The 63,835-nt window shown below is 35.0% G+C and overlaps 6 protein-coding genes across 15 annotated transcripts; 3 read left to right on the top strand and 3 right to left on the bottom strand.

The window, feature by feature from the left end:
- Positions 1-16,474: 16,474 nt before the first annotated feature.
- LOC140869436 (uncharacterized) lies at positions 16,475-20,027 on the bottom strand. The gene is made up of 4 exons (XM_073272961.1): positions 19,801-20,027; positions 19,650-19,673; positions 19,238-19,295; positions 16,475-17,915 (listed from the first exon to the last, which is right to left on the bottom strand). The coding sequence occupies exon 4, from the start codon at positions 17,912-17,914 to the stop codon at positions 16,475-16,477; it is 1,440 nt and encodes a 479-aa protein (XP_073129062.1). The 5' UTR covers position 17,915; positions 19,238-19,295; positions 19,650-19,673; positions 19,801-20,027.
- A 9,477-nt stretch (positions 20,028-29,504) lies between these two features.
- On the top strand, positions 29,505-34,354 carry LOC140886994 (floral homeotic protein AGAMOUS). 3 transcript variants are annotated; one of them, XM_073294089.1, is made up of 8 exons: positions 29,505-29,669; positions 29,923-30,157; positions 32,915-33,058; positions 33,160-33,259; positions 33,394-33,435; positions 33,512-33,556; positions 33,694-33,872; positions 34,075-34,354. In XM_073294089.1, the coding sequence occupies exons 2-8, from the start codon at positions 29,928-29,930 to the stop codon at positions 34,076-34,078; spliced, it is 744 nt and encodes a 247-aa protein (XP_073150190.1). In that variant the 5' UTR covers positions 29,505-29,669; positions 29,923-29,927; the 3' UTR covers positions 34,079-34,354. The 3 variants fall into 3 exon arrangements, with proteins under 3 accessions (XP_073150190.1, XP_073150273.1, XP_073150110.1); XM_073294172.1 differs by having other exon boundaries at positions 29,507-29,665; positions 33,515-33,556; XM_073294009.1 differs by having other exon boundaries at positions 29,507-29,665.
- A 104-nt stretch (positions 34,355-34,458) lies between these two features.
- Positions 34,459-36,601, bottom strand: LOC140886876 (GDSL esterase/lipase At5g45670-like). 2 transcript variants are annotated; one of them, XM_073293815.1, is made up of 5 exons: positions 36,294-36,601; positions 35,669-35,793; positions 35,316-35,561; positions 34,959-35,214; positions 34,459-34,800 (listed from the first exon to the last, which is right to left on the bottom strand). In XM_073293815.1, exons 1-5 carry the CDS (start codon positions 36,541-36,543, stop codon positions 34,571-34,573), a joined length of 1,107 nt encoding a protein of 368 aa, XP_073149916.1. In that variant the 5' UTR covers positions 36,544-36,601; the 3' UTR covers positions 34,459-34,570. The 2 variants fall into 2 exon arrangements, with proteins under 2 accessions (XP_073149916.1, XP_073149989.1); XM_073293888.1 differs by having other exon boundaries at positions 35,669-35,772.
- A 1,343-nt stretch (positions 36,602-37,944) lies between these two features.
- LOC140888067 (transcription factor GTE12-like) lies at positions 37,945-42,487 on the top strand. Its single transcript, XM_073295744.1, has 11 exons — positions 37,945-38,135; positions 38,912-39,953; positions 40,174-40,234; positions 40,372-40,449; positions 40,531-40,577; positions 40,653-40,713; positions 40,825-40,881; positions 41,296-41,411; positions 41,526-41,592; positions 41,876-41,973; positions 42,064-42,487. Exons 2-11 carry the CDS (start codon positions 39,000-39,002, stop codon positions 42,304-42,306), a joined length of 1,782 nt encoding a protein of 593 aa, XP_073151845.1. The 5' UTR covers positions 37,945-38,135; positions 38,912-38,999; the 3' UTR covers positions 42,307-42,487.
- A 124-nt stretch (positions 42,488-42,611) lies between these two features.
- Positions 42,612-44,961, bottom strand: LOC140888072 (protopine O-dealkylase-like). Its single transcript, XM_073295749.1, has 4 exons — positions 44,674-44,961; positions 44,229-44,476; positions 43,809-44,133; positions 42,612-43,061 (listed from the first exon to the last, which is right to left on the bottom strand). Exons 1-4 carry the CDS (start codon positions 44,878-44,880, stop codon positions 42,810-42,812), a joined length of 1,032 nt encoding a protein of 343 aa, XP_073151850.1. The 5' UTR covers positions 44,881-44,961; the 3' UTR covers positions 42,612-42,809.
- Positions 44,962-50,334: 5,373 nt separating this feature from the next.
- Positions 50,335-53,219, top strand: LOC140886378 (uncharacterized). Of its 7 annotated transcripts, XM_073292947.1 has the most exons (5): positions 50,335-50,479; positions 50,821-52,596; positions 52,698-52,743; positions 52,834-53,055; positions 53,139-53,219. In XM_073292947.1, exon 2 carries the CDS (start codon positions 51,093-51,095, stop codon positions 52,431-52,433), a length of 1,341 nt encoding a protein of 446 aa, XP_073149048.1. In that variant the 5' UTR covers positions 50,335-50,479; positions 50,821-51,092; the 3' UTR covers positions 52,434-52,596; positions 52,698-52,743; positions 52,834-53,055; positions 53,139-53,219. The 7 variants fall into 7 exon arrangements, with proteins under 7 accessions (XP_073149048.1, XP_073149059.1, XP_073149074.1 ...); XM_073292958.1 differs by lacking the exon at positions 52,698-52,743 and having other exon boundaries at positions 50,821-52,362; XM_073292973.1 differs by having other exon boundaries at positions 50,821-52,362; positions 52,427-53,055.
- The last annotated feature ends 10,616 nt before the right edge of the window (positions 53,220-63,835 follow it).

Below are 63,835 nucleotides of genomic sequence, written 5' to 3'. Positions count from 1 at the left end.
TTTCCAAGACAGCATTTCGAACGCGTTACGGACATTATGAATTCTTAGTTGTGCCTTTCGGGTTGACTAATGCTCCAGCGGTTTTTATGGATTTAATGAATCGTGTGTTTCGGGAGTTTATAGATCGATTTGTTATCGTTTTCATTGATGACATTTTGATTTATTCTAAGTCAAGGAAGGAGCATAAAGAACATTTAACATTAGTTCTTCAGACACTCAGAACATCACAATTATATGCTAAGTTTTCTAAGTGTGAATTTTGGCTGGACAGAGTATTATTTCTAAGACATGTGATATCAGCACAAGGGGTATCTGTCGATCCTAGTAAAATTGAAGTTGTTCTTAATTGGTCTCGACCAACCAATGTCTCTGAGATTCGTAGTTTTTTGGGTTTGGCTGTATATTATAGGCGTTTCATCAAGGGATTTTCCGAAATAGCTAGGCCTATGACTATATTGACGCAAAAAGATCGACGTTTTGTGTGGACTGAGGAATGTGAAGCTAGTTTTCAGACTTTGAAAGAGAAATTGACTACGGCTCCAGTACTAGCATTACCTTCAGACTCAGGTGGATTTGTTGGCTGTACAGATGCTTGTTTGAATGTACTGGGTTGTGTTTTGATGCAAAATGGACGCGTGATTGCGTATGCATCTCGTCAATTGAAACCACATGAGACTCGTTATCCAGTTCATGATTTAGAATTGGCTGCCATTGTGCATGCATTGAAAATATGGCGTCATTATCTATACGGTGAACAGTTTGTGATTTATTCCGATCATAAGAGTCTGAAATATTTATTCACACAGTCTGATTTGAATATGAGACAACGTCGATGGCTGGAACTGCTTAAGGATTTTGACTGTGATATTCAATACCAGCCAGGAAACGTGAATCAAGTTGCAGATGCTTTGAGCAGAAAAGTTCATACTAAGATGTTGGCATCTTTAACTATTTCTAAAGTTCATGAGCATTTGAGAACTTCAGGATGGACTTATCGAGCTAAAGGTAATCATTTCATAGTTTCATCTATTCAAGTTGAACCACGAATAATTTCAAAAATCAAAGCAGCACAAAAGACTGATCTATATATTCATCATTTGAAAGAATTAACTCCAGCTGGTCAGTCAGGGAAATTTCTTGTTGCTTCTGATGGATGTTTGCGTTATAATGGTAGACTTGTGGTTCCGAATTTGATAGATTTGAAAGACGATATACTACGAGAAGCTCATTGTAGTCGACATAGTGTACATCCTGGAATTAGAAAGATGTATCATATCTTGAAAGCCCATTACTGGTGGGAAGGTATGAAGAATGATATTTCTGATTTTGTGGCTAAGTGTTTGACGTGTCAACAAGTTAAGGCTGAAAGAATGAGACCAGGTGGTATGTTACTTAGTCTTGAAGTACCACAGTGGAATTGGGAACACATTACTATGGATTTCGTGACACACCTACCTCGATCTAATCGTGGTTGTGATGCCATTTGGGTTATTGTGGATAGATTGTCTAAATCTGCCCATTTTATTCCATATGATCGTACGTGGACATATACGAAAATGGCAAAAATGTACATTGATCAGATAGTGCGATTGCATGGTGTGCCAGTTACTATAGTATCAGACCGTGATCCCAGATTTACTTCTAAGTTTTGGTCTAGTTTGCAATCAGCTTTGGGTTCTAAATTGGCCATGAGTACTGCCTATCATCCACAGAAAGATGGTCAATCTGAAAGGACTATTCAGACACTTGAAGATTTATTACGAGCTGTTGTGATGGATTTTAGTGGTGGTTGGCAAGAATCTTTAGCTTTGGTGGAATTTTCTTACAATAACAGTTACCAATATCTATCGGGATGGCACCATTTGAAGCCTTGTATGGCAGAAAATGTAGATCTCCGATATGTTGGGAAGAAGTAGGAGAACGACAATTGTCAGGACCAGAGTTTATTCAAGAGATGAAAGAAAAAGTTGACCTGATCAGGAAAAGAATGAAAGCAGCCCAGGATCGTCAAGCCAGCTATGCTAATAACAGACGTAGACCTTTAGAATTTCAGGTTGGCGATTTTGTTTTCTTGAAAGTATCACCATTTCGTGGTACTATGAGATTTGGGCGTAAAGGGAAATTAGCTCCTCGTTATATCGGTCCATACGAGATTGTTGAGAAGATTGGTATTTTAGCGTATCGTTTGAACTTGCCGCAGAGTTTGTCTGCGATACATGATGTATTTCACGTATCTATGCTGCGGAAGTATGAACCAGATCCTTCTCATATCTTGAGTGCTGATGATGTGGAGTTGGATAGTTTCCTTAGCTATGTTGAATATCCAGTGCAGATTCTTGATCGTAAAGAAAAGCAACTGAGGAACAAGACGATTCCTTTGGTTATGGTGGAATGGAGTAGACATGGGAGAGAAGAAGCTACATGGAAATTGGAGTCTCGAATGCGTCAAGAATGGCCTCATTTGTTTAACAACGTCATGAATTATGCCATGTATTCTGATTTTTCTATGTACTATCAGTGGTAGATGCTTGACCACTATGTATATAAGTTTGATGTGTGTTTGATTTCGAGGACGAAATCTTCTTTTTAGAGGGGGAGAAATGTAAGGACCCGATATTAATATATTAATTAATTTGTGTGTTAAAAATATGTATTTATAAATATCGGTTTATAGACGATATTAAAATGAATATGTTATTTATAGAGCACACAGGAGTTGAAATAACTCGAACCGGGTCAAGTTTGAACCCCGAATGAATAAAATAAGACACAAATTAAACTAATACATATCCATATATACATATATAATATATATATATCATAATATCTTTCTCTCTCCACCGTCTCTCTATTCCTCCGTATCGTTTCTTCTGTTTCTTTGTTTTTCAAATTTCTTCATTTCTTCAAATGTCCGTATCTCCTTCGTTTTTGGCTGGATTTCAAAAGTAAATATAGTTCCGGAATCCTCGCGACGAGAGCTATCTTTCGGTACCCATATTTCATATTTTTATTGAAATTTCCAAAAACCCGTCGCACCAGTCGCCGTCGTTCGCCGCCGTTCGCCGCCGCCGATCGTCGCCGGAGTTTAGGGGTAGGTTGTGTTAGTTGTTTAACCCTTTAATTCCAAGATTTGAGGTATAATTTTGAATTTAGGGTTTCGAATTTTGGGTATTTCGATTCAATTGACATCCGATAATTGATATTTGATTTATTATTGTTTGTAGGTATTATATCGAAGTCGATTGAAGGTATTCGATATTTTTTAGAATTTATTTGGGATTTATTTCGAATTTCCAGATTTTTTATATTGGGGATTTTCGAATTTAAGTGTTGATTATTCATTAATTGAGTGTTTAGATGCTCTAGAAAATATAAATGCGAATTTTCGAAATTTGTAGGAATTTTCGGAAAATTCAGATTGTTCTACTTGGGGTATTTTGACTTTTAGAGTCGTATATTTGATATTTGGTCATTGATAGGATGTTTTAATATTAAATATGAATTTTAGGATTTATGAGCAATTTTTCTGGAATTACAGATTCTGAAAATTTGGGATTGGAATATCCGAGAAATACTTGAGATATTTCTGTGGTAATTAAGTGTCGGTTGAGGTACGTATGAGCTGTTTATATTACGACACCTATAATGGCATGTAATGATATTAAGTATTTTGTAATGAGTGATAATGTGTTTTATGTGCTTACGTGGATTATATGATTTTATTCACTCATTTACAAGTTTACATAGCACGTTGAGCCTTGACTCCTTTGATTGCTATTGATATTGATATCTTGAGATGTATTGAGTCATCATGGAGCGAGTGACATTGTTTTAGTGCACTCCTGAGATAGCATGAGGCACGGACAGGTAGCTCCTGTTGCCCTCCGATGCTACGTACAACACTCCTGATGACAGCATGAGGCTGGACGGGTCGCTCCTGTCACCCTCCAATGCTACGTGTATGGATTAGCAGTGATGATTCGAGGTCTGCTGCGTTCCTGGCACGGGTGGCCACTGAGTTTATTGTGATACGATTATTTGGACTCCTTTTGGTATCCCTTATTTCATTGATACCTGTCACGCATTACATTGCATTTCATTGCATTGTACTTGATTTTATTCATATCAGTTATATTTGTCGTAATTTTTATAGTTCGTCGTACTGGGGTCCGACCCCTGTTTTCTTTTTGTGCTGTGGTTGTTTGTGATTCTATAGCAGGTTATCCAGGGGGATTTGACGCATCTGGTGGAGCGTCATCTAGTGGTACCCAGTGAGGCGAGCGTGGAGTCGAGTTCCCAGATATATGTATATATATCAGTTTAGCGAGTTTTATATTTACCGGGGTGATGCCCTGTGTATCTGTATAAATAGTTTTGGACCTTGTTTTGAATTGTTATTTGCGTGATCGAGCCTTGCCGGCTCTGCATGTGTTTAGTCCTGGCCAGTGCGGCTATAGGTTTGTAAATTGGAGTTGTGACTCTATTTTCGAGTATATATTGCTGGTTGTGTTGTACAGGTTTTTGGGATGTCCTATTTACGAATAGGTCATGCCGAAATTTCTGTAGGCCCAAACGCAAATTTTTAACTCGTTTTCGCTGTTTACATTAATTAATCCTGGTTGTTTGATCATTAAATATTAAATCAGGACACGGGCCCTTTCACTACTTCAACGGTGGTCAAATAATTCATTATATTTTCTCAATTGTTAACCATAAGTGTTCTTCTCTTGAAAAATTTGTTAAAAATTTCAAATATTTTGTGAAATAAGTAATATTAGTTATTTGTTAAAACATTTCTTTATTTGTTTGTGATTGATAATGTTTTTAACTATAAGATTTCACTATTCAATTATTTTTTTATTTTATAATTTTATTTTGCATAATTTATATTATATTTTCATTTGAAAGACATTCTTGTTCATTTATTATTATTATTATTATTATTATTATTATTATTATTATTATTATTATGATTATGATGATGATGATGATGATTATTATTATTATTATTATTAGCTTTTATTTTATTTAACTTTGTCTTTTGTTTGTAATTTTTTTTATCACGCTTTGTTAGTAGATGGAAGGACCAAAACGAGAACTTTTGGAAAATATTTAGGACGAAATCTGGAACGTAAAATATTTAGGACTGAACCGGCAACTTTTTAAAACATTTGGGACCAAACCGAGAATATAAAAACATTTAGGACTAAACCGGGTATTTTTGAAAAATAATTGAGATCAAACCGGGAACATTCAAACATTGAGGACTGAACCGAGAATATGTCCAAACATTTAGAACTGAACCGGGATTTTTCCCAGTTGCCATTTTTGTCTTTTGTTTGGGGTTTCTCCATAATTTGTCAAGTGCGCATCAAACTCGGTTCCATCGTCATTAAAAAAAACAATACTACTTTTTTTTTAAAGGAAAAAAAAGAAAAAGCAATACTACTGATCAATGCTTTTCATGTTGTACTGACGTTAATGAATTTTGATATCTAAAATAGATCGAAACTTTTCGCTGGCAAAGCGCAATAAAATAAAATTTCGAACAATCCATAAGGCATAAACTAGGAAAAAAATGATAAAATTCTCTTGGTTTGCAAGTGTTTACGAAATTTTAAATTTATTAATACGTCAAATCTACTAACAATCTTAAAATTTGAATTCAAGTTTGTATAAGGGAGTGTTTGCAATAGATTGTACTTTTGTAGAAGTGATTAATTTATAAATTATAAAAAAGCTAAGAAAAATCAAAAGTTGGTAGTGTTTGAAAACAAATGTGAAAATTTAAAAATCAAAGTGGGCTAGTGTTTAATAAATAAGTGATTAGAGTGATTTTAACAATGACCTTTTTATTAGAATCACTTTTGGAGAATCATAATCACCACATGACTAGCTTTTGGATTTCAATTAAGTTAAGCATAAACTAACACATAATCTAGGTTTAAGAAACATACAAAAATGATTTTTTAAGCCAAAAGCTAACAATCAATTTTTTTTAGTGATTGCAAACACTCCCTAAATTTAGAACTCGATTCTAAAAGTTATTTGCTTAGAATCCAGGATCATAACGTAACAAAGAGGGGAAGAAGGAAGAGAGAATATCAACGAGCTAAGTTGAAAAATGAATTTTTGGAGCCTATTTCTAGACTTTGAAATAGATAACACACATTTAACTAATTAATACACACAGAAAATTCGATGCTAAACTTAGGCAAAATGACCCATGATTAGGCAAGCATGCGTACCCGATGTACTCTGAGTGCCCATTCATGTACTTATAGTTGGTTTTTGAAAGGGTCCGTGTCCTGATTTAATATTTAATGATCAAACAACCAGGATTAATTAATGTAAACAGCGAAAACGAGTTAAAAATTTGCGTTTGGGCCTACAGAAATTTCGGCATGACCTATTCGTAAATAGGACATTCCAAAAACGTGTACAACACAACCAGCAATATATATACTCGAAAATAGAGTCACAACTCCAATTTACAAACCTATAGCCGCACTGGCCAGGACTAAACACATGCAGAGCCGGCAAGGCTCGATCACACAAATAACAATTCAAAAGAAGGTCCAAAACTATTTATACAGATACACAGGGCATCACCCCGGCAAATATAAAACTCGCTAAACTGATATATATACATATATCTGGGAACTCGACTCCACGCTCGCCTCACTGGGTACCACTAGATGACGCTCCACCAGATGCGTCAAACCCCCCTGGATAACCTGCTATGGAATCACAAACAACCACAGCATAAAAAGAAAACAGGGGTCGGACCCCAGTACGACGAACTATAAAAATTACGACAAATATAACTGACATGAATAAAATCAAGTACAATGCAATGTAATGCGTGACAGGTATCAATGAAATAAGGGATACCAAAAGGAGTCCAAATAATCGTATCACAATAAACTCAGTGGCCACCCGTGCCAGGAACGCAGCAGACCTCGAATCATCACTGCTAATCCATACACGTAGCATCGGAGGGTGACAGGAGCGACCCGTCCAGCCTCATGCTGTCATCAGGAGTGTCGTACGTAGCATCGGAGGGCAACAGGAGCTACCTGTCCGTGCCTCATGCTATCTCAGGAGTGCACTAAAACAATGTCACTCGCTCCATGATGACTCAATACATCTCAAGAGATCAATATCAATAGCAATCAAAGGAGTCAAGGCTCAACGTGCTATGAAAAATTATAAATGAGTGAATGCAATCAGATAATCCACATAAGCACATAAAGAACGTTATCACTCATTACAAAATACTTAATATCATTACATGCCATTATAGGCGTCGTAATATAAACAGCTCATACGTACCTCAACCAACACTTAAGTACCACAGAAATAACTCAAGTATTATTCGAATACTCCAATCCTGTGAAAAACCATTTATTTCATATTAATTCCTATTCCCTTGTACAAATCTGAGAATTATCGGAACTAAGTCTAAAAAGAAAACTAACATTTCTACAAATTCATATCTTATATCAAAACATCCTATCAATAACCAAATATCGAATTTACGACTCTAAAAGTCGAAATACCAAAAGTATAACAATCTGAATTTTTCCAGAAAATTCCCAAAAATTCTGAAATTTATATATATCAATTCTAGCACATCTAGATATCCAAACAGTGATTTAAATAGCCCTAAACTTCGAAAATCCCAATTCAAATAATCTGGAAATTCGAAATAATGCCCCAATAATTTCTGAAAAATAGCCAATACCTCCAATCGAGTCCGGTATAATACCTACAACCAATAATAAATCAAATATCAATTATCGGACATCAATTGAATCAAAATTCCCAAAATTGAAGCCCTAATCACGAAATCTACCTCAAAGCTAAGAAATAAAGCTCCAAATAATCAGAACAACCTTCACCTACACGCAGGCGACGCACGGCGGTGGCGAACGGCGGAAAAGGCGGCGGCTGGTCGGAATCGAGTTCTCAATATGGCGACGAAAACTTACAAAATGGGTATCAAAAGAAAGCTTACGTCGCGAGGAGTACGGAACTATATTTATTTTCGAAAATCGATTACCGATGGCAAAGATACGGAGATTTGAAGCGATAGGAAAATTTTGAAAAACTCAAAACATAGGGAACGGGGATGACGGAAATTTTGAGGAGAGAGAAACGATAATATATAATATATTGTATATATATCCATGTTATGAGATATACATTGATTTAATGTGTGTCTTATTTTATTCATTCGGGGTTATAACTTGACCCGGTTTGAGTTATTTCAACTCATGTGTGCTCTATAAATAAAATATGTATTTTAATATCGTCTATAAACCGATATTTATTAACACATATTTTAACACACAAATTAATTAATATATTAATATCGGGTCCTTACATTTCTCCCCCTCTAAAAAGAAGATTTCGTCCTCGAAATCAAACACACATCAAACTTATATACATAGTGGTCAAGCATCTATCACTGATAGTACATAGAAAAATCAGAGTACATGGCATAAGTCACCACATTGTCAAACAAATGAGGCCATTCTTGACGCATTCGAGACTCCAATTCCCATGTAGCTTCTTCTCTCCCATGTCTACTCCATTCCACCATAACCAAAGGAATCGTTTTGTTCCTAAGTTGCTTTTCCTTACGATCAATAATCTGCACTGGATACTCAACATAGCTAAGGGAACTATCCAACTCCACATCATCAGCCCTCAAGATATGAGAAGGATCTGGTTCATACTTCCGTAGCATAGATACGTGAAATACATCATGTATCGCAGACAAACTCTGCGGCAAGTTCAAACGATACGCCAAAATACCAATCTTCTCAACAATCTCGTATGGACCGATATAACGAGGAGCTAATTTCCCTTTACGCCCAAATCTCATAGTACCACGAAATGGTGATACTTTCAAGAAAACAAAATCGCCAACCTGAAATTCTAAAGGTCTACGTCTGTTATTAGCATAGCTGGCTTGACGATCCTGGGCTGCTTTAATTCTTTTCCTGATCAGGTCAAATTTTTCTTTCATCTCTTGAATAAACTCTGGTCCTGACAACTGTCGTTCTCCTACTTCTTCCCAACATATCGGAGATCTACATTTTCTGCCATACAAGGCTTCAAATGGTGTCATTTCGATAGATACTTGATAACTATTATTGTAAGAGAATTCCACCAAAGCTAATGATTCTTGCCAACTACCACTGAAATCCATCACAACAGCTCGTAACAAATCCTCGAGCGTCTGAATAGTCCTTTCAGATTGACCATCTGTCTGTGGATGATATGCAGTACTCATGGCCAATTTAGAACCCAAAGCTGATTGCAAACTAGACCAAAACTTAGAAGTAAATCTGGGATCACGGTCTGATACCATAGTAACTGGCGCACCATGTAATCGTACTATTTGATCAATGTACATTTTTGCCATTTTCGTATATGTCCAAGTACGATCATATGGAATAAAATGGGCAGATTTAGACAATCTACCCACAATAACCTAAATGGCATCACAACCACGATTAGATCGAGGTAGGTGTGTCACGAAATCCATAGTAATGTGTTCTAAATTCCACTGTGGTACTTCAAGACTAAGTAACATACCACCTGGTCTCATTCTTTCAGCCTTAACTTGTTGACACGTCAAACACTTAGCCACAAAATCAAAAATATCATTCTTCATACCTTCCCACCAGTAATGGGCTTTCAAGATATGATACATCTTTCTAATTCTAGGATGTACACTATGTCGACTACAATGAGCTTCTCGTAGTATATCATCTTTCAAATCTATCAAATTCGGAACCACAAGTCTACCATTATAACGCAAACATCCATCAGAAGCAACAAGGAATTTCCCTGACTGACCAGCCGGAGTTAATTCTTTCAAGTGATGAATGTATGGATCAGTCTTTTGTGCTGCTTTGATTTTTGAAATTATTCGTGGTTCAACTTGTATAGATGAAACTATGAAATGATTACCTTTAGCTCGATAAGTCCATCCTGAAGTTCTCAAATGCTCATGAACTTTAGAAATAGTTAAAGATGCCAACATCTTAGTATGAACTTTTCTGCTCAAAGCATCTGCAACTTGATTCACGTTTCCTGGCTGGTATTGAATATCACAGTCAAAATCCTTAAGCAGTTCCAGCCATCGACGTTGTCTCATATTCAAATCAGACTATGTGAATAAATATTTCAGACTCTTATGATCGAAATAAATCACAAACTGCTCACCTTACAGATAATGACGCCATATTTTCAATGCATGCACAATGGCAGCCAATTCTAAATCATGAACTGGATAAGGAGTCTCATGTGGTTTCAATTGACGAGATGCATTCGCAATCACGCGTCCATTTTGCATCAAAACACAACCCAGTCCATTCAAAGAAGCATCTGTACAGACAACAAATCCACCTGAGCCTGAAGGTAATGCTAGTACTGGAGCCGTAGTCAATTTCTCTTTCAAAGTCTGAAAACTAGCTTCACATTCCTCAGTCCACACAAAACGTCGATATTTTTGCGTCAATATAGTCATAGGCCTAGCTATTTCGGAAAATCCCTTGATGAAACGCCTATAATATCCAGCCAAACCCAAAAAACTACGAATCTCAGAGACATTGGTTGGTCGAGACCAATTAAGAACAACTTCAATTTTATTAGGATCGACAGATACCCCTTGTACTGATATCACATGTCCTAGAAATAATACTCTGTCCAGCCAAAATTCGCACTTAGAAAATTTGGCATATAATTGTGCTGTTCTGAGTTTCTGAAGTACTAATGTCAAATGTTCTTTATGCTCCTTCTTGGACTTAGAATAAATCAAAATGTCATCAATGAAAACGATAACAAATCGATCTATGAATTTCCGAAACACACGATTCATTAAATCCATAAAAACCGCTGGAGCATTAGTCAACCCGAAAGGCACAACTAAGAATTCATAATGTCCGTAACGCGTTCGAAATGCTGTCTTGGAAATATCTTCCTCTCGAACTCGAAGTTGATGATATCCGGAACGAAGATCAATTTTAGAATATACAGATGTACCCTGCAACTGATCAAACAAGTCATCAATTCGTGGCAAAGGATACTTATTCTTCACAGTAGCCTGGTTCAATTGCCGATAATCGATGCACATTCTCATCGTTCCGTCTTTCTTCTTCACAAACAAGACTGGAGCACCCCAAGGTGATACACTTGGTCTAATATAACCTTTTTCCAGCAAATCTTGCAATTGCGTCTTGAGTTCTTTCAATTCTGCTGGAGCTAATCGATATGGGGCTCGAAAAATAGGACTTGTCCCTGGAATTAATTCAATGCTAAGATCTATTTCCCTTTGAGGCGAAAAACCCGGAATCTCATCAGGAAATACATCAGAAAAATCCTTAACGACAGGAATATCTGAAACTTTCAATTTCTCTTCCTTCGTCGCATCTAGAGCATAAATCATAAATCCTTCATTTCCTATCGACAATAATCTAAACATTTCCATTGCCGATACTAATGGAATGCGAGATTGTGAATCACTACCATAAAAATTCCACTTATTGCCATAATACGGTCTAAATCTCACAATGCCATGGAAACAATCAACAGTAGCTCTATAATTCATCAGTGTATCCATACCCAAGATACAGTCAAAATCAGACATAGCTAGTTTGATTAGATTGGTTATCATTATCTTATCCTCAAATCTAATCACACAATTCAAAACTATCTCATTAGACATCAAGAAAACACCAGCAGGAGTAGCAACAGACACAGTATCCAATAACGGAGTAAAAGCAATCTCATGCTCATCAGCAAATGTAACAGATAAAAATGAATGAGATGCTCCTGTGTCTATCAACACTACAAGAAAATCTTAAAACAACCACACTAAAAAAACAACAGTTTTTCTTAAAACTGTTGTTTTTTCTTTTTTAACAACATTTTTAACTAAAAGTGTTGTCTTTGAGCGTTTTTCTTTTGTGAAAGACAATAATTTATCCAAAACTGTTGTCATTGAGGGGTAATAAAATGTTGTCTTTGAGCGGGTTTTTTGGAGTCTACCACAACAGTTTTAAAAAAATGATGTAGTTGTGCGTTTTTTCAAGGGCTAATTTTTTTAAAATTGTTTTCATTAATTTTTTAAATCACAATACGTTCATTTTGGCTTAAAAAGGAACAAAAAACATTTTTTTTTAAAAAAGGAAAAAACCCTATCCCATTCTCTCTCTCTCTCGTATCTCGACATCTTCACCTTCCTCTGTTCACCTTCTTCGTCCGAAATCAGAATTTCAAATCATTTGAGGGGTTTTGTTTCTAACACTGGTAGCTTTGCATTTCCATGTTTTTGATTCTCATTTCTACCCAAATAGAGCCCTTTCCCTGACCTGGTTTTGCGAATATTAATTAACAAATTCTTCAAATTTATGCCTGATTTCAGGTCGATACTTACGGCTTCCCGGTCGTGAGATGTTGGTGTTCGAGCTTAGGAGAGTTTCGAACCTACCCAACCATTTTTCAGCGATTTATGGCAGCAATTAAGATTTTTTCCGGTGAGTATATTCCATCTTGTTGTATTTCGAGTTAGGATTTTTAAGATTTTGATTTAACCTCTAGTGGTTGAAATTCATTGATGGAGGTATAGATTTCGGGGTTCTGATGATCGCCATACCGATGCATCTGGACCAGCCGATGAATGTCGAGCTTTTGGTGGACCTCCGCGTTGGTGTGGATGTGAAGAGAGATGAGAAAGGGAGGCTCCGAAGTAATGAAATTTCAAGAATGATACAATATGTTTTAGGCAATGAAAACGGGGATTTTTAGAGGAGGAAATCTAAAGAACATGTGGAAAATATGAGAGTGAAAAGTAGAGAAGAGATGGATGGAGTTGTGCTCAAGTTACAAGAATTTTGTGGGAAGAGTTTTGATGAGAACATGTTTATTGTTTGATGAGGTAAGGTTTCGTATATGGCCAAAATTTAGAAGGTTGATTATATATAAATCTCTTCTTTTCTTTTTAGATGATGCGTTTGTAATTTGTGTTTATTTATCTGTTTGTTTTTGGAAGATTCGTCTTTGCATGTGAATTACTCATCATTTGGTTGGATCTATAAATTATGGTATTTGTACGTATGCTTTGATTTATTATCCAAATACAATATACATACATATATATATACATATATATATATATATATATATATATATATTATAATGCTATTCACATGGGTCAAGATATTTAATATGCTATTTTATACGTTTTGTATGCTCTTTTTTGGTGGAGCATGTGGAGATTGCAAGCTTAATTAAGAATTATTTAGATGTTGAGACAGAAATCATAAAGTAGGTAGAGCTATGCATGATCTTACATTTCTCGTGTTATAGAATATAGATATGGTGTATAAATGGTAGCGATATAATAAAATTTAATTCCTTTTTGTATGATATCTTGAAGCATAACTTATCCGGGTGCGATCCAAGAAGCTTTAAATTAAAGAGAGTTGTAATGATGGAGGTTGTTCTCGATTTTCGATCTGCTTCAAGGTATGTAATATATCCTTGAAGAATACTTGCTCTTGTGTGGATATTAGTGTTTGGATAAAGTTATTGCATTTGGCCCAAAAGTAGACAAAGTTAAAGTGGGTGACAAGGTGACGATCAAGTAGTTTTTCTTTCTCACATTTAAATAAAACCAGAGCATATTAATTTTTGTTTTCTGTGCATACAAGGTTTGTGTGCTTCTTGAAAATGGTGGTGCATATGCAGAGTTTGTGGTGGTTCCCCATTTTACAGTTTTCCAAGTTCTTTAAAGTGCTTCCGTTGTTTAATTAAGCAGCAACATTGCTTGAAGTGTTGCGATTAACTTTCTTTGCTCTTTTAGTATGGACAAATGTCACACCTGACAAAACAATCTTGGTATTTTCAAATTAATTTTGATAATTTATAAAATATCAAAACCATAAAAACGTTGATGCTGCAAGCAATTTGCAGATACATGAGGCTGCAGCGAGAATTGACTTTATTGCTATTCAATATGCTAAGTATATTGGTTGTCAAGAATTTTTGGTGGCAAGTAACAATGCTAGCTATAATTTTCAATTTGATTTAATTTACTAGTTTATTGACCCACTGATTCGCATGTGTTACCATGATCCTAGCACATAGCAAAACATGATTGTTTGACCAAGACCTGAATCTGCAATCTAAGCACTCGAATCTCAAAGAATCCAGATCAAAATCAGGCCTAAAAGCCTCTGTTACAGCTTGAAGTTATGCAGGTTTTATTGCTGCTATTTCTTTTGATTTTGAGTGTTTCTAGTTGTTTGAAGCTTGTTTTTAAAACTAAGATAATAAATCGATCATTACTTGTTTTCTAGCTTGCTTTCTATCGCTTTTCTGGCGAGATTTTGAGGCAGGAAACTATTATCTCGAGTCCAGCCTGGTTGTTTCAGATTTTGGGTTTTAATTTCAATTTTTTAAGCTTGCAAGTTGAGTTTACAGCTATATTTTCTCGAGTAAAAAGTAACAACGTCTTCGTATTATGGTTCATGATTTCATTTTTGTTAGGTGTATATAGCTACTGCACAAATATTCACTGCATTTATATGAAAGTGGCCTTCACTTGCCTCTTTAAATTACAAATTTTCCAACGCCTTTGCTACTTGTTAGTCCCTTTTGATCCGTAGTTGTATCTTGGCTGATTATTTGGTGCAGTTTTGGCTAAGGGAAGATCCTCAAAAGATATTTCATAATTTATGGCCTTTGTTTGAGGTGAGATGCTGTATACAGATCTGATTAGCAGAACATTCATGTGCTTTTTATTAGTTGTGTATTTATGGTGTTGGTGGAGCTGCATTTATGCACTTTGGGAACTTGGTTTTGTCGCTAGTTTTTGCACGAAACTTAGTGATACTGTCTCGAGTGAGATAGGAAAGGCGTATGGCAAGACAATGTTAGTATGGCTTTCCTTGTGTTTTTTAGTTATCACCTAGTCTATATTTATGTGCATATACTTCATATTAATATTATAATTATTAAATCATGAAATTCCCCACTTCTAATGCGTAAGAAGACATGGAAGTGCTCTTAAATATGGATACAATTTTGATTCATTTTCTTAAGCCTTCTTGATGTTGTAGGTATTTAGTCAATAAATTCAAGATAGTGCTTCGGAGGACAGAGGAGCCATTAGCAATAACTATTGCTGGAATTTTAGCTTTGATTCTTCTTGCTTCTGTTGGTTGCATACTGAGTGAGGTAAAGAGAGTATTTGCCTTTCGCTATTAATGCCAGAAAGGTTTATAGCTATTAATGTCGAGTCTCTTTCGCTATGTGGCCTAACAAAATGTTTAACATGGGAGGATTATTTATTTGGTAGTTATTTAGATTTTTTTTCCATACATGTGCGATACCTTTTTTCATATATGTGCGATACATGATTATTTCATCGTGTTTACGATACAATTGATGTGGTTGTGGCATAGTCAGAACAAAAACAATTGAGCTCATAATCTTAGAAATGTTTGATCACCACACAATGTTATTTCAGGTACACTGTTAATTTGGTGGTGTTATTTATCGACAAAAAATTGTGAGGTTAGCATTTTTTGTTCACTCAAGGCTTGTGTCTACTTGAGTATATTACATCTTTTTTCCCCATCGTTACAACTCCTAATATGAGTTTTGCTCGTGATCTGGAGCTGCAACACTTCTGCTCCCATTGAGCAAGGATAGCAAGACCAAGGATGGGGTTAATCACAAAGTTCTTAATGGGCAGGCCGAAGATTCTACTACCGACCGGATAAAATAAAATTGGCTTCTTCCCAACCATTGTTTTACCTCTCTGTAATTTGCACATATTCTTCGATCATACAACTTATGTTTGATTAGACTTTGTAATTAGCATGTTTCATAAAATTCCATATTAAAAATTTATGAAATTGAGTAACTACGTGGAATTTGATATTTGCTGGTTGAAAACGAGTCTCTCTATGATTGAATTACACAAGTGCAAGAAAAAGTTGAAGAAAGCTGTTGGAGAAGATGAATGTCCGATCATTCCAACAACCATTAGATACGTTCGAGTTATTAAATGAACTCTTTATACGTGTCCAAATGCGTATTCAAAATGTTGTAAATATTATTTTCGAATGTTGAAAAATTGTATATTAAATTTTATTTTTGAATTTTGTACTTTAAATTACTTAAAATGTGAAAAATTGTATATTAAATTTTAATTTTTTTTGTTTTTTATTTGAAAAACGACAACATTTTTTACCTGTTGTCGTATGTGTTTAAAAATGTTGTAGAAGGTCTTCTAGTTAAAAGTCACGCTCAAAGACAACAGTTAAAAACTGTTGTCTTTGAGAGAAAAGACAACATTTTTTAAATGTTGTAAAAATGTTGTCTTTTCTCTTAAAGACAACATTTTTTAACTGTTGTCTTTGAGCGTGCTTTTTAACAACAGGGTCTTTTACAACAGTTTTAAATCCCTTACGACAACTGGTAAAAAATGTTGTCTTTGAGAGTTATTCTTGTAGTGCAAGATACGTGCAGGATACTCAAAAATATAACAAATACCTGCAATAACTCCCCCAGGTGCATCTTGTGCCTGATCCTGAGTCATAGCATGGACTTGAGCCTGCTGTGGACCTGGAAAACGCTGCTGACTCTGAGGAGATGGATACCTAGGCTGCTGAGTGGACTGTACTGGAATATAAGGCTGTGTAGGAGCAAACTGTGGTACAGGAGCATATGGTCTGAATGATGGTCGTCCAGAAAACTGGCCAAACTGTTGTGGCTGAAATTGCTGTCTTCCAGCATTTGGACATACTCGAGACGAATGTCCAGCTTGCCCACAAGTATAACAAGTTCCTGGAAATCCTGTACAATGTGCACTCAAATGATTACCACCACATCTGTCACAGTATACCCTACCAGATGATCCAACTGAACTTTCTGCACGACTACCACTGGAACTCGATGAACTAGACTGCTGTTTCTTTTTAAATGGTTTCCCCTTAGCTTTAAACCAAGGCCTTTTTGCTTGCTGAGAAGATTGAATAGGCTGATATGAAGGTAAACCCATTGGTGTATGTGAACTGCTTCCAGCTCCTTGAGGAACAGATGCTGGGATTGATTGTGGTTCACCCCTGAGTAGACTTGCTTCAATTTTCTTGGCCTTTTCTACTGCTTTCATATAAGTAGATGGAGTTCCAGTAGTCACCAGCGTGTGGATAGTTCGTGTAAGCCCCTTCAGAAAATGTGAAAGCTTTGATCGATCATTCTTTGCAACATGTGGGACATAAGGCAAAAGAGCAGAAAACTGAGAAGCATATTCAGCAACAGATTTATTGTCTTGCACCAACAGATTAAATTCATCTTCTTTAGCAGAATAGTATGATGGTGGTGCATATTCTTGTGCAAACTGCTTACAAAATACTTCCCATGTGATTTTTTCACCAGAATCAGAAAGTGTTTCTGCTGTCGTTTCCCACCACAGTTGCGCTCGGTCTTTAAGTTGAAAAGGAACTAACTTCAGTCGAATTTCATCAGGATATTCTAGTCCATTAAACATATTGTTGAGACTTTTCAACCAACTAGCAGCTTTCTCACTTCCTTCATTGCCAAAGAACTTTTGCGGACGCAACTCCTGAAATTGAGAAATTATTAATCGTATTCCTCCCATTTTCTCTGTCAATTGGGCTACTGGATCAGCCTCAGCCTGAATCGTTTTTCCTTTGTCAGGATTTACCCGTGGTTGTTGTTCCATCTCTAATTCCACATCTTTCGGAGGCTGAACAGCTGGTCGACCACGTCTTCCCCTGACAATATCATCAAGATTTCTAACATTTTCCGCTGCAGACTCTTCTACAACTTCCTTCCCTTTTCTACCTCTTCCTCCTGGTGCCATTCTACAAGACACAAGGATTTAAATACAGGCAAAATAACTTAACAAACAGAAAATTATAATAGGAACTCAGAGTTCTAATAGAATTCATAAACTAATTCTAAAGCCAAGAACTACTGGTTTTAACAGATACGTTCAAAATAAACACCACAAGTAAGTCACGTAAGAACAAGTAGTCACACACATACGCAACCATTTTGTTAGTGTCTAAACTCGAGTGTCCTAGACTCTAATTCGAGCATATCCCAGTATACGCTCTGATACCAAATGAAAGGGCCCGTGTCCTGATTTAATATTTAATGATCAAACAACCAGGATTAATTAATGTAAACAGCGAAAACGAGTTAAAAATTTGCGTTTGGGCCTACAGAAATTTCGGCATGACCTATTCGTAAATAGGACATTCCAAAAACGTGTACAACACAACCAGCAATATATATACTCGAAAATAGAGTCACAACTCCAATTTACAAACCTATAGCCGCACTGGCCAGGACTAAACACATGCAGAGCCGGCAAGGCTCGATCACACAAATAACAATTCAAAACAAGGTCCAAAACTATTTATACAGATACACAGGGCATCACCCCGGAAAATATAAAACTCGCTAAACTGATATATATACATATATCTGGGAACTCGACTCCACGCTCGCCTCACTGGGTACCACTAGATGACGCTCCACCAGATGCGTCAAACCCCCCTGGATAACCTGCTATGGAATCACAAACAACCACAGCATAAAAAGAAAACAGGGGTCGGACTCCAGTACGACGAACTATAAAAATTACGACAAATATAACTGACATGAATAAAATCAAGTACAATGCAATGTAATGCGTGACAGGTATCAATGAAATAAGGGATACCAAAAGGAGTCCAAATAATCGTATCACAATAAACTCAGTGGCCACCCGTGCCAGGAACGCAGCAGACCTCGAATCATCACTGCTAATCCATACACGTAGCATCGGAGGGTGACAGGAGCGACCCGTCCAGCCTCATGCTGTCATCAGGAGTGTCGTACGTAGCATCGGAGGGCAACAGGAGCTACCTGTCCGTGCCTCATGCTATCTCAGGAGTGCACTAAAACAATGTCACTCGCTCCATGATGACTCAATACATCTCAAGAGATCAATATCAATAGCAATCAAAGGAGTCAAGGCTCAACGTGCTATGAAAAATTATAAATGAGTGAATGCAATCAGATAATCCACATAAGCACTTTACACATAAGCACATAAAGAACGTTATCACTCATTACAAAATACTTAATATCATTACATGCCATTATAGGCGTCGTAATATAAACAGCTCATACGTACCTCAACCAACACTTAAGTACCACAGAAATAACTCAAGTATTATTCGAATACTCCAATCCTGTGAAAAACCATTTATTTCATATTAATTCCTATTCCCTTGTACAAATCTGAGAATTATCGGAACTAAGTCTAAAAAGAAAACTAACATTTCTACAAATTCATATCTTATATCAAAACATCCTATCAATAACCAAATATCGAATTTACGACTCTAAAAGTCGAAATACCAAAAGTATAACAATCTGAATTTTTCCAGAAAATTCCCAAAAATTCTGAAATTTATATATATCAATTCTAGCACATCTAGATATCCAAACAGTGATTTAAATAGCCCTAAACTTCGAAAATCCCAATTCAAATAATCTGGAAATTCGAAATAATGCCCCAATAATTTCTGAAAAATAGCCAATACCTCCAATCGAGTCCGGTATAATACCTACAACCAATAATAAATCAAATATCAATTATCGGACATCAATTGAATCAAAATTCCCAAAATTGAAGCCCTAATCACTAAATCTACCTCAAAGCTAAGAAATAAAGCTCCAAATAATCAGAACAACCTTCACCTACACGCAGGCGACGCACGGCGGCGGCGAACGGCGGAAAAGGCGGCGGCTGGTCGGAATCGAGTTCTCAATATGGCGACGAAAACTTACAAAATGGGTATCAAAAGAAAGCTTACGTCGCGAGGAGTCCGGAACTATATTTATTTTCGAAAATCGATTACCGACGGCAAAGATACGGAGATTTGAAGCGATAGGAAAATTTTGAAAAACTCAAAACATAGGGAACGGGGATGACGGAAACTTTGAGGAGAGAGAAACGATAATATATAATATATTGTATATATATCCATGTTATGAGATATACATTGATTTAATGTGTGTCTTATTTTATTCATTCGGGGTTATAACTTGACCCGGTTTGAGTTATTTCAACTCATGTGTGCTCTATAAATAAAATATGCATTTTAATATCGTCTATAAACCGATATTTATTAACACATATTTTAACACACAAATTAATTAATATATTAATATCGGGTCCTTACAGTTTTAATTAATAAAGGCTCGTTAGGATTTGATAGACATTTTTTAAAAAAACACTTTTTTAAATTATAATTTTTTGCTTTTGAAAAAACTCTAATTTTGACTCAAAAAAGTGCTTATTTTTTGGTCAACCAAACACCTTGTTAACTGAAAAGCATTTAAAAAGTGATTTTTGGTCTGACTTTTGACACCAAACGGGGCCTAAATGACTGATATTTTATAGTCGGCTTTGGGATAAAATTCTCTCGTCCAATTTGTTTAATAGAATATTAATTTAATACCAGTGGTCTTTTGCAGACATTGATTTCTTATACACTAGAAATATTTATAATTTTTTTATTTTCAAAATAATTATTCTTTTTCATATTTTTTTTATTAGGATTGACAGAATATCTAAAATTTCCAAAAAAAATAAAATATTCGATTCATAGATACGACTGAAGATTAAAAATAATGAATATTTCAGGTAAATAAAAAGAAGTTTCATCAATAAATTTGTACGAGGAGGGTAAAATTGTAATTTGTTATAAGATTTCACTAAATTAATTAAAAGTTAATTAGTATCTCCTTTTCAATCCGACTCATGAAAAAATATATCAAAAATATTATTTTTCATCTTATATATAGATCGTGACGACCGATCTCACGGTTAATTAATTAAAACGGTACAATATCTAGTATATGGACTCAACTTTACTTAAATAAGAATAGGAAGATAGCAATACACCCATAATATAGATTACATTCGACCAAAAGCATATTCACACTCAACTTACTAGACCTAATCGAATTGTTTTCGAAATTGAGAGATTAAATCCACCTTTTGTTCAAAAATATTGGGATGCTTCTCACATGCATTATATTTCTGCATTCACATGCATAGTCATAGCATGTGTTCAAGAGACATTATTCAAAATAAATAGGTATCGTTTGGTGTGAAGGATAATACATTGATTGATTAATAATCATTGTTTTGTCTAATGCTTGGCTCAAGTTCTTTCAAGGATTAGTGTCATGCACCATTGTCTAATCCAAATATATTGATTTAAAATCTTTATATTATTAATCCATCGTCATCCAATCCATGATCAAATTAAATAAATAAATAAACCCCTCAAATAAAGAGATTCCCAAATCAAAATTAATGGAAGAGAGCTCGTCTAGAAAATAACATTTCTTTTTGTTTGCCTTATATGGTTAAAATCTAGTAGAGGACCACAACTACAACATAAAAGATGTTTAAAGATAAACAACTAGGCATGGATGGTTGGTTATAAAGTCGGAACAAAGTACTTAGAATATATACCACAAACACTAATACTGTCTCTTGTTCCTTTTAAGTCATTATTTGACTCGTGTGATGAGATGATAAATTAAAAATAACGGTGATATAGTTGGTTTTTAAGTTAAATTATTGTAAAATTGTGTTACACATGGATTATGCAAAAATCTTAATTATCATCTTTCACATCAAACGATGTCAGCGCTACATAAAAAAAATCTTCTATAAAAGATCAAAAAGGTAAATTAGGATGGAAAAAAAATCCATTATCATTGGTTGAAGTAATCATGGATTGTTCCAAATAAATCCAAACCTTACAATCTTGATTATTGTTTGGATACTATTTCAGTTAAACTTGTCCATCAAGTGTGGACGCCAATGCGAAAAAATTTAATACGCGAAATTGATTATGGGCCATTCATTAATTACGTTAGGTCTTGGAATTGAATTCTTTCATATTTCAACATCACGAAGGATCCAGTCCAGATATATTTTAGAACTAAACTATTTAGTTCCTGATAGCGTTTCATATTATATTTCGAATTATATATGCTTGTTTTTCGTAATTCCAAAAAAACTATAATTTTGATTTTGTATGTTTGTTTCCTTAATTTATTTGTCTTTGATATCAACAAATTTCATCTTTAGTCACTTTTATTTATTTTTTCATAAGACTGCTGACGTGACACTGAGCATGTTGGTTCATGTCAGCGTCACACTGAATAAGAACTAAAATTACACGATATAAAGATCGAATTTATAAAGAGAGTAATATACCAAAGAACTCGATGTAAATCATTGGATGGACGATCATAAACGACTCCCACTATATCGAAATGAAGATCTCCAAAATCGAACATTTTAACAAAGATGCACATAAAAATAATAATGAGTAGCTAGCTAGGTAGGGCGGGGGATGGATCCATCCATATATCATCTCTACCTGAGTAGTCTGCTCGATCTCCATCCTATGATCATGTGTAGATCGGTCCCCTTCTTAGAAAGAATATTGTTTCTAAAATGACTTTAGGGCATGCACTTTTTATATGTTTCCATTTCCATCAAACTATTAATTATTTGGAAGCTTTCACTATTGCTTTGGGTGTGTGTTGTATTGTGTTACAAGGAATCTCGAAACCATTGGTTAAATCATTAGTTGGGAGTATGAATATGACAACCCACGCGTTTAAAGAAATTTGAAATTAATAATGTATAAGGTTTTCTCGCTTTTTTTGTTTTGTTTTGTTTTGTTTTTTTTAAATATTGGTGGGATGATTGATTTTTTTCGTTCCACTAACTTATCTTATTTTGTGTTTTCGTCAATTAAGTATATATTCAATATTTTGAGTATGGAACATGTCTATATGGTAACATCCTATACATATCTAACCTGAATACTAGATTAAATAATAATATACATACGTACGTACGTGTGTGTACGTACATTAATATATATTTATATTAAAGAAAAGTTGATTCAAATATGTTTTAATTGAATGACAGTAGATAGATTTAATAAAGAAAATAGTGTAGAGCTGATGTTATACAATCCATATTTTAGTATATCCATTTATTCTAGAAATACCCTTTGCATTACCCAAAAAATATTTCCTTTGTGGTCAAGGGATTTGTGATTTTAGAAGTGGTACAGGGTATTTTAGACTTAATTAAAGTGGGAATAATCCTTTAACTTATAATTTTATTCACAAAAGTCATATAAAACATAATATTATTTCATCATATATTATATATATATATATATATATATAGCATTTTAGATTTAATTAAAGTGGGAATAATCCTTTAACTTATAATTTTATTCAGAAAAAATTGCAAATTTAGTCTTGTATGTTTGTCACTTTGTGATTTTGATCCTTTATGTTTTTACATTTCAGTTTTAATCCTGCATGTTCTGATTTTTGGCAATTTAAATCATTTTTATTCAAAAATGCTTACGTGGAACTGTCCACGTCAACACCACATCAGCACTGAATTGGTGCTACGTCAGCGCCACGTCAGAAAAAGACTAAAATTGCCAAAAAATAAAGATAACGGACTAAAACTGAAATCTGAAAATATAAAGGACTGAAATCGCAAAGTAACAAACATACAAGACCAAAAAAGCAATTTTCCCTTTTATTCACAAAATTCATATAAAAGATAATATTATTTCATCATATTATATATTTATATATATATATATATATATATATATATATATATATATACCAATCAGGATTAATTAATGTAAACAACGAAAATATGTTAAAATTTTGCGTTTTGAGCCTACAGAAATTTCGACATGACCTATTCGTAAAAAAGACATCCCAAAAATCTGTACAACACAAGTACAATATATACTCGAAAATAGAGTCACATCATCAATTTACAAACTATAGCCGCACTGACCAGGACTAAACACAAGCAGAGCCGACAAGGCTCGATCACACCAAAATTAATTCAAAACAAAATCCAAACTATCAATACAGATACACAGGGCATCTCCCCGGAACATATAAAACTCGTTAATTTAATAGATACATATATCTGGGTATATATATATATATATATATAATTTTGTTCATCTGCACCCTAGGGTGCAGGGAATCTGTGAGCGACTACTAAAACCCACAGTTGGTTTTAGTGATGCAAAAAAATAAAAATAAAAAACATTAAAACTCGATACCGGGTTTTAGTGGCCGCTCACAAATTTTTTGCACCCTAGGGTGCCGAGGATCATTATATATATATATATATAAAACTAAATCTAGGGATAATAATGGCTCAGGTCTAAACCCGATCCCGCATCAAACTCGTCCCGGTGGAACGGGTCTAGACCCGCCTAAACGAGTCCACAAGCGGGTCCGAGACGGATCTCGGGTTTGACCAGACCCGTCTCGCCAAAGTATATATATATATATATATATATATATAAATTTAAAATATACGTGTATATATATATAAATATATAAAATATATATATAATATTAATAATATATAATTATATTTTTATAATAAATAATTAATAATTATCCATAATTTGAGTGTATAATATTATTGGATTGAAATGAATTTATTTTATTATGATAGATTTCGTATAAAAATGTATTATTATAATATTTTTTGGCTAATAATTCTTAATTAAATAAAAATTGATAAATTTTAACTTGTGAGAATATTTTTTTGTCTTAAATATTATCAATATATATTTGAAATTAAATTTAATGATTTTTATTAATTTTTAAAATTTTAAAATTTTAAAATTAATAATTTTAAAATTATTTAATTTTTGATGGGTCCAACGAATCGAACCCGGATTATACCTTCCGGCAAGGGCGGAGGCACGTTATAAGCCACCCGGGCTTTAGCGGGTGGCCCATTTAATTTTTTTTTATGTATTAGATATATTTTTATAAATAATTTTTTTGTGTTATTTTTTAACCAAATGCTATATTAGCCTGGGTAGTCAAATTAAAAAAATTAAATAGCTGATATATAGCCCAATTAAAAAAATTAAGTAACTCATATGTCTCAAAATTACGTTTTTCGTCATTGTCTTATTGATTAGATTTGATTCAATTTAAATTTTATCTCTATCAATCCTCGTCTTTTAAATAATATTTTCCACTTCTATAAGATAGATTTCTTCTTAACCTTCTTTAATTTTTTCTGCTTTGTGATATTATTTTATTTTAAAAATGTCTGCATTGCAATGAAAGAATTTTTTTAGATTTGCAATTTTTTATTCATAAAAAATTTTAATTGTTTCTTCCGTTCAAGTTTCTATTTATATTAGATTATGTATCCTTATATGATGTCATATTGAAAATAAATTTGGATTGTGATATTAGTCAAAAGTTTTTAAATTTTAAATATGATTTCATAAAAAATTATTGAAGATCGAAAAACTTTTTAAAAGTACAATGAAAAAGTATCTTATTCATCGTTTTAATTCCTATTAATTATTTTTTGTTTCTTGTTAGAAATTTTAGCGCGGGTGAATTTTGAATCCTGGCTCAGTCATTACCTTCCGGGTTCGCGGGACGGGGCCAAAGAGAGGCGGGGCGGGTTTTGGATTTAACCCAACCCGCCCCAACCCGCCCCGTTGCCATCTAGTACTAATTAAAGAACCCAACGATTTTAATTGGGAAGAGCTTATTTTTAGGTTTTTGCAATTTTCTAACTTACACCCTTAACTACTTCGACCACTTACCTTAATTTAGCTGGCGATCAATGATACGACGTAGCTTTTTATCACCAATGTGGTCCTCATCTTAGATAAATAGAAAAGAGAGATATTTTGTTATCATTGTGGTCCACGGTAATTAAATTTTACGACTACATCTTCAAAAAAAATTAATAAAAGGGTGGATTCGAAATTCAATCAAATCCTTCGATCGCGCACCTTGGAGAATTGTTACCAAAACCTCAAACAATATATATACTATATTTTTTGGAATAATTACATACACCACCCCTGAAATCATGAAATTGCTGAAAACACCATAGTGCTCAAAATTTGAAAACATGGGAACGTGTGTGCTCAATATTCAAAAACAAGGAGCTAATAGATCATTCTTTTTTCGTAAAATATTTTTAGCAATATCGGTATTTCACGGGATAGTGTATGCAATTATTCTTAATTTGTATTATATGCATATATGGATTTTTTTTTTTGGCTATTAATACTTCTGCGAGCGACGAATGATCCACCACAAGTGAGATGACTTTGTATATTTTGATGTGCTTCTCGAACCTATTTCTTATAATAACAATTACATCGGGAATATTTTCAAAAATTTGTTTTTCCCCCTACCATAAGTCCATAACCACAAGTCTACAAGGAAATAAAATGATACATTTTATATGTGTAATGGAACATTATATATGCTAGAGTTCTTTTACGGTTTGAGTGCTTATATAATTAGAACAATGGTCTAAATACAATAATTTCGTTATTTTCAAATTTTATGATTTTTAAAACTAAAAATTTTGAAAATATATAAATATAGAGTTATTTACACCAAAATCTCTTGTGAAATATTGAAAAATATATTTCACACCATGAAATTAAATAGACGTCTTAGCTCATGAATTCTTTTAAAAATTGCACGACTTACCCTTGTTAATGTGATTTTTGAATACACGCTCATGTTGCAGCTAAAATACTCAAATTTGAATAATATTACGTTGAATGTACAAAAATACTATTTTATTAAGATATAATATTTTACAGATCCATACACTACATCCATTAGAATATAATTGTTCAGATCTACACAAAAGGCCGAGCAAGAAATCATGCATGGATTTTTTTAGCAAATTAACAACGATGGAATCTTCGAGCAACAGTCCATGGCTTCTTGTATTGGAAATCTCTAATCAATTTTGAGATTCATGTTGGTTTCTTAGCCGCAGTATGTCACATGTTCATAAAATCGCGTTTTCAGAGGGGTAGATCGTGAAATTTTTATAAAACTTCAAGAGCTTAGACGCTTATTTAATTTCATATAATTAAAATATGCATGCTCGGTATTTCGCAAGAGATTTTGATACAAATAACTCGATAAATAAATTATTGAGAGATTTAAAAAATAAATACTATTTTATGGGGGGAAAGATTAATAAAGTAATTATATAGTGATGATATAGTTGTAATTTTAAATAAGACTTCAGTAAATTAATTAAAAATTTGTTGGTATATCGATCTCAACTTCAAAATATATACTAGCCTCTAACACAGAGATTGTGTGAGCATGTACATATAAATTTATAAATATATATATAAGTTTAGTTTGAATGAAATAAAAATATGTAAATATATAAATATTTATAATTATGTTAAGCGTTAAATAATTTATATTATTTGGTTGGTTGGTTGACTGAAAAATTGAGAGATGGGGGCCGGGTATTGTAAGATATGATCGAGAATCAAATAATTTTTCTCCTTTTATTTTTTAACTAAAATTGAAGGGGGGATATAATAGTACATATTTTAACCTCTCCATTAATGTCGAAGATGAAAAGTGTAACATGTAACAACACTTCATGTACCTCTTTTACATCGCAATTTTGTTTTTATGGCCCAAATCCTCATTTTAATAAATTAAAATCGTAGGTCGAAATAATATGTAATGTTTTAATATTAAATTCTTAAACAAGTGACGTATAAATTTAAGAAAAATGTTACATGTACACATTGAGTTATACGTTGGGTTACACACTACACATGAAATTACAAAGTTATCCTTCCATTTTATTTGAAAAAACTCTTTCAAAATACATTAAAGATATTTATGTAATTTCAAGTGCAACGTGTAACCGTAACCCTCCGTGTACATGTAGCGTCCCGTCCAAAACATGCAATCACTGTTTAGACCGTATGTACTCACTAAATTTTAATCACAATATCATGATTATCTACTTGAACTATTTATATAAAAAATTACTGAACACAACACATCAAGATAAAAATTGAATTCTAAACACAACATATATAATCATGAGAAGCCACAAACAAATTTGGCACAGACAATAAATTTAGTTATCAGAACAACGAGTTAACATGATAATGTGAAAAGGGTCTCAGTAGGTAATATATCAATAGGATGATCTATCTTTCAAGAAAAATGATATATCATACAAAGCATGACAATATCCAAACCAATCCTAAAGAAATGAGCCACAGTCACCTTGTTAGCTAGGTCAACTCAAATCACCAGTCTTAGATAGTTAAGTTATTGAAAAGGTAAAAGAAAAAAAACAAAAACAAAAAAGAGCAAATACAGTTGACGCGAGCACAAGGATAGTATCTTCACACTAGCTGTATTAGTGAAGTCCAATTTAATCTGTCCATGTAGAGTTCATATATTATTATGGATCTCACGTTTCCAAATTAGTTTTGGACGTTTGGATTTAGCACTAGAATACCACACTTACGTAATCGTGAACTCAGCGGGACATGATGAGCAGATATATAAATAATACAAACGAACAGAACTGATCGAGAAAACTATTTTTTGACTGGTAGTTCAGTCACACATGAAAGAGTTTTGAACATGACATGGAAAAGGAAAAATTAATCGTAAAATTCATAATGTAAGTTAGCTTAATTGTGATTTTGATCCTCTATTCGATCAAATTTCATTCCTAACTCGATAATTTTGTCTTTTCAAATTTTTTTTAGGCAGAGTGTTGACATGACATCAGATATATCAACATGGTGACATATGAATGAGAAAAAAATACTAAAATTACAAAAGAAACAAAATAATTTGACCGATACTGGTAAAGAACAAATTTATTTGTAGAATGACATGGTTACCATGGAGTAGCTAACTTCTCATTCAATATAAGAAAAAGAAATGGTGTCACCATATGTCACATATATCCGTAGCATAGATATTAGATAATATATATGTATTTTGGAAAACCCAATCGCACGTTAAGTACCACTATTTGTGTGTGTTGATTTAGCAGATATTTGCCTCTAATAAACCTTGAATCTACGGAAATGACTATTATATTTCACATTTTAATTTGAAGTTCAAGGGCCATTTTCTGTGAAAAGTAGGAAAGAAAATGTGGCCAAATAATTAGCACCCTGGAAGAGTAACTGGTAACTGGGTCTGAGCCATACATACTTGGGATAGAACTAATTAAAAAAAAGGTGAGCAACACAAGGAAAAAAAGAAAAGAAAAAGGGTAAATGGATTTTTATTTTTCGTTCGCGAAATTTAACAGACGATCTAAATCTTTAAAATATATATTTCGTATACAAAAAATTTCGATGTTCTTGTTCTGACCATGTTTTATTAATAGAGACTTTATACCAAGTAAAGATCACATTAATTAATTAGTACATATGCATGAATTTTGGAGGGAAGTAATTAAAACAATTAGCTATGCTAACAACAGAGATCAAGTTATCCATTATTATCATGGCAATACGAGTCAACTTCACTTTATAAATACACAACTCCTTAACATTTTTCTGCATAGCTAGGTTCCTTCAATTCCATCTCCAGAAATTAATTAAGCATCACACAAATTTGATTCGTCTTCTGCTCTCAAGAAACCTTCAACCACTATCAGGTCGGTGAGGCAAAAATATTAATCTTACAAATTAACAAGTATATATGCACAAATTTAGCTGTCACATATACATACCACAATTCTTGATGAAGTGTGAATTTAAAGATTGATTTTTTGCGATCGTTTGATGTTTCTGGAATCCAAACAAATTAAGGGGTTCAAAGTTTGATTCAGATTTTTATTGATTTATATATATTGTTGAACATCACCTGTTGCAAGAATCACAAAAGTACTGATGTTACTTTTGGTGTTGCAAGAATCAATGGAATTCCACAATGAGCAAGCAAGGGATTTGTCTCCCCAGAGGAAGATTGCGAGGGGGAAGATCGAGATCAAGCGGATCGAAAACACGACGAATCGACAGGTGACCTTCTGCAAACGCCGCAACGGTCTGCTGAAGAAGGCCTATGAATTATCGGTGCTTTGTGATGCTGAGGTTGCTCTAATTGTCTTCTCAAACCGAGGCCGTCTCTACGAGTATGCAAACAACAGGTAAAAGGAAAAAAGTACAAATTTTGTGTGGCGAAAAACATCAAGATTACAAAAAGATGAAAAAAAAAGGGTTTAACTAAAATTTAACTATCTTGGAGGATCTGGGCTGGTTTTTCTTCTATGGAAACTGCTCAGGAGGCGCTTGTCTCTAAGTTTTTGCCTTTTCTTTTCTTGTTTTGTCTGTAAGGAAACGATGGATCTTGGATGCTTCTTTCTCTCATTTTCTCGTGTCCATCTAAAAGGGGAACTTAATTAGCTAAAATCTGTGACCTCCTCTTTTTGAGATCTTGCTAAACCAAATTTTTGGGGAAGATTTTGGACACCATCGACATAATCATGTTACGTACAGTGAAAACATTTGTTTTTTTTTTTTTTTTTCTTGACATGGATTTGTTTGTCTTTCTTTTGTTTTCCTAATTTGTTCATTTCACTGTGCTTTACGAGGGTTTCTTTTAAATGCATAGATCTCTTGCAAAAGACAAATGTATAGTTGTTGTCAGCAAGAAATGGAAAATTTGAAGCCATACATACATTAATACAAAAAAATTTGAGATCAGTTCTCAAATTATATTTGAGAGCCATATTTTCTTCTTCTCAAAGGCTATGGGAGAGGACTATTCTCAAGTTGTCGAGCTCTCATTTGCCAATCCATCCAATTCCTTTGAACAATTCTTTAATAGCAAGTCAGTTTTTTTGCATCAGCAAGGCAAAGAAAAAGGACTCTGCCAGAAAAGATGTCAACATAACTCTTACAACCCTTATTAGGGTTTCTTTTTCTTTTAAATTTGGAGATGTTTATTAAGTTTTTTCAAAGTAATTACCAAGATTGAACTCTAATTAACCCTAAATAGCTCTACTTTTGCACCTATGTACCCAAGCACAGATCTTTTGGACATATATAACATATAAGCACAGAAGGGTGTGTGTAGTTGAAGAAATCAGTCTAATTTTGATGGGTTTTTTTCCTTAATTTTTTAACACCCTAGCTATGTAATTCGGACAATATAAATATTCTAAACGACACAGGTCTTTCTTGTCTTTTCACATACCCGGAGAGGGGGTCTTTCTTGCTAGCACAGATCAATATTATATACTTCAGCAACTCAATCCCAGCAAACTTTAGAATGAATCCAACCCAATTTACTTGTTACTTTTGGCTTGATTTTCTTGTTCTTGGAATCTAACCGTAGGTATCCTTTTTTAGTTAGAACCGAAAGTCGAAGTAGATAAATTTATCTCAATTACAAGAATCTTTGGTCACGTCACATTCAGATTTTCTTGTTCTTGATTTCTGACAAAATGCAGTTTTTAATATGTCACCATCGATACTCAATTTTTTTTCCATCTTCCCCCACTTCCTTCACAACATCACACAGCTAAAAAAAAAAAGGTTCCGCGACGGTGTAAAAATTAAGTACTGAACCCGTTTTCTTTGTGCCATCTCAGTTTAAGGCTTTCACTAAGCTTCTGAAAACTTTGTAACCAAAAGAGGAAAGAAGTAAATGAACGGAACTGAAACACTAATTAGCTAACCAATGAGAATGCCTGCCTTAGGTTCTGAAAATTTACGTACAAAACTATATGTATAGGTATATATAGATACGTAAGGTACGGCTTCTGCCAGCCAATAGGAGATTTCTGAATTTATTCACAAGTATTTTTTGGTGAGAATCAACTTGAATAATTTACAATATAAGTATATCATGGAGCAGGTCTCACATGAGACGGGTCGATACTTGATAGGTGATCCGTCTCACAAATCGACTAGTGAGATCGTTTGATGGTAGTTTAATTTTGTGTTATACGTGTGTAATATGCATTACTTAATTCCCACTTTTTATTGCCTTGCTAGGTCAAGGCTAATTTGATGGATTTGCAAAATATAATTATGAATGATCAAACAAGTTTTTATTTTTAAAATTTTATGCTATATGGAATAACATATCTTAAAATAAGAATGGGAATTTTAGTTTTCAAAAAATTTCGGAAAACCAAATAATTAATTTAATAAAACATTTGAACGAATACTGTAGGGGTGGAAAAGTGAAAGTTCGTGTTCAAAATAGGTCTGCTTCATGTATAAGTATTGGTGTTTTTCACTTTTCATGTCATTCTATTTAACCAAGAATATTCACATGCATCAAATGCCTAAAAGTGATATATATATACAACAAATATATCCACCATATACATGTGGTGAATTTCACTAATATATATTTGTAGTATGAATAAGTACAGTTATATTTAGATATATGTACATATGAGAGGGGCTTTACTTGCAACCATAGTAATAAATTTGGAAAAATGAGCCAATTGAATAATGAAGATTGATGAGTGCCAGCTTGGCAATGGCAGCCAATCAGTGGCTCGACGGAATTAAGGTAGCAGAAAGTAAGGAGAGAGATATATAGCTAGGTGTCTGCTGTGTTGGGTTCAATTCATTAAATCATGTCAAATTAGACCTTTGGAATGGACTGCAGAATCAATCTGAACGAATTTCCACACTCCCTTTTGGATTGTAAATTGTTCATGCCTTTTCCCCATTGGTTTTTGTCCATTGTACATAAGGCTATGCCCCTCCCTTTAAAATCTTAGAGTTATTTAAAAAAAAAAAAAAGAACATTTTGAAGAAATATTGTTGATATTACCAGAGACTTCAACATTTTAAACTCAAATTTCTTGAAAATGATCAGTACTACTGTTATCTCAAAATTAGCTTGTTGTATATATAATGACCATATAATGTGACTGGTGCAGTGTGAAAACGACCATCGAAAGGTACAAGAAAGCATCCACAGATTCCTCAAACAATGGGTCTGTTGCTGAAGCCAACACTCAGTATTACCAGCAAGAAGCATCGAAACTGCGTGCGCAGATCAGTAATTTGCAGAACCATAACAGGTGCATGGTGAACAATTCAAGTATACATATATACATTTTTTCCCCAATAATGTTATTGTAGTTGATTATTACATTTGGACCATATTCATGTTTTGATTCAGGAACATGATTGGTGAGTCTTTAGGAGGTTTAAACCTGAGGGAGCTCAAGAATCTGGAGACTAAGGTTGAAAGAGGCATTAGCAGAATTCGATCCAAAAAGGTCGATAGACGAATATATGAACATGAATGAAGATATAACTTTTTTTATTTTTCGAAATTTAAATCAGTTTTTGAATGGAGAATATTGAATTGTTGTTATTGATATAATGTGTGTCCGACATCAATTTGTTGCAGAATGAGCTGCTTTTTTCTGAAATCGAGTACATGCAGAAGAGGGTAAGTAAGTGATCATATAATATATTTTTCTGTTGCTAACATGTATTTGAATTCTTAGCTTGCTGATGACTTGCAGCAGGAGATCGACTTACATCACAATAACCAGTACCTTCGAGCAAAGGTACACTAATATATAACATCATATATATCCATTTGTTGCTAATGTTTGGGAGATGAATTGGTAAAATTTAATACATGTTTGTATGTATGCACATTGGATTGATCGATTCACAATTTGTTTTTGGATGAACTGTGAAGATAGCTGAAACTGAGAGAGCCCAACAACAGCACATGAATTTGATGCCAGCAAGTGCTTCCGAGTATGACCAACTCGTTCCGCCCCAGCCATTTGATGCTCGAAACTACCTTCAAGTCAATGAATTGCATCAGGATAATGATCATTACCCTCGTCAAGACCCGCCATCTCTGCAGTTAGTGTAAGTATACACTACTTTTCATCAAACAATATCCCCATTTTTTTCTATCTAAACACCATTAGAATTAAGCCAGTTTGTGTTTATATGCATATACTAAACTAGTTAAGTTTGAATAGTTTTGGATCCAAACAAACACACATGCTATGTAACAGCTATATATAGAAATTAAATGCAATAACAATTTTCTCGTATTTTCCGACAGCTGATGGTGCAACAGAAGCCATGGTATTTCTCCTGTTCCTGTTTCTTGCAAGGTATTATATTTCTGGCTTTTAAGTAATTAAGAAGGTGAGCATGCAGATATCAAATGGAGTGATCCGAGTCGTATTATGTTAACTGAGTAAGTGTAGCTTGTAATAAATATTTATCTATATATGTTGTCATGATACTATGAAACGGATATTGTCTATTTTATGAGTACTTTGTTGTATTCTTGGACCTTGTTTCTGCCTACGATGAATAAGATGACATGTTTCAAGTGTTATTGGACTCAGCATGTTTCTATATATTACCTCAAATTCAATCAAATCTAGTAGTAATGAAATGTATAATATGATAGATGATCAAAGTGAAGATTTCCATGCCACACAAGATAACAACAGTACTTCATGCACTAAATGTATCCGAAAGAACAGTACTCATGAACCATATTTCTCTTCAGTCGGACAATTATTTTATCCTTTAAACCAAACGATATCTCAGAGTTGAGCTTGGGCTAAGCGATTAATATCATAAGGATATGCATCGGATCCCTTTTCAGCGTTGTATGATCTCCTCGCGATTATGATATTTGCAGCTTCGGAAGGATGGAAAGCATCCCAAAACAAATAGTCGTTCCTATCCAGACATGGAACTTGCATTGGGAGACATCTCAGTTGGCCATTGTTCCTCCCCAGTCCACAGCATGCTGCATTTGTCACCCTAAACCCTGAATCCAATAAAAAAATAGAAGCTAGCTAGTCAAAAATTTTAGAACAAAAATTTACTTCTTTAATAATATTATATACATTTCGTTTTTAAAAAAAGGGAAAAAAATATATATATGGGATACATGAAAAATTGAATGAGGGGTGTTTGCGTAATTACCGAAATCTGAGGGGTTATCCATTAAATCCTGAAAGATGCCGTACACGTCGATGTAAATAAATCGCGCAACCCGCAAATCAGTGTTGAAATTATCAACTAAGGACCTCAATCTGTTGTTAAATATCTGATCAGCCTCGTTAATTCTGCTTACACATGTGGAACCATCTGGGCTATTTTGGGCCAACTCATATGGGCTGCACCCGATTTGGCCCACTCCAGTTAAGACGAACTTCCTTGCTCCAAATTCGTACAAAGTCTATACCAACAAGAAATTCATGATAAAAAAAGCAAAAAAAATATATTAGAAGTTTCATATGATCTTTACACAATAATAAAAGCTAGTGGAAACTTATTTACCTTTACTTGGACTGAATATTGTTGAATGAGAGCATCGGCGTATTGTTCCGGCGAGTACTGACGGGCGGTTGTGTAGTAAAGAGGCATGAAATAGTTGTTGAGATAGTCGTTGCTGCCCACTCCGATTGAGTAGATGCATTTGCCCAAGTACTTGGATGCTTCATCTTGGTTACCAAATATATCGACTATTTGGGCGACAGTGTTCTTGTAGTTATTCACTTGCTCCGTGAAATCAATTCTCGCACCCTAAGTTTATAATTATTAATGTAAGTACCAACTTAAGAATACTAGTATATATTTTTCGGGTTTAGCTTAAAATTGAATGTTAAATATATATAGCGACTAATTCTTACCAACAGTCCGCCAGTTTCTTGTCTGATTCCGGCGGCGGCGGAAGCATAGTTTACTCCTCTTAGTACGTCTTGGCCACGGGCGGTGGCGTAAGGGGGTATGTAATCTTCAAAGCCCAATAGCTCCGCTGCACGTGGCCAAATTAATGCGAATTTTTGTACCAATAAATAAATTTGCCATGTTAAAAATTAATAAATGCGAAAGTTAATTGGGAGGATTCTTCTCACATGGGTTTGTGAATAAATTTAGTAATTGTTCGTACCCACATTGATTATGATGATCAAGACAAGTTAGCAAAAAAAAGCAAGTTCATTAATTTTTTGTTGACTTATTATCTTAAAATATTTTCAATTGTGCTGAAATAAATGTTAATTTACAAATATAAAATAAAAGTTACCGGCGAACAACAGCATAGTCATGATTTTTAGTCTACCAAGCTAAACTTTTAAGCTATCAAATCTTTTTATATTTTGAATCGGGTTGTCCGAACTAACACCAAATTTATTTAAATTATTCAAAACTATATATACAAATTTTTTTTAAAAAAATCGAGCCGAGCCCGAGTGGCGCGCCATCAACGTGCATGGCTCGGCCGCTGTGGGCGAGAAAGGAATCAACAGAGCTTACCGAGCTCATCGACGGTGGTTTTGCCGTTGCTGAACCTTCCGGTTGGGCCACCGGGAAAATCAATCCCATACGGAAAGTAATTAGCTCTTGCCAACGATTCGATGTTGTTGTTGTTCCCGTTATCCACCAACGAATCACCAAAAATGAAGTAACATGGCACTTGGGGTTGCGCCGCCACGTGATGAACATTCAGCGCCGCCACTACAGCCGCCACAACCACCGCCATCCATGTTCTAAACCCACCACCCATTTGTAAAACAATATGTGTATGCAAGTCAAGTAATTTGTGTACTGCTTAGCTTAGCTACTATGTGGAAGCTATGTAGTGTGAGGCAAGAAGGAAAGCCAATTAAGGTATTTATAGAGGTGCTGCTTGGGTTGAAAACAGGCTGGAGTCTTGACAACAAGATTTATAAAAGAAAAAAAGCATTGAAATGTTATGAAATTATTGCATGCCTCTTCTGTTTTCAAGCAAACCAGCAATATTTCAGAGTAGTGAATAAAAACTTTTAAGTTATGTAAAACAGTTAGCAAGTTTTTAAAATTTGTTCGGCCAGATTTTGGTCCGACTTATGGACTAGTTCATGCTAGCTACCCTACGGGCGATTGAATGGACCAAATCACATTTGCATCCCAAATATTGATTTAATCTTGTTCATTTATTTGCCCTTGGGGTAGCTATCCCAAGGGTAGCATCGACCCTTCCCGACTTATGATCAGTTAAATAAGTTGTTTGACGGCTTATTATGCACGATAGTGTATATGCATATAATTAATACTTATTATATTATTTTAATTATAATTATCATTAAAATTGGATCAATGAGTTTATTAGGTATTTATTGATCAATTAGTTTATTAGGTATCTATTGATCAATGAGTTTATTAGGTATTTTATAAACTCATTGATCCAAAATTAATAAATATTATAATAATTATCAGTGTTATAACCCTCAATTTTTTCAATCTCGCATTGGCTATTTTAGAAAAAAGACTCAAAAACTGGTGATCAATTGTGTTTGATTTTTAAAAAATGGAAGATGCATTAGCATCAACCGATTAATATTTTTTAGGTTGTTTTATATATATCTTTTAGATTTTTCACAAGAAGGTTAATGTAATTAGCTACAAATATTTTTAATAAAAAAATCTAGACTGTCTAAATTTTTTTCTAATTAATTTTCACAAACAAAAAAGGAAGGGGAAAAATGTGTAAACCTGTTTTAATTTTTTTAAGATGGTTGTCTAGTCTAGATAAAATATATGAAGGAAATTGCATGTTTGTTCCTTCTTGATTCTAACAATATATGTTGTATAATTTTAATATTTTTGTTTTTAATTTTTATGTTAGGTTTTTTTTTACACTAATCACGACGCTAATTAGTATAATGTTACACCAATTAAAATTGAATAACAATAAAAATTTATAAAGGAATGATGTATGCCAAAAATACAATTTTAATTTTCTCAAAATTAACTGAACGAATTATTGGTTTCCATGTACACTCTTCTGTGAGTTCTGCCCTCCTTTACCGGTTCTCCACCGGGGGCATATTTGTCAATTTCCGAAACTATAAAGGGCATATTAATTATTATTATTATTATTATTATTATTAAAAATAAAAAAACACAAAAACCAAAAAAAAAAAAAAAAAAAAAAAAAAGACGCGTCGAGTTGCATAGAGATTGGGGGAAGAGGTAGGGAGTAAAACCCTAAAACCCCTCACCTCTTCGTTCGCTCAATCCTTCTCACACAAAGCCAGTTTTATTCTTTCTTCTTGTATGCGTTTCATCTTTCAATATTGCAAAGCCTGCGTTCTCGAAGTCGCGATTTCGTATTGGGTAAGTATTCTCAACTTCAAGGAAACCATGTTCGCGTCTTTTTCTTTATTTTTCTTATTTAATTTTGGGTCCTTGAAAGTTCCGGTCTTTGTCGCGTTTTTATTTAATATATATGTCGATGGAAAGTTGAACTTTCATTATTGCTTTACTAGAGTTTTCCTTATTTCCTGTGATGTATTTTTATGTGTTTACTGGATTAAAAATTTTGTGTTTCTGAATGACTCGATTGTTTGTTTTTTTTTTATATTGGTGACTTTGTTAGACTCGATTTGTTCCTAAACCCGCTGATTTGTTTGTGATAATTATTCTTATTCACGATGTTCTGATTCTTGATTTTGCAGGCGTAATTGTGGCTTAACTATTCTAGATTTTATATCACTGATTTGTTGTATTCTCTTCTTTTCTTGTAATTGTTGAAAATTTAAAATTTGTTAGTATGTTCCGTTGTACCTTTACCTACTCTGGTGTACCCTTGTCATCCTGTCTTACTCTGACCTTTGTCATGTATTGACATAAATTTTATAATAAAGAAATTTAACAAAACTATTCCCGTTGGCAGAAACTATTTTATTTCTCTACAATGTCTCAGTGTCATAAGCAAGTTATCCTAATTGGTTTTTGGAGGCTGGATTTATTTACTGTAACTTGTAGCTCTAAGTTTCAGCATTTAGATGTCATGGCTGCTTGCTAGGTTTGTCGATTCGCCATTTACTGCGTGCATTTATGTTGCTGTTACTTAATCAATATTAATGAATATTTTTTCCCTGTATGTGAAGTGCGTTGCTGGGGCAAGTGGACATGGTGGCTGCGAATGACCATTAGAATCTGATCCACTTCCTGTATCAGCTATTTCAGTTTTCCAAGATGACAGCTGTGGATAACCCAGTCAAGAGCAGATTAAAGTTTAAAATAACTTCCAAAGGAATAAGGGATGAATCAGATGTGAAACCATGCCAAAACATCATCAAGTTTGTAGTAACTAACGGACACAAAAGTGAACACCGAGTTACTGTGGTCAAAGATAAACTTTCGGACATAGATAATACAGTGAGGCCATGTGTGCCGGTAGACTGTAATAAGCGAAGGTCTGAGACACGTCTTGATGGTCAAAGGTTGAAAAGGCAGAAGATGAACCGTAATGTGAAGCAGCAGTGTACTAACCTCTTGAAAACATTGATGATTCACCGATTTGGAACTCATTTTAGCAAACCAGTTGATCCAGTGAAGCTGAATATACCTGATTATTTATCAATAATCACCAAGCCTATGGATTTGGGAACGATAAAGCGCAAACTAGATGGTGAATCAAACTATGGAGCAGAGGACTTTGCTGCTGATGTTAGGTTGACCTTTTCTAATGCAATGCTGTATAATCCTCCTGGGAATTGTTTCCATTCATTCGCAAAAGAATTAGATGGAATTTTTAACAAGAGGTGGAAACTAATAGAGGCCAAATTAGAGAGTGAGAGCAAGAATGTTGAAAACATTTTTGTTGATGAAAGAGATGGCCAAGATTCTGACCGGACATCAAAAGGTAATGGACTAGACACACATAAAATCGGCCTTGACAAAGTTTCTTCACTTGTCAATGTTGTTGCCAAAAGGCCTATGTCATTGGTGGAAAAACAAAAGCTTAGATTAGAGTTTCTGGAGTTATCAAGCAGAGAGAGGACCGGAAATTTGAGAGCTGTGTTCAAAAAGTTTGGTTTGACTCTGAATGAAGAAAGGATTGCTTCCTTTTTTGATGCAGCTGAGGATGAAACTTTATGGAAGTTGAAGAAAGCAGTAAAATGTTTTCTGGATACGAGAGCTGATAAGGTAAGATAATTTTTATGGAGGAAGGTAATAATTTTGTTCTGTTGCGGTGTCAAAGTAACTTTCTTTTGGAGACTATTTTGCATGCTGTGGTAATTGGCAACCTTAAACCTTTGCGTGTTTACACCACTTTTTTGTTGTAGGTCATTTTGCTTCTATCTCAATTGAGTTTTACCTGTGATGCTTTTAGTGACATTCTCTGGTTCTGTGTTTATTTCAACAGGTCAAACCTGCCAATATGGAAAAAAGTGGGCGCCTATTACCGAATAAAGCTGCTGTGAAAGGTACTGAGTGGTTTAGAAAAGAGTGTTCTTTTAGCTCTTCTTTAGAGCTAATTAGCCGTCGCCTAACGGCACAGAAAAGCGTTGTCAAAGTTCTTTTGCTTGTGCGAATCACAAACAATTGATCAATTCTATTGCAGCCAAATGTTCTGCATGTGGTTCTTTGTCATGCCATTGCCGGCGGCTTAAAATAGCTTCAGCTCTGTCAACTTCTAATGGTTAGTTCCATTCTTATTTTTAATATTTCTTGTACACCTAAATTTTGGTAGTCAAACAACTCATTGTATTTTGTCTTGTAGAGATAGCGTTGGAAAGACCATCAGAACCTGACAGTTCTGATAAATCTGTAAGTATCATTGACTTTGATATTTATTGTGTATCGCTTGAAAAGTGGTTGATGCAACTTTGCTCAACATATCAGGATGGCGAGGTGAAATATCCCATGGAATCTCACTCAAGCAAACTGAACCCAGATTTTGGTGGTGAGAGCATTTTCTCCCCTAATATATATTATCTCTACATATGAATGGCGCTGGTGATTTTGCAATGATTTGCTCATGTGATTCAAGATTTTGTATAATTTGATTTTGCAGGAAGCAGCCCCCATGACCACGTCTCAACCCCTGCTACAGCTGATGTTTCTGGTGAAGGTAGTTTATCTTATTAATATGTGGTCTATATTCCAAAATATGGCAAGACTCCAACTTGTCTGTCATATCTTTTGTTAATTTGACATGGGAATGATAACATTGCGCAAATTGAAACAAATCTATTCCTTGGATGTTGGTTGTAGGGAAATTAAATATTTGTTTAGTTGAGTTTGATTGTGAGGGAGAAACCTTTAAAATATTTATTGCTTGAGCATTTCTGTGGAATGAAACATAACAGATTTTTGCTTTCTATTGTTCAAGTATGTTTTTGTCTAAAATACGTGACATCAGCGTGCTTGCACATGAACTATGGATAATTTATTTGTGACTCCATTTTACGTTGTTTCCAGACATGAGTTTCATGGTCATGGTTCTTAACATTCTATGTTAACTCTGAATTTGAATTGCTTCTAGGATGGACGCCATTAAATTTGCAAATGTCTCCAAAGAAGGCTTTGCGTGCTGCAATGCTAAAAACTCGCTTTGCCGATACTATCTTCCGGGCTACACATCAGAGTCTACTGGATCATGTAACTGTTTTTTTCTAGTCTCAGAAGTTTTGATAATTGATGTTAATTTGTAGCACATTGGTAGGATGAGTAGTTTGATTTAATCACTTATATGTTGCGTACGACATTTTCTAGGGTGAGAAGTCAAACCCTGCAAGGATGCAGCAAGAAAAAGAGAGAATGGAAAGGCAGCAACGTGAAGGTGGTCAGGACTTCTTTAATAAACTATGATTTTGTACCTGTATCTTGGCATTCTTTAACTTGCAATGGCATTTCCTCTTGATGATCAATAATGATTTATGAAATTTTTTTCGCTTGGAACAGAAGTTACCAATGAAATTACGTTAACGTTTACGGATTATTTCAGTGTTCTTCAATCGTGCATCTGTATCCACCGGCCCTTTTGTACAAGCCTACAGCTGATGTGGGCCTTTTTATCGTTTGATAATATACGTCATATTTACGGGAAGTTATGTGGTTTGCAGAGAGGACCAGAATTGAAGAAGAAATCAAAGCCGTTGAAGAAGAATCAAGAATGAGACGAGAGAGAGAAAGAGAAGCTGCCAGGATGGCGTTGCAAAAGGTTCTATTTTACTTTATTTGGAATATCCACTTATATCAATACGAGTGGTTTGAACTTTGATTTATTGATATATGGGAGCCGTTTTCTCAGATGCAAAAAACGGTTGAAATCAATGAAAACCAAGAGGTTTTGAATTACCTAGAGATGTTAAGCCGCGACTCCCCATCTGATTTTCTGGATGGAGAGGGGTCCAACGCATCATGGGGAACCAGTCGTCACTCTGGAAACTTTCTGGAGCGTCTTGGCTTGTACATAAAGGATGATTATTGGGGAGAAGAAGAAGAAGAAGAAGAAGAAATTTTGAGCGGGGAAGAGGGCGAGATTCTCTCGTAGGATGTGCGGGTCTTTGCCTTATGATTCTAGCTTTTAACTCACTTGTTTATATATTGAAATAGCGTAGTATTTGACAGCAAGAGGTGTCTCGTTTAACATTCCAAATATTCATGTGTTATGGTTGAGTTACATGCTTCTGCAATAAAAAAAAAACTAGGAATTAATGTCATACTTGATAGAATTTGCTTGTGTTTATTTGATCCATTGGTAACATAGGAGTTGCTTGTAGTAATCGTAAAGCTTTTCAAATTTTTATGATCAGCTTATACAAACTGATTGGTGGATTTTGAAGAGGAAAAGGTAAATAAATAATCCAACTTATTTGTTTAAAAGAAAATCAAAGTTTAATTCCTTATATAGATACAATTCTCTTGCCTGCTTCCCTCATGGCGCATGACAAACCGAAGGGAATGGATTGTCAAATATTTCAAGATCCTAATAAATTTCTCCTTTGGTTTAGTAATAGTACAAAATTCATAACAAGTGAGTTACGTGTACTGGAGCTAATTCCTCTGTGCTTTCATGTACTGGAGGAATGTCTTTCCATTGAGCCTCTGTGAGAAGAAGTCTTTAACGTATTGCTCCATGATCATGCGCCTGTACAATGGGGGCTTATCGTCTCGGAGGACGGCAGGCGACGGCCCGACTTCTGCTTCGAATTTTGGGTTGAAGAACATGGCAAATGAGATCCTCTCCTTTTCTGAGTTCACTATCGCTCGATGCTCAATGCTTTTGTATAAACCATTGCTTAATATCTACAATCCAAGCATAAATAAATGATGGGTTTTAGATTTTGATTTTAAACAAAGTGTTTGTTTTTCACTGAAATTTGTTCAAATACATTAATTGACAATAACCTTAAAATGTATTTGAAGGGAGCATACGATGTAGATCTAGCTTTGATACAGGGCCTATGATATTGATAGGTATTCTTACCGTCCTACCATATTTTGATCATGAACGAAATATTATCGTTATTATACGACTATTATGAGAACTCCCAAACTTAACACAAGAATCTACAAGCTATCGAAGCCATCAATGGTTCAGTCGAAGATTTAGGTCCAAAAGTGATTATAGTACTAATGGAGATTCAAGCGCTGTTGGAACTGGAAACTTTCACCAATGTCCATCATGTGAAGAGAACGGCGAACCGAGTAGCACATCGTCTCACCATTGAAGCTTTTGTGTTATCTCAAATGTAGAACCGTGTAATGGAGAAATTGCATCTTTTACTAACTCTATTGTATTGCAAGGTAAAAAGTAATAAATAGAGATCGGAAAGAGGAGAATTTCTAGTGTTTGATGTTATGATATGTTTCATATAATTGTCTACAAATCATGAGATGGATTTGTACGACTAATTTTAAAATACCCGTAAGAGTTCAATATTTATGACAATCCAATAACAGTCTCAATTCCCATGATTTATTAATAATTAGAAATTAGTAATATATATCTAGTCTAGAAAATTAAAAGATGGAAAGTTTTTGGTGACAAACCTCGGAGACGTCTCCTAAATTAACCATAAAGGCATTTGGAAGGAAGTGGACAGGCAACCAAACTCCATCTTTCTTAACTTGGAATCCCTCCACACCATTGACTTGAAGGAGAATGGTGAGTCCGCTGGGGTCCGAGTGAGGCGTCAGCCCGACGACCTTGTCCGGCTCCGGACATGGCGGATAGTAAGTCATTCTCATTGCTTGCATCCCATTTTCAAACATGCTCTCCACTTCTGCGTGTTCTATTTTCAGTGCTTCTGCAATCAATCCAAATATGGCCATGGAAAGTTTTTGTACCTCCGATATGTAACTCTCTATGGTCTCCCTACAAATTAACGTATATCATTGATCGCATGTATTAATTCTAGCGATACGTGTAAAACTCCGTGTATATGTAGCATTACCCTTATAAAAATATACCTGAGGGTGGAAGGAAGGTGGGGAAAGAGATGATATTTCCTTCTATGGATGGGGTTGGTGATGATGTATAATCTGTCTGCCCAATCAACCTTCTGTCCCTCCGATAGAATCACAGTGTTCCCATACCCCTCAAAATCTCCCTCTCTTATCTTATACATCAACCTTTCCTCCACCGGAAGCTTGTAAAACTCTTGAATCTCATGCTTCAGCTTCTCCACCAATGAAAACTCCACTCCATGGTTCACCACCTGCATGCAATATTGATTATAACTTTGATCATTTCTCTATATATATATTAGTGTTTGGGTGAGCTTCTAAAAAGCACTTCTCAGCTTCTCGTTAACAAAATTTCAAATTTTTGTTAACGAAAAAGCTGAAAAATACTTCTAAAAAGCTCTCCCAAACACTATCATAATCATCAAGCTAAGTGCTAGCTAGCTGTTACCTGGAAGATTCCCCATTCTTTGCAGGTGGAGTGGAACCTCTCCAGTTCCAAATTCTTGGTCTCTGAGCAAAGCAGCTTGCTCAAATCGACTACAGGGATCACCGGGGAAGAACCCTCGCCGGCCCAAGGTTCTTGCTCGACCAGGAAACGCGTGGGGATCTCCGATATCGGGTTTTTAACCATTTCTTGGATGGTACTGAAACTCATTTCGACGTTTTAGAAGCTTATAAGTTGTCGGATGATACCTGCAGCTTGATTGCTGGTTAATTCATATATATATATATATATATATATATATATATATATATATATATATTATATATATATAGATGTGAGCGGTGCCGAAACTTTGTCCACTACAAAATATGAAATGTGAAATTAATTGAGTTTTCGCAGCTTCAATTCTAGGGTCATTCGACTCTGCACAGGGGAACACAGGGGAATACAGAGGGGGTAATGAGGGGGTATTACCCCCTCTGTAGGGTCGAAGGACCCCAATTCTGGGCTACTTAGCTTGTTTCCACTCGCCCGTGCAAAGCCAAGTTTTAATTATATATTTAAAACAAGTTTGGTCTAATTCCTTCTTGCCTTTTTTTTTTAAGCCAAATTTACTTGAACAAATGTTGGAAGGTGGAAGTTCGGTTACACATTTGATTATATGTTATTTTTAAATTATACAATTATTTTAATGAAGATAAGTTCTTTTGTTCGTATATATGAAATAATTTTGTGATTTCAAAAATAACTTTATATGTGTATAACCAAATGTATATATATGTAGCAGAACTCAATTTATTTTATTATTTTTAATACATGTATGATTATGTTTTGGGAACCGACCTGATATTGTATATGCTAGCGGATTACTAAAAAATAAAGAATGGAGTATTTTTATTAAAAAACATTAAAATCAAAGTTATTAACTTTTCAACTGAAAAAAGTGAAAATACAAAAAATACAAAAATATAGCAAAACCTTGTAGTTAATGTGTAAGATTGAGTATGTTTACAAATTTAAAATGACATCATGATTTTATATAATTAGTGTTAAGAATTTAGTAATAATAGACGATGTGGGAAAAATGACAATCGTGTATATAATAATCGGTTGAGATATAGATAAGTATGATTTATGATATTTTCACTTCGAATTATTGATTTTAAATTTAAAAGTTGATTGGAAATTTGAAACATTGAGACTGGATCTCGAAACAGAGCATGTGGGAGTTGAATAGAGACAGCAAACCCCACTCTGAAATATGTTCATCTTCAATAATTCTTCAAATGGGAAATTGTTTCTCAATTTTTTTTTTCTTTTAAAAAAAATAAATCAATTCGTCTATGTTAAACTTGTCATCTTAATTACTATGGTATTTCTATTCAGATTTTTTTTAGATATCGTTACGCTCAACAAATTCCATCCTTGAGGTTAAGTATTATATTCCGAATCCATCGGTTTGTTTGAGTAAAATATTTTAGATCGATCGATTTTAAATCCTAATTAATTGAATTGTTTTTTGAATAATTATGATGGATTCGAAAATAATCGAAATAAGTGGTCAATTTTAATCTTCATAATTCAGATATTTTCTTTGTCCAAATAATACACCCCCTCAATCCGATTCCACATAAATGGAATCAACTGGCTTTCTATTCAATTTATTGCTATGTATGTTCACCTACCGCACGTGCAATGCATGCACGATTGTTTATCCATGCTGGTCCCTTGCTCCATCGTCTCCTAATTAATTTACGCGGAAACGAGGTTTTTTCAACATGTGATTAATGCATATTGCATTTGTTACCACTTATCACAATCTCATATGAGGTTTGATGTGTGTACGTAGGTTGCATATAGAGGTGTCAAAATGGGTTAGGCCCGTCGGATTGACCCGTTCTGCCATATAAAATAGGTGGGTTGGGTTGACGATTTCTCAACCCGCCTAAAATTGGGCCGCCCCGCCCCGTCTTATGGTGGGTTGTGGTTGATTGTGGGTTGGTCCGTCAAAACTCATCAAATTTAACGTAGGCCCGCTGGGTTGGCCTGCCCCGCCAACTAAAATAGGTGGGTTCGGTTGGTGTTTTTCCAACCCGCTTAAAAGGTGGGCCGGCCCGCCCTGCCCCATCTAATGGTGGGTTGCGACGGGTTTTAGGCCGGCCCGCCCCACTGGCCCGTTTTGACACCTTTAGTTGCACATCTTCATCAACGTCTACGCAAACAAGCGTATTTAACGTGGTATCTATTTTTATTGGAAGTACAATTTTGATATATCTGTACGTCTTTGAATCCACGCAACTATAGCCGCTAGTGCGATGATGGGTCAGCCGAACAAAGATACGACGGAAAATTAGGGGACGATGAGACCGTCGTGTTTTTGTCGCAAGAAATGTCTATCTCGTACGTGAAGAGAGATCTTGAGTAATTAATTTTGTTTTTCCGATGTTTATGCCAAAATAAAAAAGTTGAGTAAATTTTTTTTTAAAATAATAGATTATGTGGGCGTCCACACCAGGTGCACACCATAAATGTGTAGACTGCCCACAGGGGCATAGGCGAGTTGGTAAGGCCTGAGGTGACGTGGAAAGAAATTCCTCAGCGTTGCAGGTTCGATCTTCGTGTGGAGCATATTCCTCATTGAAATATTTGGGGGTATGCTCTGGGGGTTGGACCATGTTGTTTCCTCCCTCAGGTCCCTACTTACTCATGCACATCTCTCGATTTAACCCTCGCATGAGCCAATGGGCCTCTGACTCATGTGGGATGGGGTCCCCTTCGGGGTCAACCCTTTTTAGTAACATAAATGTGTAGACTATTATATATGTATATATATATTAATAGGAGTGGGTGTCGGTCAGGTAGTGTTTGGTTCGAGTCGGATACCTGACATATTGGGTAGTAAATTTAGCTACTCAAATTCGATCCGAAAATATCAGGTACCCGACAGTCTGATATCCGAAATTAAAGCCTGTATTTAAAAAAAATTATTTTTTTGATTTAAAGACTCAAAACCCATAAAATATTATTACTTATTGGGTTGGCTTGTCTGATTTAGTGGTCATATTGGGTTGGACTTTATGGAACATCTAAACAATGGATTCAAAAGTCAAAACCCACCAAATATTTTATATATATATATATATATATATATATATATATATATATTTTTTTTTTAAAAAAGAAAGTCGGGTACCAGAAAAATACCCGACACCAAATCGATTTTCAATATGCCGGGTTGGGTTCCCGCTACCCGACCTCTAAACGCCCACCCCTATATGTGTGTGTGTTTTTTTTATTCAATTTCTCACACTCAAATATTGTAGAAATAAATATATTAAGAAATTGGTTGAGCTTATAAGGTGTTTTAGAGTTTTTATGTATTGTTTGCAAACTCCAAAAAAAAAAAATCACTTATTTTAAAGTTTGTAAACACAACCTAATTTTATCCAAATAATTTATCAACTTATTTTTAAAATAAAATCGTACAACTTATGTAGTGACCCTTACCCGAATCACCTACTAACAGAACTTAGGCATGCAATTAACTTAATTAATCAGATATCAGAATAAAACTGCGGAAACCATAAACGTTTATACAATCCCAAGTAAAGGAATCTGTAATTTATCCAAATAATATACAACCAAATCGAATAGCTGTATCAACCTCAAAACAACAGAAATAAAACCTAGACGAAGCTTCAGCTGGTCAACCACTGACTAGCCCCTCTTGGATCCACCTGCCTCGTCCAATCGCAAACCTGCCCCATGGAATAGGGTGTCCAGAAACACAGAGTACGAGACGTGAGCATAAAACTCTCAGTACGAGAGTATGAGTATACATGCATGCAAAGTGAACTCCCTATAAACTCGAGGTCAAGGATCAGATAACAGAGACAGACCGGGCCCTGATATGTAGCACGCTGTGCCGTTGCTTCAGGAGGTGGCTCCCATACCATAATACCAGTGGATATGCCGGACCCAAATCGATGGAAGTCCAACCACTAACAGGATAGGGAAAAACCCTACTAACAGACATCTCGAAGGAGATAGCTCAGTATGCAAATGAATGCAGCATAAATCAATGACATATAAATCATGCAGTCACATAATACATGCATACTCAGTCAGGATATCTCGAACAGTACTTCCGTACCTCAAAACAGTGCAAGCTCTACCAACTCTAGGTCCACGCCTATAGTCTGCTCTACATTGCCAAATAATACTACTATCATTATAGTGCTCTAAAAGCCTTAACTAAACTATTGCATACTTCTAAATATTTATAGGAAGCAAAAGCTATACCTTCGTCCGTCGTTAGCCCTTTGCTGTCGAGTGCCTCAAAACTAGGCCACAGCTCCGCTACGACGCCTGGACTGCTATGCCACTTCTAGATTCCCCACGAGACGCCTAGAATGCCCTATATCTAAACTCGAAGGCTAAGGAATCGAGAGAGAAGAGGTGAATGGTGCACTTCAAAAATGAGCTCGGCACCCCCTATTTATAGACGGCGATCGGAGCTTCCGAACTGCGATCGGAATGTCCGAACACGATCAGAACGTCCGATCCTGCCATCGGAGCTTTCGATCTTGCATTATCCGCTACGTGTCAAAATATCACTAGTTGACTTCGGATAGGGCGATCGGAGCTTTCGATCCCGATCGGAGCTTCCGATCCTGCCACACGTCATGCATGACGTAATATCGATCGGAGCTTCCGATCCTGCATCGGAGCTTCCGATCTCACTTTCGGAGCTTTCGATCCGCCCGATACTTAATTGGTTTAATTAACACAATTAATTTCTTAATTACCAATTTCGGGTACACGGTACTACAACTTATATGCTCATAAAACAATTTATAAAATTTAGAAATTTAGAAACTATTTTAAATAAGTTTAGCCAAACTTGATAATTTTGTGAACTATATACCTACTCTTTTTTAATATTTAAAACATGCACGTGTTATCTATCTAAAATAATAAGTTCTGACACTTTTAATTAATTAGTTTAATGTTCATTCCCATTTTTTGAAATTTATAACCCATCAAATAATTCCCACACTAATCATTTACTGTTTTTAAGTTGTACATAAAATTAATCAATTTGTCACAGAATTCAGTTTGTTCAATTTGATAAAAAAAATTCATTTTTTAAGGATTGTTAAAAGCATGCGTTAATTTATTTTTATTTTCTTTAACCCACGTTAATTTATTTTTAAAATACAATTTTTGAAGGAAAAAGAAAAATACATAAAAAAAAAAAAAACAATTGATCAGAGGAGGTGGGGGACCATCCCCCTAACCGCCAACCCCCTACCAAACCTAGAGGGATAGAGATGGGGAATTGGGGGGTGGTAAACCAAACCAATCCCCTACCCTAGCTCCGTCCCTCTTGGCCTCCCACGACTATGTACATCCAGCCATATATAAAGATAGATCGATCTAGCTGTGTGTGATTATCACCAAAATCACTCAATAAGCATGTAATCCCTTAATAAGATATATTGAAGAGATATGATTCTCCCTGTAAAAAATTAATAAGCATGTAATCCCTTAACCTTTTAAAATATTTGCACACGTGCCCCAGAGGCCAACTCATGGTCAAAATAGATGACATTTTACCAAATTACCCGCGTTTATTATTGAATTTATTATTTTAATTTATATACAAATATAATAATTGTAGGTTTGGGAATCTCCTCATCGTATTCACTCTGTTCGTTCTCCTTTCTATTTCCTTCAATTTTAATGCCCTAACTTTAAATCCAAAAATCATACGCAACAAAACGAAGGAGTAATCGAAACGTGAGAGGTAAATCTTTGTTTTATTATGATTTTCGTTTGTTCTCCATTCGAAGCACAAGGTGTAATATATTTCTCTCTGTATTTTCCTACCTTGATTCTGAATTCTTTGGACACACATCGCATACTACATGTCATTGAATGTTTGAGGTGTTATGGTGTTGTTTTATGTTGAATTTGAGAACTTGAATGGGTCAGGGCAAAAGCATAGTATCGATGAAACTTTCTGTCCACTATAATGTATTTTCTCAATCTACGTTCTATAATTTCCCAAAATTTGAAGTCTTCTTGAGTTGAGTTGCATATGGGTCATATATTAAAATTTATTTGGCTAATCAATTTTTTTTTTAGATCCCTCCAATGGTTTTCGGAGATGGGAATGATGAACACCCACTTGTTCATAATGAGCCGACAAAAGAAACTAATGAACAACAATTTGGTACAATTTTTTTACGAGTTCAATCAGAAACTAATGTAGCTGATTTCTCTTGGGATGATATAGATCAAGGTGGATTAAGTGATCGTAGTGAATTTGATGACTCCTCTGATCAAGATTACAAACAATCAGAAGAATCGAAAGATGCTGAAGAATCTACAGGTTCTGATATTCCAAGTGATCTATAATGGATGATGATAATTTGTTGGGTGAAGAAACTAGTAAGGAAACGCGAATAATTAATATTAATGAGTTAGAGCCAACAGGTGATTGGTACGATGACGCTATTACAGATGATGATGATGCTCTGCTTTATGAATACTCTGATGAGGAAGGTCCTAGACATCCAATTTTTAGAGAGGGCCAAGACTTGAGTAAATTTAAATTGGTTGTAGGAATGAGATTTAGAGATTACAAGCAATGTAGGGATGTTCTAACTGATGTAAGCATTCGAGAGGGGTTTGAATTGACATTTTTAAAAAATGAGAAGAGTAGAATAACCGCGAAGTGTAAGGAGAATTGTGGTTGGAGATTTCATGCCTCCGCAGTGATGGGTGGTCCTACTATTCAAATAAAGACTTTGAAAGGAAAGCATACATGTCCAAGGGTTCGTAAAAATTGGAGAGCAAACTACAAATATTTGGCTGGTGTAATTGAAAGGGCAGTGAGGGAAAATCCAGGCATGAAGGCAGATCAGATTTCACAGTATGTTAGTAGAGAGTGTGGTGTGGATGTCACTAAATGGACTGTGTATAGGGCTAAGAAGCATGCTATGCAGAAGATTAGGGGGGTTGATAGTGTTCAATATGCTATTCTTAGAGATTATTGTGAGACTATTTTAAAATTTAATCCGAGAAGTAAGATTATAATTAGGAATCGAGAGGGCAGTGATCCACCTATATTTGGTAAGCTATACTATAGCCTATTTGGGTTGAAAATGAATTTCTTAAGTGTTTGTAATCCTATCATAGGACTAGATGGTTGTTTCCTTAAGACAGCTTTCGGAGAGCAGTTGCTTGCAGCTATTGGTAGGGATGGAAATGATGGAATGGTCCCGATTGCAATTGCCGTGGTAGAGACAGAAAATTATGAAACATGGACATGGTTTCTTACAGAGTTATTGGAGGACATTGGTGGAATAGGAGAAGATAGGTGGACATTTGTATCTGACAGACAAAAAGGTCTTTTAGAGGCATTGAAGGACTTAGTACCAAACTGTGAGCATAGATTTTGTGCGAGGCACATGCTTCAAAATTTCAAGAAAAAGTTCAAAAATCCAGACTTGGTTCGATTGTTTTGGAAGGCAGCTGGTACGGGAAATAAGAATGTATTCGATGTTGTAATGAAAGAGATTGCAGCTCTTGATCCCAAGCTTAATCCCAATCATGAAACGGTTGCGGAGTGGCTTGAGAAAATACCACCTAAACATTGGGCTAAAAGCCACTTTCTAACTCAATGTAAGTCAGAGTGTTTCGTGAATAATATCTGTGAATCTTTTAACAACTTGATTCTTGTAGACAGAGAGTAGCCCATAATCACTATGCTTGAGGGAATTAGAAACAAGATGATGAAAATGATACAAGTAAGGAAAAAGAGCATGGAAGAATACACTGGGAATATATGTCCAAACATATTGAAAAGGATTCAAAAAGCTCAAGACACTTCTAGGAGTTGTTTTTCGATATATTCTGGTGAGGAAGAGTATCAGATTCAGTATGTGAATTTATTTGGTGTTTTGGAACAGTTTGTCGTCAAATTAAAGGATAACACGTGCACTTGTGGTTTTTTCCAGCTGCGTGGATATCCTTGCTGCCACGCAGCTTGTGCAATTGCTCAGGGTAGACACAAAATTCAGGATTATGTGGCAAGTTACTTCTTCAGAGATGAATACCTAAAAGGGTATTCACATGTTATCCATGTTGTTCCAGGTATGGTGGACTACTGCAAGTTTAGTTGTGCACCTCTTAGACCACCTCCCATAAAAAAACAAGAGAGGTAGGCCCAAGAAAAACAGAAGAAAGGACCCGGATGAAGGCAAGAGTGTTTCTACTAGAAAAGGCCTTACACATACTTGTTCTAGATGCTTGGAAGTGGGCCACAATAAAGCAACTTGCAAGAATACTATGCACCCTAAATCAAAGCTCAATAAGGTAGTTATAGAGGTCATTAATTTATCTAACTTATATGTGAAATAAAAAATTTGATGCCACTGATTTTGTATGTCAATATATAGAGGTCAGAAGGTTTTGGAAATGGTGATAAAATGAGACACCAATCCACTCAGGCAAGCAGTTCTGCCTTTGCTTCAAGAAAGGTACTACTGATTTTGTATACACTTGCCAATGTTAATTTGATTTTTTTTTCCTGAAACTATCTTCCACTTGCAGAGAAAAAAGAGTAATGAATCAAGGCCAACACGAAATAGTACAACCGGACAAGCAGATGATACAACGAGAGAAAGTGTTGCACAAAAACATGGATCAGTGGCAGGTGATGACATTTGAAACCACACAGTGCACTACAATCTCGAAGAAGAAATAGTTGGTTTGTTATCATTTTGGGGACTTTATGGTTCATATCATTTTGGTTGATACTCTGTGGTGTGCTAAATAGAAAAGAAAATATGTATGTATCTATCATTTTGGTTTGATTTGATACAATGGTTATCATTTTGGTTTGGTTTGATACAATGGTTGTATCTATCATTTGGTTTGGTTTGATACAATGATACTTTTGGATATTTAATCTGTAGCGTGTCTCTAAATATATCTACTTGGATTTATTCCTTGTTTTTGGTTTGCATATTTCTTAGATTTTTGGTTGATTTTGGTTTTGTTTTCTGGTTTTATGTGCTTGTTTTTCCATCAGTTGTTGTTTTAATTTGCTGTTAATTTGGTGCATCTTCAGAGGGAAATTGGAGTGGCTGGTTACTATTTTCTCAGTTTCAAATGTTGCCAAATACATCTCAAGTTACAAGAGATATAATATTTGTTTTTTTTCGTTTTTTGATTTTTTATAACATCAACTTTGTTGTCATTTAATGGTTGAAACCAGTGCATTGCATGATTATTTTCATTTTAAAATGAATTGGCTTGCAAGTTTGATGTCGTTCTTGAGTGCAAAAAGTATAAGCAAGAGCAATGATGCCACTGAATGGATTTTAGGTTCAATCAGGGGTCAAAGAATGAAGATGAGATAGTGGTGCTTAGACCACTGGTTATCAACGTGTATAAAACTTTTGCCATGTATACAGGAGTTGAGAACTTCATAAACACAAAGCAAGATCAACAAGATATTCATTTCATCTTCCTTCTCTCGTCATTTTTCCTACATTTCAAAATTTAATTTTGGTTTATATATACAACATCACAAGTTTGAATTCTATATCACCTCGTAGCTCTTCCAATGCCTTCACCGTTGGCATAATTCTTGAGAATACAATCACGCCAAAAAATTTTACATTTGAACAAATATTTCAAGGAATGCTAGAACCAGCATATCATTGAACCAGAAAACTTAAACACAAAGATAATCCATACATAAGATCATCAAATTGTTCATACTAAACTTGGTAATAACCAATACATTGCATCCTAAAATTTCAATACATGGCATTTGATTACAACACAAAAAACCTGCCATAAACCTAACGTTAGCCTCATTATCCTTATTTGATGCAAACAACAGCAATCAACAGAAGAAATAAAGCACAAGCAACCCATCCAACATGAATGTATCCATCTCTCATTTCAACTCCAGCACGTCAAGAATTAACTTCATTCTCATTTTCACCATTTTCACCGGTGCAAAATTTACTTGCCTCGATAGGGGTTCCAATAGGGGTACTCCATGAACAAGATTCGTTGCACGCGGGCATGTTAGATGGAGCAACACTAGGATTCCATGAAGCATATTCTGGCTTGCACCATTTGAAGAACCCACAATGGTTGGATGAGCAACAATAATACAACATCTCTTTGGTTGGCTTACTCTCGGAAGCTACAACTCTAATAGCAGATCGAACTTGACAAGAACATACCGACGTAGGGGGAAATCTCAAGTCGATGTTGGGCTTCACGGCACCTTTTCAATCTTTTCTTGAAGACTCCATTTTTTCCCCTTCTCTTCTCAAAAAATTTGGTAAGGGAGAAGATAAATGGGTATTTGTTTTGGACGTTATAATTTAAGTGGATCTAAAGGAATAAAGAAGGGTATTTTTGTACCAACAACTTAATTTTGGCAAAAAATTACTTACATACACTCAGTCAACGCGCGTGTATAACACTCTCCATGTTGTGGGTAAAACGTGCAAATATTTTGAAAGGTTAAGGGATTACGTGCTTATTAATTTTTCACAGGGGAGAACCATATCTTTTTAATATATCACAGGGATGGTTCGTGCAAATAACTCCTTTATTTTTAAATAAATAAATATACATATACGGTCATGAGATTTGAGAAACAAGCACAATGCAACATAGCCATTTTTTCTGTAAAAAAATGGCATTTAGTATTGGAGTTAGTATACACACACGAAAAACTCTGCACCTAGGATACCGGGTTTTGGTGTAAGTGGTCGCACACGAAAAACCCTAGGGTGATCAAAATTAGTATACACACACAAAAAATTATGATTGATATATATATATATATATGTGTGTGTGTATGTATGATTTTTTTCCTAATTTAATTCAATGTAGCCAAAAAAAATTGAGTTATAATAGAATTGTTTGTAATTAAATTCAAGAAACATTAATCGGATCGTGCATAGGCAAGAATATTTCCAACAAATTAGGTCCTTTCACTTTTTTGTTTTCCAAGAAGTTGCATCTTTATATTTGTGCATTCACAATTGTGTGGATAAAGATCTACATGCTTAAAAAAATATAAAATGAGTGAGTTGCTCAAACCCATGACATAGGTATTATTGGAGATCGTGTGTCGCGATGACTTCAACACTCTTTATCTTATGCGGGGAAGATGGAGTTGGTGAGATCCGTTCTCCAAGGAGCTGAATGTTTGTGGATGTCTACCTTGCCTCTTCCAGCCAATATCTTATGCTATTTGCCCAAAATTTGTTTGGAACAATAAACGACCGCCGATTTCCTGGAAAGAGGTGTGTAAGCTAATTGAGTATGGTGGATTGGGACTAAAGAACCTTTCGGTATGGAATCGAGCATTACTTGCCAAGACACTTTGGAAGATCCATTCCCGTATGGAATCTTTGTGGATTAAATGGGTGAATCATAAATATCGAGTGTTTGAAGATGTCTGAAATTGGAGATGGCACGAGGACGAGTCCACTTTGATCAAGAAATTTTTGTATATTCGTGATGTTATGGTGGATCGTATGGGGACAATTGAGCTAGCTTCTCGTGGGTTAGGGGAGTGGTTTGAGGGTAATGGCGGTTTGAGGAATGCATATGGTTTCTTCTCGGAGAATCGGGGTGTTTGGCCATGGAAACCTCTAGTTTGGAAGTCGTATATTCTTCCAAAACATAGAGTTATACTTTGGCTCTTTGCTCACGGCCCGTGATAGAATTGGCTTTGTGAAAGATTAGAGTTGTGGAATTTGTAAGGATTGTGATGAGTCTATGACTTTATTGGACACTTGTTCTTTTAGTGCCGCCGTGTGTCATGCAGTGTATGAGATCACCTACTATGATTTTGAAAGCATTTCGAGGAGTCTATAGGGGTGCGGGTGCCGTGACCCGCTTGAGAGTGATGGGTTTGGCAGCTTGCATACACCAAGTATGGAGTCCACATAATAGAGCATACTTTGAAAATGAAACTCCGGACGTTGAAGACATGATTCGGTGCATTAAGATTTTGGCTTTACGTAGTATGTATTCGAACTATGATGTTGTGTCTTCATGACTTTGTTATCTTGAATTTCGACTTATTGTAATCACACAGGGATGTCCGGTGTAGTTGTACTTTTACCCATTTACCTTTAATGAATTCTTCATTCATTAAAAAAAAAAAAGTTAATCCTAGAATTTGGAGCCAAAGTGTAACCTCTCATCTGGAGGAGAACGGAAGGTGGACGTAGATATTCTCGGGAAGAGGTCATAGGGGAAAGGGAATAATGGTAACTCAGGTTCAAGTTATCTGATATCTCGGGAAACCAAGGGCTATCATGCCACTCGATATCACCCAGGCCTCGTCATGGGTCAGGATATGGTTTCCCTCTCACCCACGTTTTAGGGACACATTCCCTATCGAGCAGAGTATTAGACGTGGCCCACTCGCCCATATCATGATCGTAACGCAAGGATTTCGAGAAAGAGATAACCAATTAGGGCTATAAATAATACCTACTGAGATACAACAGGGGGTATCCTATTTTTCACTCTAAAAAAATTACTCTCTATATTTTTTTGATTTTTTGGTACTTAATATTTTTCTGACTTGAGCGTCGGAGTGATCACGACGGAAAAATCTTCTGGTGTCCCACTAACTCGTTTCTGTTTGAGGTATGCAGAGTTCGGAAAGCTTAACACTTACCATCCCTTCGTTTGGCTTGTACCTGTCATAGCCCTTCTAGCACTCGCCCGAGTAGTCGCCCACCTTGAATACCTGATTGTTCTCGGGCATCATCAGTTAATATTTTAAATCAATCGTTCAAATTTTTATGGATAGCGTAATCGTTCAATTTTATTTTTATTTTATTTTTCTATGCTAATCATTTTATAAGTAGGGAAAATATTTTTTAAATTTTATAATTTGTCCACTTTTTTTTTTTTTTGAAAGAGAGATCTTGAATTTATTAATAACGAAGAATATCTTGAATTACAAGATAATCAACCAAAACGGAAAGCTCCCACGTTCCCAAACAAAAGGAAATGGGGAGGAAATTGCAAAAGCTGCTAGAGAATGAGCCACACCATTCGCTTTCCTACGAATGTGGCTAATAAAAGTGGTGTTGTCTGTAACTAATAAACAACGAATATCATTTAAAAGAGCACCACCATAACTGAAATCCTCCTCTAGGCCATTGACTGCTTGCACGGCCAAGAGAGAGTCCGAAGAGAGTTGTTGAATTCTGAAATTTTTTGCTCAAGCATAGTGCAAACTTCCAAAGATAGCAAGAAGTTCTGCATGCAAGACAGAGTGAGGCTTGTCTATTTTTCTTCCAAATGCAATAATTGGTTGTCCATCATGGTTTCGAATAACTCCTCCAATTGCAAATTTGTCTATACTTTCAAGGTAGGCGGCATCAACATCTAGCCTTAGTTCACCAATATTAGGCGCAATCCAAACTTCCGATGAGTTGCATGATAAATGCGAAGAGCGATTCAAAGCAGTACCAGAAACATTCCTGAAATCACGTAGCATTATCTCACACCATTGAAGATTAAAACCATGTTGATGAGCTGGAAAATTGTGCTTTAGATAGAGTCTTTCACTTCATAATGCCCATGTGTAAACTGCAAATAATTCAAACTCAACTTTACTAACTGAATCTTTCATCCAACGAAAAAGATCTACCATATCTAGGTGTTTGGCAAATTTAAGAGGCAACAAAAATATAGTAGTCTTCCACCATTGCTTGACAACCGGGCAAAAGAATAGAGCATGACCAGTTGAGTCACCTTGAATATGACACAACGGGCAGAAGTCGAAAACCGGAACGTGATGTTTTTGAAGATTTTTCCCAGTGGGAATTAAATTATTAAGTACTCGCCACCAGAATATCCTCACCTTCGGAGGGATGGAGAGAGCCCAAAGAAATTTCCACCAGCTTTTTGGATGAGTACTTAAGCATGAGACCGGTGGGTCAAAGAAGCCAATTCTGCCTTGTAACCATCTCTCACAGAATATCTTCCCTTCGTGTCAAACTCCCAGAACCTAGTGTCATCCCTCATTGAAGCTGGCCGAGGTATAGAAATTATATTGGAAGCAATATGAGTAGGAAAAATCTGATGTATTAATGGCTCGTTCCACCTCTCATTCTCCAAAAGAGTGCTAACATTTCTATACAAGGAAGGATCCACATTTGCCACCACGCATTCCTTTACTCCCGGAACCCATCGATCTACAAAGGTACAAATATTATTTCCATTACCCACTCTCCAGCGTAAACCCTTCTCTAATAATGATCTGCTCCATAATATCGAACGCCAGATGAAAGATGGGTTACTCCCTAGGCCCGCATCCATAATGTCCTGATGTCGAAAATACCTAGATTTGAGGACTCGAGCCAGTAAAGTATCCGGGTTAGTGATAATACGCCAAACTTGTTTACCCAAAAGAGCCTTATTAAAAGCCTCCAATTGACGAAACCCTAGACCTCCCATATATTTGGGCATACTGAGGGCTCTCCATGTTTTCCAATGCATTCGTTTTTTCCCTGCATTCATATCGGACAATTCAGTGATTTTCAATGCCACAGATTAATGAGATCATACACCATGTGTGTAACACCCGAAAATTTTAAAACGTAAATCCGCATGCATAATTAGGAGAAATTAATTTTTAATTAAGGTTTAAATGTATTTATGTGATATTATGTGATTTATATGCATGATTTAATTTATTTTAGCATTTAACCCATAATTATGGAAATTCTAGATTTTTAAGGAATTTATTATTTTTGATCGCATAGACGGGACCGTGGACGGATGAGATACCAAAATTCTTAGCCAAAAATATTTTATGAGTTTTATGAGCATTAAAATAATTTTTAAAGTATTTTGTCAAGAAAATTTTAGTACTTAATTACATATTTATTTAAGAATTGATTTTTGGCCAAAATAAGTCATTTTAATAACTTTTATTGATTTTTAAAAATCTCTTAATTATTAATTTCGGGATTTTGGTTTCATTATCAGAATAATATATTATGTTTGAGTTTTAAATATTATATTTTAGGTATGATTTTATCCGAAATTAGTTATTATCCTAGTTAAATTCTAATTAACCAAAAATTTATCTTATCTACCCTAAACCTACGTTGATTCTCCCATCAGCCGCCTCCCCCACACCATTCTTCAATTTTGCATCGGCTTCTTGCAGAAAACACAGTCCATAGCCGATCCTTCATAGATTTTTGGAGATTTTGGTCCGTTCGTCATCCCGTAGTCTCGTAAACGCATCAATCTCCATTCAAAGATTAAAAGGCATGTCTAAAACTTTTATTTGGCCACCATATAAGCTATTACTCTTGCATGATGTGTTTTATTTCAGATTTTTCATGGAAATTTCGAGTTTATGCATGTATGCCTTGTATTGATGCATGTTCTTGCTTAATTGGTCATGACTCACGTTTTTGCCAAGCATGGTATGGTCCAGAGGCTGGGGCTTGGTCAAGGGGTGTCCTAGGGTGCCTTAGGGTCGAGTGGTTCGAGTGGTTTGAGCCAAGGTTGGTCTGAACCGAAACAATATCTTCTGGTTGCATAGAAGGTCGCAGTTTGAGCGGTTTTGGAAGAATGGTTTGTGTGCACTGTATAGGACGGGTTTGAGGGTGATTCCAATTGGGTTAGAACCCCAAGACATAGAGGAAGTAATCTCAGGTAGTTCTATAGCCAGTGATGGTCGGAGTTGGGCGTCCGAACGGCCGGAAGTCCGGCATCGCGCGCAGCGCGCGAGCAGAAATTAGGCAGATTTTGTTTTGGTTCGTTCTCCTTCGTTAGGACTCCGTTTGGGCTGGTTTTTAGCTTTCTGGAAACGCCTTGAAGTCTTCTAGGTGTAGGTGGTGGTGATTTGGCCATTTTGTGGCCGGAGTAGGGCGGCCGATGCCTCTGAACAGAAGCTGGTCGCAGCCAAGAATAAGGAACAAGAGGGAAATGGGTTTAGGGTTTTGGGCAGGTCCGGGTCGGGTCTTGGGGCCTGGATCAGGTTTGGTAATTTGTGGGTCGGTTCAGGTTGGTACGGGTCTGGGTTAGGTGGGCCGGGCTCGAGTATTTTTAATTTTTAAGTGTTTAAGGTTTTAATTGGTTTTTGGGCCAATTAATTAGAAATAAAATTATTTGGGCTTCCAAATAATTTTATTTTGGGCTTTAAATAATTTATTTAAGTTAGCCCAATGATTTTTATGGGCTTGAGAGCCCATGGGAATTTTTGGGTCAGTCAGAGGATTTTTGGGCCAGTCTAGTGTCTTATTGGGTTTATTTAAGTTAATGAGCTTAAATATTTTTATTTAGGTCCAGTTAAGTTTAGTTAAGTTATTTGGGCTAAAATATGATAATTGGACTCTTATTTAAGTTTAATGGGCTTAGAGTGAGTGATCAGCAGTCTGGACCAACCCATGAAAAATAACTAAGTCCAGAATATATATTTAATTATTTTTATGCATGAAGTTTATATTTTAAGTATAAGTATATTTATTATGAAAAAATCAATTAAATATATATTACGGACAAATTTTCAGTGCATGCATTCATGAAATTTTATATGATATGATTATGATTATGTATGAGTTGAGCAAAAATATTTTCTTGATGAAAATTGAAGTAGTGTGACATAAGGGTGGTTATCCACCATATGATATATGATTTATGAGATAGTTTACTACCATAGGAGGTGATTTATCACCGCCACGTACGTTGGTTAATGAGACTGATCAGTCGGCACAAATAAGCGTCACACTTACGGATAGGACCATAGACTGTTTCAAAAATATCATGCTCAACTATGTTATGTATGATGAAGAAAGATGATGTTTATGCTTAAGATTTATGATTCAACATTTATGTTATGAAAAATGTTTCCATGCATGCTCATGTATCATGTATATGTATTAGTATGATTATGTGATGCATTAGTTTAAACCTTGATATCCAAGTTTAGACATGTTGAGCCCCTAGGCTCACTACGCTTATATGGTGTAGGTGAGTCAGATGATACTTATGTAGCTCCTACCGGTGGTGAGGATGTATGAGCTCACGAAACAGTGGCCCCGTGACCTTTGCAGTTTTTAGATGATGTTTTAAGATACATTTATTTTTATGACGTTGAGTTTTTAAAACAAGTTGCATATTTCTATTTTATTATTTTCCCATATGAGAGTTTCAAACATGTATTATTTACTATTTTTGTTTCATGCATGAAATCCTTTTTAATTATTTATTTGTTTATTTTTATTTAAGTTACTACTAAGAAGTAGTATTTTATTTTAAATGTGATACATATATGTATGGGCATATATGTATTGTTATTATTTTAAAAAAAAATTCCGCATTTAAGTTTTAAGAAGGTCTAGATGTTTGAATTGGTATCAAAGCCCGGTCCTTGGAGGGTGTCCATCTGCCACGTGAAGCTCAGAAATCTCACTATCGGTCTGTAAGTTTTAAATTGTTTTTTTTATGATCTATAAGGATCATATGTAATGATTTAAGATTTCATGTTAGCAAAGTTTTAAAATACTTAGTTATGCATTGCGATTTACGTGAAGAATATGTGGTGATGCAGTATGCCCCAAGACATGTTATACGACAGGTTGACCTCAAGGAATTTTGAATTTGGGAATTTGGTTTTATTTTGTTGAAACTAAGTTTGATATTTAGGTTGTCACTTGAATTTTTTTTGTAGTAACTTATTGATTTTAAGTTAGAATGATTTCATTGATAAATTATTGGGTTGGTGATGGTAAGAGGTAGCGGGCCTATCAAGAAATTTTTTTTATGAAGGTGTAGCAATAAATAGAACAATAAAGGTAAATTCTGATAAGAGGCATTAAGTTTTTGTGATAGCAATAGAATTATTTCTTGAGGCAAGAGTAGGATTCCTCGCAAGAATGATTAATCGAGGGTTGTATCATTTTCTTCTTTGGTGAATTTAAAATGTTACTTTATAGAGTCTAGTATATATTTTTGGGAATTAAGTTCGCATGTGTCAAATTATGCTAGTTGGGTTCACAGATACCGTATTGTCATTCATTTAACTATTAAGGTTTTTCTTTGACGAAGAAGTCATGATTTTCTTGGAGATGACACTTGTACCATAATGTTATAGTTTGATGGTTTGTGGTTTTAAGTTTGTACTCTTACTTTTATGAGGTATAAATTGATGATAAATATGTTTTGTATTAGGTTCTTGAATCTTTGAGAATAAGAATAATTGTGGAGTTAGTTTGATAAAGAATTGGATAATCTTTTATAATACTTAAGGGTCGCATGGTTGGTGTTACCAAGTAAGCTGTATTGGGTTTGACGTTCAAGTCACTACATTTAAATAAATAGGTTTTGGAACTTGTCAGCCTGACTTATAGATGTTGTGATGACCGAATGATGAAGGTGTAAACTTTTATAGGTTTGTGTAATCGGTCACATGTGGCATAATACAATTGTTATAAATTTTGGTTTCGATGTCAAGTATAATATAAGCTTTAGATATGGCCTAAGAGTTGACGATATATATGAATATATATTTTTGGAGTGATTTCTTTTGTTAAGAGTTGAGTAGTTTGTGAAGTTGGGTTGTTGGTTCTACGCACGTATGGATATTTGAAACACTTGGAATAATCACGAGTCAGCGTAATGATTTGATATTATAATTGTTATCTCGATACTTTCATTTTACGTTGGGATTAATTGTGTATAAGTATTTGTATTGATGCTCTTTCAATATCCTTGGGTTGTATAAATTTGAATTATTGGGTCATGTTATAGGAGTGTCTCCACCAAGATTTTTGGGATGCATGAGCAAAAAAGTATTGGTTGTGTTTTGACTGTACATGGGACCAACATGTATTACTTGTGAGCGGATTATTCAGTTTATTAGGTAATTGACTTAGTATTTTGATTTTGAGAAGTTCAGATTCCATGGACTATAAATAGAGGCAACTAGGAAATGATATGGAATTAACTATTGAATGTTATATTATTATGCTATTTAGAGACAATGACATGTAAATACTATTCGGGGAATTTCACTCCTCCAATAGGAGAATCTAAGTGCCTTAAGCCTAAACTAACCACAGAATTAGAA

The sequence above is a fragment of the Henckelia pumila genome, chromosome 1 (assembly GCF_033568475.1).
Source record: "Henckelia pumila isolate YLH828 chromosome 1, ASM3356847v2, whole genome shotgun sequence".
Lineage (NCBI taxonomy): Eukaryota > Viridiplantae > Streptophyta > Magnoliopsida > Lamiales > Gesneriaceae > Henckelia > Henckelia pumila.
This window is presented reverse-complemented; position numbering and strand designations above follow the sequence as displayed.

What these genes read in the sequence shown, in the direction of transcription:
- LOC140886994 (XM_073294089.1), top strand. Translation starts at nt 29,928, where the DNA reads ATGGAATTCCACAATGAGCAAGCAAGGGATTTGTCTCCCCAGAGGAAG. An exon ending in TACGAGTATGCAAACAACAG is followed by an intron (nt 30,158 to 32,914) that starts GTAAAAGGAAAA and finishes TGACTGGTGCAG; the next exon opens with TGTGAAAACGACCATCGAAA. An exon ending in AATTTGCAGAACCATAACAG is followed by an intron (nt 33,059 to 33,159) that starts GTGCATGGTGAA and finishes GTTTTGATTCAG; the next exon opens with GAACATGATTGGTGAGTCTT.
- LOC140869436 (XM_073272961.1), bottom strand. Translation starts at nt 17,914, where the DNA reads ATGGCACCAGGAGGAAGAGGTAGAAAAGGGAAGGAAGTTGTAGAAGAG.
- LOC140888072 (XM_073295749.1), bottom strand. Translation starts at nt 44,880, where the DNA reads ATGAGTTTCAGTACCATCCAAGAAATGGTTAAAAACCCGATATCGGAG. An exon ending in AAGAATGGGGAATCTTCCAG is followed by an intron (nt 44,477 to 44,673) that starts GTAACAGCTAGC and finishes TATTGCATGCAG; the next exon opens with GTGGTGAACCATGGAGTGGA. An exon ending in CACCTTCCTTCCACCCTCAG is followed by an intron (nt 44,134 to 44,228) that starts GTATATTTTTAT and finishes GTTAATTTGTAG; the next exon opens with GGAGACCATAGAGAGTTACA.
- LOC140886378 (XM_073292958.1), top strand. Translation starts at nt 51,093, where the DNA reads ATGGATGATGATAATTTGTTGGGTGAAGAAACTAGTAAGGAAACGCGA. An exon ending in AAGCCACTTTCTAACTCAAT is followed by an intron (nt 52,363 to 52,833) that starts GTAAGTCAGAGT and finishes ATGTTGTTCCAG; the next exon opens with GTATGGTGGACTACTGCAAG.
- LOC140886876 (XM_073293815.1), bottom strand. Translation starts at nt 36,543, where the DNA reads ATGGGTGGTGGGTTTAGAACATGGATGGCGGTGGTTGTGGCGGCTGTA. An exon ending in AACCACCGTCGATGAGCTCG is followed by an intron (nt 35,794 to 36,293) that starts GTAAGCTCTGTT and finishes GGCCACGTGCAG; the next exon opens with CGGAGCTATTGGGCTTTGAA. An exon ending in GGATAACCCCTCAGATTTCG is followed by an intron (nt 34,801 to 34,958) that starts GTAATTACGCAA and finishes TATTGGATTCAG; the next exon opens with GGTTTAGGGTGACAAATGCA.
- LOC140888067 (XM_073295744.1), top strand. Translation starts at nt 39,000, where the DNA reads ATGACAGCTGTGGATAACCCAGTCAAGAGCAGATTAAAGTTTAAAATA. An exon ending in TGGATACGAGAGCTGATAAG is followed by an intron (nt 39,954 to 40,173) that starts GTAAGATAATTT and finishes TTATTTCAACAG; the next exon opens with GTCAAACCTGCCAATATGGA. An exon ending in AGCTCTGTCAACTTCTAATG is followed by an intron (nt 40,450 to 40,530) that starts GTTAGTTCCATT and finishes TTTGTCTTGTAG; the next exon opens with AGATAGCGTTGGAAAGACCA.